Source organism: Neomonachus schauinslandi, chromosome 4 (assembly GCF_002201575.2).
Source record: "Neomonachus schauinslandi chromosome 4, ASM220157v2, whole genome shotgun sequence".
In the NCBI taxonomy this organism is placed as follows: Eukaryota; Metazoa; Chordata; class Mammalia; order Carnivora; family Phocidae; genus Neomonachus; species Neomonachus schauinslandi.
This window is the reverse complement of record NC_058406.1, coordinates 85,922,997-85,988,302: the sequence shown is the minus strand read 5'-3', so window position 1 is coordinate 85,988,302 and position 65,306 is coordinate 85,922,997. Positions and strand designations below refer to the sequence as shown.

The 65,306-nt window shown below is 35.6% G+C and overlaps 1 protein-coding gene across 3 annotated transcripts; it reads right to left on the bottom strand.

Moving 5' to 3' along the window:
- Nucleotides 1–32,795: 32,795 nt before the first annotated feature.
- Nucleotides 32,796–58,992, bottom strand: RNPC3 (RNA binding region (RNP1, RRM) containing 3). Of its 3 annotated transcripts, none has more exons than XM_044914084.1 (15): nucleotides 58,647–58,992; nucleotides 57,128–57,175; nucleotides 51,680–51,798; nucleotides 50,999–51,082; nucleotides 50,295–50,406; nucleotides 49,157–49,225; nucleotides 47,468–47,610; nucleotides 43,926–44,051; nucleotides 42,742–42,890; nucleotides 39,768–39,929; nucleotides 38,626–38,720; nucleotides 38,478–38,536; nucleotides 36,452–36,584; nucleotides 35,472–35,543; nucleotides 32,796–32,986 (listed from the first exon to the last, which is right to left on the bottom strand). In XM_044914084.1, exons 1-14 carry the CDS (start codon nucleotides 58,839–58,841, stop codon nucleotides 35,484–35,486), a joined length of 1,554 nt encoding a protein of 517 aa, XP_044770019.1. In that variant the 5' UTR covers nucleotides 58,842–58,992; the 3' UTR covers nucleotides 32,796–32,986; nucleotides 35,472–35,483. The 3 variants fall into 3 exon arrangements, with proteins under 3 accessions (XP_044770019.1, XP_021545729.1, XP_044770018.1); XM_021690054.1 differs by having other exon boundaries at nucleotides 32,837–32,986; nucleotides 42,742–42,893; XM_044914083.1 differs by lacking the exon at nucleotides 32,796–32,986 and adding an exon at nucleotides 34,263–34,455 and having other exon boundaries at nucleotides 42,742–42,893.
- Between the last annotated feature and the right edge of the window lie 6,314 nt (nucleotides 58,993–65,306).

The window sequence follows — 65,306 nt, the reverse complement described above, 5'->3', positions numbered from 1 at the left end:
GAAACTGATAGAGAATTCAAAATAAATTTTATGAAGAATTTTAACGGGCTACAAGAAAACCGAAGAAAGGCAATTCAATGAACTCCGGAATAAAATTAATGAACAGAATGAGTTCTCTACCAAAGAGACTGAAATTAAAAACAAACAAACAAAAACGGAAATTCTAGAGCTGAAGAAGTCATAGAATGAAATAAAGAATACACTGAAGAGCATAGGTAACAGAGCAGATAAGAAGGAAGAAAGTGCAAGTGACTTGGAAGATAGGAATTTAGAAATGATTCAGTCAGAAGAGGAGAGAAAACTATGATTTTAAAAAAGTGAAGAAACCCTGTGAGTACTATCAGGTTCTATCAGAAAAGCAAACAGAATAATTAGTGTACCAGAAAAAGAGACAGGGAAGAGGGCAGAGATAAATTAAAGATATAATAGCTGTGAACTTTCCAAACCTGGGGAAGAAATTGACCGACCATACAAGTCCACAAAGCTAGAAGACCCTATTATTTCAATGCAAAAAGACCATTTCTGGGGCGCCAGGGTGGCTCAGTCGTTAAAGCATCTGCCTTAGGCTCAGGTCATGATCCCAGGGTCCTGGGATCGAGCCCTGCATCTGGCTCCCTGCTCAGCGGGAGGCCTGCTTCTGCCTCTCCCACTCCTCCTGCTTCTGTTCCTGCTCTCAGTGTCTCTCTCTGTGTCAAATAAATAAACCAATAAAATCATTTTTTAAAAAAAGACCATTTCCAAGACACATTATAACAAAACTGTCAAAAATTAGTTATAAAGAATCTTAAAGGCAGCTGTAGGCAAAAACAGAGGGGAAAAGGAACAATGAAGATATAAAACAACCAGAAGTCAAATGACAAGATGGCAGCAGTAAGTCCTTACATATCAATTATCATTCTAAATGTTAATGGGTTGAATTCACCAATAGAAAGGCATAGAGTGACTGGATAGATTAAAAAACAAGTCCCAACTATATGCTACCTATAAGAGACTCATTTAAGTTCTAAAGACACACACAGGCTCAAAGTAAAGTGATGGAAGAAGATACTCCATGCAAATGAAAACCAAAAGAAAGCAGGGGTAGCCATACTTATATCAGACAAAATGGACTTCAAGCCAAAAACTGTAATAAGGGACAAAGAAGGTCATTATATAATGATAAAAGGGTCAACACATCAAGAAAATACAATAAGTGTATATATATATATGCACCCACCATTGGAACACTGAAATATATTAAGCAAATACTAAATAGATCTAAAGGGAGAAATGGATAACAAGAATAGTAAGGGACTTCAGGGATGCCTGGGTGGCTCAGTCGGTTAAGCGTCGGCCTTTGGCTCTGGTCATGATCCCAGGACCCTGGGATCCAGTACTGCATTGGGCTCCTTGTTCAGCAGGGACCCTGCTTCTCCCTCTGCCTGGCACTCACCCTGCTTGTGCACTCTCTCTCTTTCTCTGACAAATAAATAAATTAAATCTTAAAAAAAAAAAAGAATAGTAAAGGACTTCAATACCCCACTCTCAGCAATGGATAGGTCATCTAGACAGAAAAATCAATAAGGAAACAATGGAACTGAGTCATATATTAGAATAAATGTACATAATGTATATAGAATATTCCATTCAACAGCAGCAGAATACACATTCTTCTCAAGTACATATGGAACATTCTCCAGGACAGATCATCTGATAGATCACAAAACAAATCTTAGCAAACTTAAGATTGAAATTATACCAACTCTCTTTTCCTACCACACTGATTAAAATAAAAATCAACAAGAGAAGCTGAAAAATCTACAAAAATGTGGAAACTAAACAACACACTTCTGAACAATTGAGTCAAAAATCAAAAAGGAAATAAAAATTATCTCAAAACAGATGAAAATGGAAATACAATATATCAAAATGTATGGGATGCAGCAAAAGCAGTTCTGAGAGGATGAGAGGAAAGTTTATAGTGATAAATGCATATATCAAGAAATTAAAAAGATTTCAAATAAACAACCTAACTTTATATCTCAAGGAACCAGAAACAGAAGAACAAATCAAGCTCAAAGTAGTAGAAGAAAGGAAATATAAAGATCAGAGTGGAAATAAATGAAATAGAGACCAGAAAAACAATAGAGAGGATCAATGAAACAAAGTTTTTTGTTGTTGTTGTTGTTGTTGTTGTTTGACAAGGTAAACAAAATTGAAAAACTTTGGCTAGCTAACCAAGAAAAGAGAGAAACTGAAGTGGATAAAATTAGAAATGAAAAAGGAGACACTGAAGCTGATACTATAGAAATACATACAATCATAAGAGACTACTATGAATAATTACATGCCAACAAATTAGATAACCTAAAAGAAATGGGTAAATTTCTAGATATACACAAGCTACCAATACTGAATCAGGACGAAATAAAAAATCTGAACAGACCAATAATGAGTAAAAAGATTGAATCAATAATCAAAAACTTCACAACACAGAAAACCCAAGGCCTAGATGACTTCACTGGTAAATTCTACCAGACATTTAAAGGAGAATTAACATCCATCCTTCTCAAACACTTCTAAAAAATTGAAAAGCGAACACTTCCAAACACATTCTATGAGGCCAGCATTACTCTGATGCCAAGGCTAGATAAGGATGCCACAAGAAAATTACAGACTAATATCCCTGATGGATATAAATGCAAAAATTATTAACAAAATATTAGCAAGCCAAATTCAAGAACACATTAAAGAATATACATCATGACCAAGTGGGATTTATCCCTGGGGTGCAAGCATGGTTCAACATATGCAAATCAATAAGTAATATATCACATTCATAAAATTAAAGACAAAAATTACATGATCATCTTAGTAGATACAGAAAAAGTATTTAATAAAATACAACATCCTTTCATGATTAAAAACCCTCAGCAGATGAGGTATAGAAGGAATATATCTCAACATGATAAAAGCCATATATGACAAACCCACAGCTAATATTATACTCAACGGAAAAAAAATTGAAAACTCTAAGATGAAGAACAAGACAAAGATGTCCACTCTCACCACTCATTCAATATAGTATTAGAAGTCCTGGCTAGTGGGCGCCTGGGTGGCTCAGTCGGTTAAGCGACTGCCTTCGGCTCAGGTCATGATCCTGGAGTCCCTGGATCGAGTCCCGCATCGGGCTCCCTGCTCGGCGGGGAGTCTGCTTCTCTCTCTGACCCTCCTCCCTCTCATGCTCTCTCTGTCTCATTCTTTCTCTCTCAAATAAATAAATAAAAATCTTTAAAAAATATAAAAAAAAATAATGAAACATCTAAAAAAAAATAAACTATCGTATTCAAAGTAGCATCAGAAACAATAAAATAACTTAGGAAGAAATATAACCAAGTGAAAGATCCGTACAACAAAAACTACAAGCCTTTCCTGAAAGAAACTGAAGATGACACACAAAAAAAATGGAAAATCACCCTTTTTTCATGAATAGAAAGAATATTGTTAAAATGTCAATACTATCCAAAGTCATCTATGGATTCAGTGTAATCCCCATCAGAATACCAATGGCATTCTTCACAGAAATAGAAAAAAATATTCTAAAATTTGTATGGAAGGGCGCCTGGGTGGCTCAGTCATTAAGCGTCTGCCTTTGGCCCAGGTCATGATCCCAGGGTGCTGGGATCGAGCCCCGCATCGGGCTCCCTGCTCAGAGGGAAGCCTGCTTCTCCCTCTCCCTCTGCCTGCCGCTCCCCCTGCTTGTGTGCTCTCTCTCTCTGTCAATAAATAAATAAAATCTTTAAAAAAAAAATTTGTATGGATCCATAAGACTCTGAATAGCCAAACAATCCTGAGGAAAATGAACAGAGCAGGAAGTATCACACTTCCTGATTTCAAACTATATTACAAAGCTATAGTAATAACAACAGTATGATACTAGCATAAAAATAGGCACATAGACCAACAAAACAGAATAGGAAGTTCAGAATTAAACCCCTGCATTTTTGGTCAACTACTATTCAACAAGGGAGCCAAGAACACCCAAAGGATAGGATCTTTGACAAATAGTACCGGGAAACTGGAAAAACGCATGCAGAACAATGAAACTGGACCCCTGTCTTACACCATTCACAAAAACTAATTCAAAATGGATCAAAGATTTAATCATAAGACCTGATAATATAAAACTACGAAAAGAAACTGTAGGGAAGAATCTCCTTGAAATTGGTCTTGGCAATGATTTTTTTGGATATGACACCAAAAGTACAAACAACAAAAACAAAAATCAACAAATGGGACTACATCAAACTTAAAAGCTTTTGCACAGCAAAGGAAACAATGAACAAAATTAAAATACAACCTTTAGAATTGGAAAAAAAATATTGGAAACCCCAGATCAGAATATATTTAATATTCAGGGCGCCTGGGTGGCTCAGTTGGTTGAGCGACTGCCTTCGGCTCAGGTCATGATCCTGGAGTCCCTGGATCGAGTCCCGCATCGGGCTCCCTGCTCGGCAGGGAGTCTGCTTCTCCCTCTGACCCTCCTCCCTCTCATGCTCTCTGTATCTCATTCTCTCTGTCTCAAATAAATAAATAAAATCTTAAAAAAAAAGAATATATTTAATATTCAAAATGTATGAAGAACTCATACAACTCAATAATGAAAAACCAAACAATCTAATTTAACTAACTAAATTAATTTTGTGGCATAACTAAATAGATGTTTTTCCAAAGAAGACATCCAAATTGTCAACAGGTACATGAAAAGACGGTCAAAATTAGGAATCAACATGGAAATGCAAATCAAAACCACAATGAGATACCACCTTACACTGTTAGAATAATTATCATCAAGAAGAAAAAAGATGGGTGCCTGGGTGGCTCAGTTGGTTAAGCGACTGCCTTCCGCTCAGGTCATGATCCTGGAGTCCCAGGATCGAGTCCCGCATCGGGCTCCCTGCTCAGCAGGGAGTCTGCTTCTCCCTCTGACCCTCCCCCCCTCTCATGTGCTCTCTCTCTCTCTCAAATAAATAAATAAAATCTTTAAAAAAAAAAAAAAAGAAGAAAAAAGATGGGGCGCCTGGATGGCTCAGTCCTTAAGTGTCTGCCTTCAGCTCAGGTCATGATCCCAGGGTCCTGGGATCGAACCCCGCATCGGGCTCCCTGCTCAGCAGGAAGCTTGCTTCTCCCTCACCCACTCCCCCCCGCTTGTGTTCCCGCTTTCACTGTGTCTCTCGCTGTCAAATAAATAAATAAAATCTTAAAAAAAAAAAAAAAGATAAAAGATGGTAAGTGTTGGCAAGAATGTTCAGAAAAGGGTACCCTTGTACCTTGTCGGTGGGAATGCAAATTGGTTCAACCATTGTGGAAAACAGCATGAAGGTTTCTCAAAAAATTAAAAACATCTATGATATGACTCATCAGTTCCACTTCTAGGTGTACACCCAAAGGAAATAAAAACGATTTCCAAGACATGTATCTGCATGCCCATGTTTATTGCAAGCATTATTCGCAACAGCCAAGATATGGAAATGACCTAAGTGTCCCTCAATGGATGAATGGATAGAGAAGAGGATTATTATTCAGCCATGAGAATGGAGGACATCCTGCCATTTGTGAATATGGATGAAACTTCAGTACATTAAGTGAGATAAGTCACACAGAGAAAGGTAAGTACTATACAGTATCACTTACATGTAAAATCTAAAGAACCCAAACTTGTACAGAGTAGAAGGGTAGTTGTCAGTGGATTGGCGGGGTGGGGGGGGGGGGGGGGAAATGACACTTGTTTAAGGGTACAAACTTACACTGAGTAGTAAATAAGTCCTAGAGATCTAATACACAGTGTACTGAATATAGACAACAATATTGTATTACAATCATCAAACTTGCTAAGAGACTAGAACTTAATTATTCCAACCACAAAAAAAAGGATAATTAATGTAACATGATAGAAATGTTAATTATTGCTACAATGTTACATATATAAATGTGTCATAATTAACATATTGTATACCTTAAATTTATATAATGTTACATATCAAATATATTTCAATTAAAAATAAATCAAAATAAAAAGTAACAGATCCTTTTTGCATGGTAAATAGTTGAAGAAAATAAAGCAGACATATCTTTGGCACTATCCTGGTTTTTTAGCAACATCTGTGATTTCTTAAATTTGCACTAGAAAGACTATTCAAGAAACAAATGATAGACTGGGAGAATGTACTTGCAATATATAACAAAGAAACAATAACGAGAACATAAGAACAACTCCAGGTAATCAATAAGAAGAAAATTTTTTAAAAAACTGGGAAAAGGAGCAACAGACAAATCTCAAAAGAGGAAACACAAATGTCCAAAAAAAAAAAAAAATGTGAGAGGATGCTCAGCCTAGCTAGCAATTTGGGAAATGCAAATTAAAATAACAGATCAGTTTTCATCTATTAGAAAAGCAAAAATTAGAAGATTCATAATATTAATTTTTGGTGAGAGTGTTATAAAAGGTACTCTGATATACTATAATACTACTAGAGGGTAAAAATTGGTACCTTTGGGTAATTTTACATAATATTAAAATATAAAAATGTATTTAAAATGCACTTCTACTTATCTACTTACAGAAATATTCACCCATGTGTACAGAGTGACATGTAAACACAAAAGCTCATTACAACATTTATCACAACAACAAAATCTTTGGAAAAAACTTAAATGTCATTACACTGAAAAATGGCTAAATAAAATACAGTACAGCCGTACTCCGACAGGTAAAATAGTTTGCTTTTATTTCTTAAAAAGGCAGATTTCATTGTAACAACATGAAAGGTCATTTTGAATGAAGAAACACAAAACAGTATGTCTCCATTTATATATGGAAAAAAGCATTCCAAAAATTGCATATTTTATATGTGTACATATATGCATCGAAATAAATTGCATGTACATTCATACAAAAAACTAGTAACAAAGGTTATCTCTGAGGAAGCAGGGATGAAACCAAGATTAGGGATTGTGTTCAACTGAACTGAAGCTTAACTTGTAATGTTTTAACAATTCTGAACAATCAAAATATACATATATTCCATATATAATATTTTTCATTGGGGAAATATACTTCCCCAAAGATGTAGCAATTAATTTCATAAGCCATTCAGTAAGAGCCTGCTATGTGATCTTAGTACAATGAACATATTCTGTATTATTTCAATCCTTTAAAAGATTTGCCTTACGACCCAGTATGTAGACAATTATTAAAAAAAAAAAAAAAAAAAAAAAAAACATGGGCGCCTGGGTGGCTCAGTTGGTTAAGCGACTGCCTTCGGCTCAGGTCATGATCCTGGAGTCCCGGGATCGAGTCCCGCATCGGGCTCCCTGCTCAGCGAGGAGCCTGCTTCTCCCTCTGACCCTCCCCCTCTCAAGCTCTCTCTCTCTCTCATTGTCTCTCTCAAATAAATAAATAAAATCTTAAAAAAAAAAACAAAACATGTTGTCTATATGTCCATTTGGTCAAGTTAATTAAAACTTGTTTAAATCATCTTGTTCTACTACTAAGATAGGTACATCTAAAATCTCCCATTATACATAGAATTGCTTATTCTTACCATTTCTTTCAAATTTTTTGCTTTATCTATTTTAAATCTACGTTATATAGGGTAAAAAACTTATAATTACTAATTTTCTAGTCAATGTGTTAAAATTATAAAGTCTAATATTTTTTATTATAACATATAACCATTTTATCTTTTGTACTGATTTGGCCTTAAATCTATTTCATCTAATTCCAATAAAGCTATACCAGCTTTCCTTTGGTTAGAATTTGCCTGGTATATTTTGTACTTGCCTTTACCTTTACCTATTTCTATGCATTTATTTTAATCATGTGTGAAAACGTTTGTCTTTTAATAGAAACTTTAAGTCCATTTACCCTGAACGTTAACTATTAATATATTTAAGTTTAAATCTATCACCTTATTGCCCCACCAATTTTTTTCATATTTCTTGTCTTCTTTTAAATTATCTTTCTGTATTTTATCATTTAACACAGTAGAAATTATACACTCTGTTTGTACTTTATTAATGGTTAACATGGAAATTATACCATGTGTTAATTTCAGAGTTCAAATGTAATGATTATGTCAGTTGTCAAAGAGAATATTCAACTCTATTTTAATTTATACTCATTGTTTTTATTTTTTAAATGTCTTATATTTTTAATCCTGCAAAACATTATTTTTAATAGAGACATTTTTATTTAGATTACCCAGATATTTACCACTTTGTTCTTCACTCCTCAGATCTCCTACCTGGGGTAACTACAGACGTCTAAAATATTTCCTTTATAGTTTCTTTTGGTGAATATCTGCTCACAAATCCTCTTTTTTTTTAAGTGAAATATGTATTTCTTTAAATTTGAGTATAGTTGACATACACTCTGACAAACCCTCTTTGTTGCTTTTCTGAAAATGTCTTTATCTTCATTCCTTAAAACTACTTTCTCTGTGTAAATTTATAGAAGTTATTTCTTTCACTACTTTGCATATATTCTAGAGACATCTGGCTTCCTTTGTTGATATAAAGAAGTCAGATGTCAGTCTAATTGACATTCCATGGAGGAAATCTTTTTTTGTCTTTTTTTAATTATTATTTTTTTTTACTGCTTTAAAAATATTGTCCCTGTGTTATGTCTAAATAAGGATTTTAAAAAATTCATCCTGTGTTCTTGGAAATCTGTCTGTATATGTGTGTGTATTTGTGTGTGTTTCTTATCAGATCTAGAAAATTCTGAGGGTATACTTTATATAAAAACTGTTTCCACAATTCATTTATTTATTTGGAACTATAATTGAATATATGATAGGTATCATTCTATCGACCCTGTCTCTTAATCTCTCTCCTATATTGTCTATCATTATTATTAGCAGCCCCCCCAAAATGAGATATTTAGGTAAAAATCTAACAAGATATATATAAGATCTATATGAAGAAAATTACAAAACTCTGATGAACAAAATCAAGGAAGAACTAAATAAATGGAGAGATATTCCATGTCCATAGGTAAAAAGACTCAATATTACCAAGATAATAATTCTTTCCAATTTGATCTATAGATTCAATACAATCCCAATAAAAATACTAACAAGTTATTTTGTGGATATCTACAGATTCTAATGTTTACATGGAGATTAAAAAGACAGAACCGCTAACATAATATTAAAGAACAACAGAGGACAGACACTACCTGACATTAACACACTATAAATCTACAGTATTCAGGAGAGTGATATTAGGGGGGAAAAAAAAAGGATAAATCAATGGAACAGAATAAAGAGTCTCTAAATAGACCCACAAATATAGTCAACTGATCTTTAACAAAGTAGTAAAGGCAGTACAATGGAGAAAAGACCATCTCTTCAACAAATTGTGCTGGAGCAACTGGACATCCACATGCCCCAAAAGGGGGGTGGGTGGGATTCTAGACACAGACTTTACACCCTTTACAAAAATTAACTCAAAATGGACTGTAGACTTAAATATAAAATGTGAAACTAAAACTCCCAGAAGATAACATACGAGAAAATCTAGATAGCCCTGGGTTTGACAATCACTTCTTAGAAATGACACCAAAGGCACAATCCATGGAAGAAATAATTGATAAGCATAACTTTATTAAAATTTAAAACCTGTTCTGTGAAAAATACTATCGAGAGAATCAGAAGAAAAGCCACAGACTGGGAGAAAATATATGCATACGACATATTATACAAAGTATACAAAGAACTTTAAAAATTCAACAACAAGAAAATCAACAATGCAATTAAAGAATGAGCAAAAGATCTAAACAAATACCAAGGAAGATATACAGATGAAAAGATGCCCAACATCATATGACATTAGGGAACTGCAAATTAAAACAAGATACCACTACACACTGATTAGAATGACAAAAATCCAGAACACTGGCAACAACAAATGCTGAGGATGTGAAGCAACAGGAATTCTCATTCATTACTGGAGCAAATGCAAAATGGTACAAACACCTTGGGAGGCAATTTGGCAGTTTCTCATGAGACTAAACATACTCTTACCATGCAATCCAGCAATCATGCTCCTTGGTATTTACCCAAATAAATGGAAAACTTATGTCCACAAAAAAAAAAAAGTGTACTCACAAGATGTTCATAGCAGCTTTATTTATAATTGCCCAATTTCAAAGCAACATGTCTTTCAGTAGGCGAATGGATAAACTGTGTTACATCCAGACAAGGAAAAATTATTCTGTGCTGAAAAGAAATGAGCTATCAAGCCATGAAAAGACATGGAGGAGTCTTGTATGCATATTACTAAGTGAAAAAAGCCGGAATGAAAAAGCTACATACTGTAATAGGATATAACATTCTGAAAAAGACAACAGTTTGGAAACAGTAAAAAGATTAGTAGTTGCCAGGAGTTAGGGGTAAGAAGGGATAAATAGGTGGAGCTCAGAGAACTTTTAGAGCAATGGATCTATTCTGTATGGATACGTTTTATGCATTTATAAAAAGAAAATGTACAATGCCAAGAGGAAATCTTAATGTAAACTTTGGGTGATAATAATGTGTCAGTGTAGGTACATTAATTATAATTAACATACCACTCTAATGCAGGAAGTTGAGAGTAGTGGAGGTTGTACATGTGTGAGGACAGGAATTATATGGGAACTCTAATTTCTCTCAATTTTGCTGCGAACCTAAAACTGCTTAAAAAAATAAAGACTACTAAAATGTTTTAAATAAATTAATACTTTTTAAAAAGATATCAGGCCCTATTCTCGAGAACCCATAAATGTTTCTTTATTTTGAAGAAGCCTTTGCAGATGTAATTAAGTTAAGGATCTTGAGATGACTAGAGTAATCTGAATTATCCAGTGGGTCATGAATACCATCATATGTACCTTATAAGAAAGAGAGTTAATACACATAGAAATAGAAAAGGCATGGAGCATATGACCATGGAGGCATAGATTGGAGTGATGCAGCCACAAGTGAAGGAATGCTGGCAGCCACCACAGCTGACAGAAAGGTTTGCTTTTTCCTTAAAGCCTCTAGAGGTTGCTTGGCCCTGCCAACACCTTGATCAGTGAAAAAGATTTTGGATTTCTGGTCTCCAGAACTGTAAAACAATAAATTTCTGTTGTTCTAAGCCACGAATATTATGGTAATTTGTTACGATAGCCATAAAAAACTAATACAAATATGTACTGTTTTGTATATCAGTAGTTGTTTTAATCATATTTACTACTGTGGGTTTGGTAGGGTAAGGTCAGACTCAGATCAAGAAAGTGAAACCAGAAAGGTTTGCAGTTTGTTATGCTCACAGTCCCCTGAGGAGAAATAGGACACCACACAGGCCCACTCAAAGGAAGCACCAGGCATTCACCAAGCAGAGGAAGAGAAGGAAACTACCTGCAAGTTCCTTCTTTATGGTTTCCATAGGAAGGAATGGGTGAAGCAGGTAGGCAGGTTTAGGATGTCTCAATAATTTCAGTGGACTCTGGGGTGTAGAGATATTCCTTGTCTGATACCTGGTCCTTGGGTGATTAGAGAAGGTACATAGTGATCCAGAGTGTGAAAGTCTGATAAGGGAAGTGGTTTGGGATGTGGACTTAATCAGATGCCCAAGAAGGTCTGATTGACCTGTAGGAAGGGCCTCAAAAAATTGGATCAGAAAGCATTTGTAAAAAATATATTACAGTAGTCTGCTGCTGAGTCATAGTCTATTATATGCATGCACCATCATTTGTTTATCTTATGTGTTGATGGACATACAGGCTGTTTATATTTTTTGGCAATTATGAATAAAGCTGCTGTGAAGGATAAACAAGACTTTTTATAGACATGTATTTTCATATCACATGGGTTAAACCTAGACGTGAAATTGTTGGTTCTTATTATAACTAAATGTAAAATTTATAGAATGTCAAACTGTTTCCAAAGTGATTGTACCACTTCACAATCTCGCTAGCAATTTACAAGCAATCCAGTAAAGTTTTTTTTAATGTATAAATCTGAGTTTTAATAAATTCATAGCATATACCCACCTCAACCACAATATCCAATATTCCATCACACCCGAAAATACCGTCATCCCTTTGCAGTCAATTCATCCACCCACACCTGGCAACCACTCATCAGGTCTCAGTTGAGTTTTCTCTTTAAAGAATTTCATGAAAATAGGAGTCACACAGTGTGTGACTTTGTGAGTCTGGCTTCTTTTACTAATGATGCATTAGAGATAGATCCATATTATACCAGTCATTAATATTTCTATATAGAGGTATGACAGTTGAAGAACATTTGGGTTATTTTCACTTTGGAGAATGATGAATAAAGCCACTATAAATGTGCACATATTTTTTTATTAAAATTTTTATATCATGGTAAAATATACAACAAAGTTTACCATTTTAATTTTGTTAAACGTACAGTGCAATAGTATTAAATATATTCATAATGTTGTGCAACCATCACCACCATCAATCTCTATAGCTCTTTTCATCTTGTAGAATTGAAATTCTTTATCCATTAAACAGAAACTCTCCATTTGTCCCTCTCCCCAGCTGCTGGCATTACTGTTCTGCTTTCTGTCTCTATGATTTTGACTACTCCAACTACCCCATATAAGTGGAATCATATTTGTCTTTTTGTGACTGCCTTAGTTTATCATAATATCATCAAGTTTATCTTCATTGTAGCATATGGCAAAATTTCCTTTTTTTTTTTTTTAAAGATTTTATTTATTTATTTGAGAGAGAATGAGAGACAGAGAGCACGAGAGGGAAGAGGGTCAGAGGGAGAAGCAGACCCCCCGCTGAGCAGGGAGCCCGATGCGGGACTCGATCCCGGGACTCCAGGATCATGACCTGAGCCGAAGGCAGTCGCTTAACCAACTGAGCCACCCAGGCGCCCCCAAAATTTCCTTTTTAAAGGCTGAATATTATTCCCTTGTATGGATATTACATGTGACTTATCTATTCATCTGTTGAAGTACACTTGTGTTGCTTCCACCTTTTTGGCTATTGTGAATAATGCTGTTATGAACATGGATGCATAAATAATTACTTTGAGAACTTGCTTTCAATTCTTTTGGGTATATACCCAGAAGTGGAATTGCTGGATCATACGGTAATTCTATTTTAGTTTTATTAAAAACTGCCACACTGTTTCCCACAGCAGCTATTCTATTTTAACTTCCCACCAACAAGGCACAGCCTTCAATTTTGCCACATCCTCAAAAACACTTGTTTCTTGTTTTTTTGTTTTGATAGCAGACATCCTGAGAGTGAGGTGATATCTTTGTGCACATTGATAATTTGTACATCTTTAGGGGCGCCTGGGTGGCTCAGATGGTTGAGCGTCTGCCTTTGGCTCAGGTCGTGATTCCGGGGCCCTGGGATCGGGCCCCACGTCAGGCTCCTGGCTCAGCGGGGAGCCTGCTTCTCCCTCTCCCTCTGTCTCCCCCCCCCCCGCTCATGCTCTCTCTCCCTCTGTATCTCTGTGTCTCAAATGAATAAATAAAATCTTTAAAAAATATATATTAAAAAAAAATTTGTACATCTTTAGAGAAAAGTCTATTCAAATTCTTTGCCCATTTTTGAATTAGGTTGATTTTTTTGTTGTTGAATTTTAGGTGTTCTCTGTATTCTGGGTATTAATCTCTTATCAGATTTTATGATTTGAAATATTTTCTCTCATTCTGTACGTATCTTTTGATGAAAAATTTTTTAAAAACTTTTGTGAAGTCCAATTTGTCTATTTTTTTGTTACCTATGCCTCTGACATCATGTCTAATGAATCACTGTCAAATCCAATGTCGTGAAGCTTTAGTTCTATTTTAAGAGGTTTTTTAGTTCTTAAACTTAGTTTTTTGATCCATTTTGAATTAATTTTTGTATACAGTCTTAGGTAATATTTCAAATGAAATCTTTTTGTGTGGATATCCAATTCCTACCACCATTTGTTGAAAGGACTGTCCTTTCCCACTGAATGGTCTTGGCATCATCCTTGTCAAGAATCATTTGCCCAGGGGTGCCTGGGTGGCACAGTCAGTTAAGCATGATTCTTGGTTTGAGCTCAGGTCATGATCTTGGGGTCCTGGGATCGAGCCCCATATCAGACTCCACGCTCAGCGAGGAGTCTACTTGGGATTCTCTCTCTCTCTCCCTCTGCTCCTCCCACTCGTAGTTGTTCTCTAATAAAATAAATCCTTTTAAAAAAATAATCATTTGACCATATATGAGAGGATACATTCCTGGATTTTATTCTATTCCATGGATTTATATGTCTGTCTTTATGCCAGTACCACAATGTTTTGATTACTGTAGGCTTATAATAGGCTTTGAAACCAGAAGTTAGTCCTCTAGTTTTGTTCTTCTTGTCAAGATTGTTTTGGCTATTAAGGGTTCCTTGAGATATGAATTTTAGGATAGAATTTTCTTTTCTTTTTTTTTTTAGGTCAGTGGGATTTTAATAGAGATTGCACCGAAGCTATAGATTACTTTGGGTATACTAACATTTTGATATTACTAAGTATTCCAACCCATGAAAATAGTAATGTTTCAATTTATTTATGTCTTTAACATCTTTCAGCAATGTTTTATAGTTTTCACTATACGTGCTTTCCACCTCCTTGGTTGATTCCTAAGTATTTTATTCTTTTTCATGCTATTATAAATTATGAATTTCCATAATTTCCTTTTCAGATTGTTCATTAGTGTACAGAAATGCAACTGATTTTTGCATGTTGCCTTTGTATCCTACTATTTTGCTGAATTCATCTATTCTGACAAGTTTTTTTCTGACAAATTTTTTTGGTGGAATCTTTAGGGTTTTCTATATATAAGATTATATCTACAACTCAATAAATAAAACCCAAATAACTTAATTAAAAAGTGGATAAAGGGCCTAAATAGACATTTTTTCCAAAGAAGATATACAAATAGGAAACTGGTACATGAAATGTGCTCAATACCACTAATCATCAGGAAAATGCAAATCAAAACCACAGAGAGCTAACACCTCCTACCTGTTAGAATGGTTATCATCCAAAAGATGAGATAACAAATGCTGGCAAGGATGTGAAAAAAAGAGAACCCTGTACACTGTACATGGGAATGTGAAGTAATACAACCACTATGGAAAACAGTATGAAGGATCCTCAAAAAAGTAAAAACAGAAGTACCATATGATCCACCAATCCCAGTAATTTGTGACAACATGGATGGACTTGAAGGGCATTATGCTAAGTGAAATAAGCCAGAGAGAATAAGGAAGATACTGTATAGTTTCACTTACAAGTGGAATCTAAAAAAGGGAGGAGGGGGGAGTCAAACTTACAGTCAGAGAGTAAAGAAGTGTTTACTAGGGACTGGAGGGTGGCATAAAAGATTGGTAAAGGGTATAAACTTTCAGTTATAAAATGAGTAAGGTCTGAGGATCTAATGTATAAAATGGTGACTATAAGTGATAATACTGTGTAATTGAAAATTTGTAGAGAGTGGAACTTAAAGGTAAATATGTCAAATGATGGATGTGTTAATTAACTAGATGGGAGGTGCAGATTCTTTCTACAATGTATGTATATATTAAATCATGCTGTACACTTTAACTTAAAATTTTCTCAATTATACTTCAATAAAGCTGAAGATCATATCATCTGTGAACAGAGATAATTTCACTTCTTCCTTTTCAATTTGAATGCTTTTTCTGTTATTGTTGTTTTCCTAACTCCTCTGGCTACAATATCCAGCACTAGGTTGAACAGAAGTGGTCAAAGTGGGAATGGGAATCCTCGACTTGTTCCTGATTGTACAGGAAAACTTTTCCCTACTTTCCAGCATGGAGTAGGATGTTCACTGTGGGTTTTTCATATATGGCTTTTATTACGTTGAGGTAGTTTCCTTCTATTCCTACTTTACTGAATGCCTTTATCATGAAAACATACTGTGTGAAATGCTTTTTATGTTATCTCAATTGAGATCATGTGGTTTCTGTCCTTCATTCTTTTAATGTGGTGTATTACACTGATAAATTTTCATATGTTGAACCATCCTTGCATTCCAGAAATAGATCCCACTTGGTCATGGTGTATAATCCTTATAATATGCTGCTGAATTCAGTTTGCTAGTATTTTGTTGAAAGGTTTTTTTTGTTTGCATCAATGTTCACAAGGGATATTATTCTGTATTTTTTCTCGTGTAGTGTTTTTGTCTGGCTTTGATATCAGGGTAATGTTAGTTTTACAGCATGAGTCAAGAAGTGTTCCCTCCTCTTCAAATTTTAGGATGAGTTTAGGAAGGATTGGTGTTATTTCTCCCTTAAATGTTTGGTAGAACTCAATAGTAAAGCTGTCAGTTCCAGGGCTTTTCATTGTCAGATTTTTGATTACTGTTTCAATCTCCCTACTAGTTATAGATCTATTCAGAATTTCTATTTTTGTGTATAATTTAGTCTTAATAGGCTTTGTATTTCTAGGAATTTGTTCATCTAGTTATCCAATTTGAGAACTGTTCATCATACTCATAATCCTTTTTATTTCTGTAGAATCTGTAGTAATGTACTCACTTTAACTTATGATTTCAGTAATTTGAGTCTTTTTTATTAGTCCATCCAGTTAAATTTTTGTGCGTCAAATTTGCTGATGTTCTCAACCAATCAACTTTTGGTTTCATTGATTTTTCCTATTGTTTTTCTATTCTCTCTTTCATTTATCTGTAATCTTTATTATTTCCTCCTTCTACTAGCTTTGGATTTAATTGTTTTTTCTTTTTCTAGTTCCCTAAGTTGTAAAGTTAGCTTGTTGGGGTGAGAGCTTTGTTTTTCAGTGTGATTTATAACAATAAAATTTCCTCTTAGCAACACTTTTGTTGCATCCCATAGCTTTAGTACATTGTTTTTTCAGTTGTCTCTAAGTATTTTCTAATTTCCCATGTGATTTATTTTTTGACTCCCTGGTTGTTCAAGACTGTTGTCTAATTTCAATGGTAAAGTGAATTTTCCAACTTTCCTTCTGTTATTGACTTCTAACTGAATCCTGCTGTGGTCAGACAACATACTTTTGTATGCCTCTTTCCATAAATCTACTGAAACTTAATTTGTGGCTTGATATGAGGTCTATCCTAGAAAATATCTCATGTGCACTTGGGAAGAATGTGTATCCTACTGTTCTTAGGTAGAGTGTTCTGTATAGCTGGTTTATTGTGTGAGTCCTCTATTTCCTTATCTTCTGTCTCATTCTATCCATTATCATAAAAGGAGTACTAAAGTATTATTGTAAAATTGTCTATTTCAACCTTCAATTCTGTCAGTTTTGCTCCATATTTCATTCATTTCATATTCATTAGGCACATAAATGTTTACAACTTATATATTTAGTTTGTTTACAATTCATAAATATATTCTCTATTTAAACTTTTATTAAAATCCTTGTCTCTTGCAATCTTTTCAATTTAAAGTCTCTTTTGTCTGATATCAGTAAAGCCACCCCTGCTCTTTTGATTACTATTTGCATGCAGTATCTTTTCCCATCCTTTATTTTTAATTGTTTTTCCATCCTTTCACTTTAACTCTCTTTTTGTCTTTGCATCTAAAATGCGTTTCCCGTATATAGCATATAGTTGAATCAGGTGTCTTTATACATCCTCCCAATTGTGTTTTGACTGAAGAGTTAAATTCATTTATACTTAATTACTTAAAATGAGGGACCCGTCAATTTGCCTGTTTTCTATATGCCCTATAGCGTTTTTTGTTCCGCACTTCCTGTCTTACAGTCTTATGTTGATTTTTTGTAGTGACATGTTTACTTTCTCACTCATTTCCTTCTGTGTTTATTTTGCAGCTCTATTATTTGTGGTTATCATGGGGTTTACATTTAACAATCCTAGAGTTTTAACACTTAAATATCATACAAAAACTGTCTTTACAGTTCTGTCCTCACTTCTTTTCATTGAAGTCCCCCAAATGACAGCCTCATATGTTGTGTACCCCAAAACCCAAAACATAAACTAATAATTATTTTAAATGTCATTAGTCTCAAATTATGTAGAAAACCACATATGGGGTTACTAGCCACAGTCACAATACTGGCTTATAAACTAGTAATTGTTTAAAAGATGTATTAGTTTCTTAAATCATGTAGAAAACAGGTAATAGTCATTAACCACTATGACAATATTAATTTTTATAATTGCCAATATATTTCCCTTTATTGAGCTCTGTATATCTTCAAACAGCTTTGAATCACTGTCTAATGTCCTTTAAGTTCACTATGCAAGACTCACTTTGAGTATTTCTTCCAAAGCAGATCTGATGGTAACAAACTCAAACTTTATTTGGGATTGTCTTAATTTCTCCCTCACTTTCGAAAAACGGTTTTGCTAGATACAGGATTTCTGTTTGGCAGTTATTCTTTTTCCATTTAGCACTTGGTATCTATCAGCCCAGTTCCTTCTGGTTCTCCAAGTTTTTGATGAAAAAAATCTCCTGATAATCTCATTTAGTATTCCCTGTGACAATTCACTTCTTACAGTTTTCAAGATTGATTCTTGAAAGTCTGATTACAGTGTGTCTTGATGTGGGTCTCTGAGTTCATCTTGCTGGAAATTTGTTGAACTTCCTGGATCTTTATATTCATAATTTTTATCAGATTTAGGAAGTTTTCAGCCATTATTTTTTCAAATATTCTCTGTCCCTCTCTCTCTCCTTTTGGGACTCTCACAGTGTATATACATCTGCTTGATGGTGCCCCACAGGTCCCTCAGGCTCTGTTCACTTTTCTTCAATCTTTTTTGCTTCTGTTCTTCAGACTTAATTTTTATTTTCATTGTCCTATCTTCAATTTTGTTGATTCATTTGATACATGTTTGAAAGCTGCAGTGCTCCATTCCTGATGAGTGTTGGTACTGTCAGAAGTAGAAGGAAGATTTTCCTTGGAATCCCTCTGATTTTTTTTCATTTCACTTACTGTATTTTTCAGCTCCAGAATTCCATTTGCTTTTTAGCTTTCTGGACATCTTTCTTTAATCTTTTGAGCGTCTTTCTAAGTTGTTTTAAAGTCTTTGTCAAGTACATGCCATCAGGTCTACTTCAGGTCATTTGTTTCCCTTTTGAATGGGTTATACATTCCTGTTTTCTTTTTGCTTTTTGTGTGTCTTGTGGTTTTCTGTTGAAAATGACATTTTGACAATTCTGGAAATCAGATTTTTTCTTTCCCTGGGGTTAGCTGGTTTTTTTTTTTTTTTTTTTTTTTTTGAGAGAGAGAGAGGGTATGCCCACATATGCCCACGCAAGAGCTGGGGAGGGGCAGAGGGAGAGGAAGAATACTAAGCAGGCTCCACCCCCAGCATGGAGCCTGACACAGGGCTCGATCTCACAACCCTGAAACCCCGAGATCATGACCTGAGCCAAAAACCAAGTCAGATGCCTAATCGACTAAGCCATCCAGGCGCCCCTATTGTTTACTTTTGATTATCTTTTGATCTCTGTGCCAAGGACCAGTCTGAAGTATGAAACCTTTTTTTTTTTAAAGATTTTATTTATTTATTTGAGAGAGAGAGAATGAGAGCACATGAGAGGGGGGAGGGTCAGAGGCAGAAGCAGACTCCCTGCTGAGCAGGGAGCCCGATGCGGGACTCGATCCAGGGACTCCAGGATCATGACCTGAGCCGAAGGCAGTCGCTTAACCAACTGAGCCACCCAGGCGCCCGAGGTAGGAAACCTAAGATCTTCTCAGATCTTGAGTCTTTCCCTGGGCATTCATGGTCAATTTCTAATTATCCCATATATGCAGTTGTTTATGAATGCCCTGGTCTTTAATGTCTGGCTCCCAAATGGAAAAAAAAAAAAAAGAAAAAGAATGGGAAATAAAGGGGATGTCAGTCCTTTTATACCCTTGGAAGTCACTTCACAGGGGGTGTGTGTGTGTGTTTACAATGGAAAGAGGTAGAACCACGGCTTCCCACTTCTTTGTACCTTTGTGATCAAAAGCAGAAATCAGCCATCAGCCTGATTCCCAATATTTGGAGGTGAAGGTTCTTTTTGCCTACCCTGGTTCCCACTAGTTGCGTGCAAGCTGCTCCAGGAACACATGCACAGTTGCCTGCTACATGGCTGAGGTTGGGAAATGGTAGCTACTACTACAATGAGCTAAATTTGAATGAATTAACTTCAATTTACTGTCCAAGCTTTTTCTTGTTAAACTGAAAGGCCTTAATAGATGACAGTTCCAAAATAGTTACATCAAATAAATCCTATCACTGCAATTGTCATCTAGGTGGGGAGATGGATTCCTGGTGCTTCCTATTCTGCCATGTTCCCAGTATTTTTTCGCAAGTTTTTTTTTTTCTTCCCTGTGAACATACTTTTTGTTCCTCTTAAATACTCAGAAGTGTGATAGCCAGGTCACATATAAGTATATATTTCACATTATAATAAACTTCTTGAAACTTTTTCAAAGCAGGTGGACTACTTTGTACTTCAATTAGCAATGTTTGAAAGCTGCAGTGCTCCATTCCTGATAAGTGTTGGTACTGTCAGAATTCATTTTAAGCCATTCTTTTTTTTTTTTTTTTTAAGATTTTATTTATTTTTTTGACAGAGAGAGACATAGCGAGAGCAGGAACACAAGCAGGGGGAGTGGGAGAGGGAGAAGCAGGCCTCCCGCAGAGCAGGGAGCCCGACGCGGGACTCGATCCCAGGACCCTGGGATCATGACCTGAGCTGAAGGCAGACGCTTAACGACTGAGCCACCCAGGCGCCCCCATTTTAAGCCATTCTAATAAGTGTGTAGTGCTCTATTACTGTGGCTGTCTTACATGTGTCTAAGGGCTAACGATGTGCATCTTTTCATGTGCTTAGTTGCCATCTGTAAGTCTTTGGTAAGGTATCTTCAAATTTATTGTCTTTTTGGGGGGGGGGATTTTTGTTTTCTGAGTTTTGGAAGTTCTTTATATATTCTGGATAAAATTCAAATATACGCTTTGCAGAAGTTTTTCCCAGTCTGTTACTTGCTTTTTCATTTTCTTAGTTGTGTCTTCTGAAAAGTACAAGGTTTTTATTTGATGAAGGCATATTTATCTTTTATCTTTTTATAGTGTTAACTTGTCTAAGTAAGGTCATGCAGACTTTATCCTATTTCTTTTCCCCCTCCTCCAGGAGTTCTATACTTTTGCACTTTATACCTAGGACTCTCATTTTTGAAGAAATTTTTTGCGTGAGAACAACATACTTTTATTTTCAATTTTTAGCATATGGATGTCCAATTATTCTAGCATCATATGTTGAAATGACCATCCTTTCTCCACTGAATTGCCTTCTCACCTTTGTCAAAAATTATGGTGTATGTGTGGGTCTATTCCTGGACTTTTCTGTTCCAATGATCTGTGTCCATCTGTTTGCCAATACCACAACCTGATTATCTGAGCTTTGTAGTAAGTCTTAGAATTAGGTAGTCTAAGTCATCCATTTTTTTTTTTTCAAAATTATGCTGGCTATTCTAGTTGTCGCTTTTCCAAAGAAACTGCTCGGCAATATCAACAAAATATACTGCTAGGATTTTTTAGTAGTAATGAATCAATTTGGAAGAGTTGATATTCTTAAAAATCATGAGTCTTTTGACTCATGTACACAGAATCTCTCCCATTTAGATTTTCACCTTTCATTATCAAAATTTATGAAGGGTTGTCAGGTTCAGTACACATTTGGGTAGACTTCTACCTACTATTTCTTTTGGTGCTATTGCAAATGGCATTTTTTAGGGAAAAAATTCAATATCCAGTTATTGACTTTTTTTAAAAAAGATTTTATTTATCAGAGAGCGAGAGAGAGAGAGAAACAGCATGAGAGGGCAGAGGGTCAGAGGGAGAAGCAGGCTCCCTGCAGAGCAGGGAGCCCGATGCGGGGCTCAATCCCAGGACTTTGGGATCATGACCTGAGCCGAAGGCAGTCGCCCAACCAACTGAGCCACCCAGGCGCCCCTAATTATTGACTTTGAATCTTGCAACCTTCCTTACCTTATAGTTGTAGTAGACTTCTTAATTCTTTGGGATTTTCTACATAAACAATCATGTCACCTCTGAATGGGGACAATTTTACTTCTTCATTTCTAATTTGTATGGCTTTTCTTTTTTGTTTTATGCACTGGCTGTCAGATGTTGAAAAGAAGGGATTAGTGTGCACTTTCTTACCTTGTTCTCAATCTTGGAGGAAAACATTCAGTTTTTTAACCGTTAGGATAGCAGTTAAGTTTTGTAAACACTATTTACCAGATTAAGGAAGCTCTTCTCTATTCCTATTTTACTGAGTTTTTATTAGGAATGTTTAATTTTTTTTTTTTAAAGATTTTATTTATTTATTTGAGACAGAGAGTGAGAGGGAGGAGGGTCAGAGGGAGAAGCAGACTCCCCGCCGAGCAGGGAGCCCGATGCGGGACTCGATGCCGGGACTCCAGGATCATGACCTGAGCCGAAGGCAGTCGCCCAACCAACTGAGCCACCCAGGCGCCCCTAGGAATGTTTAATTTTATCAAAGGCTTTCGTTCATTACGATGAGCTATGCTTTTTCTTTTTTTTCTTTACAGATTTTATTTGACAGAGAGAGACACAGCACAGCGAGAGAGGGAACACAAGCAGGGGAGAGTGGGAGAGGGAGAAGCAGGCTTCCCGCAGAGCAGGGAACCCGATGTGGGGCTCGATCCCAGGACCCTGGGATCATGACCTGAGCCGAAGGCAGACGCTTTAACTGAGCCACCCAGGCACCCCGAGCTATGCTTTTTCTTCCTTAGTCTGTTGATATGGATTACAATGGATTTTCAAAGGTTGGACTAGCCTGCATTTCCCAAGATCAACTGCATTTTATCATGATTTATAAAATACTCTCCCCCCATATTATCTGATTCAACTTCTTAATATTTTGATGAGGATTTTTACATTTACTCTCACGAGCCAGAGTGATACATCATTTTCTTAATATCTTGTCTTGTTTTAGCATCAGGGTAGTATAGGACTCATAAAATGAATTTGGATGTGTTGTCTTCTAAAGAACTGTTGGTTTCAATTAATGTTTAACAAAATTCACCAGTGAAACTATCTATGCCTTAAGTTTTCTTTGCAAGAAAGAAAGGAAGAAGATTTTTAACTACAAAGTAAATGTATTAAGTAGATATAAGATCGTTCAGGTCACCTACTTCTCACACAAGCTTTGGTAGTTTGTCACTTTTATGATATGGACCCATTTCATCAAAGTTGAAAATTTATGGAAATAAATTTGTTCAAAATATTCCAAATATTTTCTTACAGCTCTGGGGGTGTTTTTTCTTTGCAATCTGGCTAGAACTTTTTCAATGTTATCGGTCTTTTCAGGAACTAGTTTTGTTTACAGTATTTTCTACTGTCCTGCTTACAAATTCACTGATTTATGCTTATTTTTATTTCCTTTATCTGCTTGTTCTGCATTTAATTTGCTCTTCTTTTTCTAGTTCCTTAAGGTAGAAAGCTGATCATCAATCTGTGATTTTTCTTCTTTTCTAATATAAGCAAATTCCCTTTAAACACTCCTTTGGTATATTTCACAAATTTTTGATCAATTTGTACTTTCATTCAGTTCAAGTACTATCTAATTTCCCTTAAGAATTGTCTTGATCCATGTTATTTAGAAATATTATTTAATATTCAGAAATTTAAACATTTTTCAAATCTTTCTATTATGGATACCTAATTTATTTTATTTTTTTAAAGATTTTATTTATTTATTTGACAGAGAGAGAGAAAGCAAGAGCAGGAACACAAGCAGGGGGGAGTGGGAGAGGGAGAAGCAGGCCTCCCACTGAGCAGGGAGCCCGATGCGGGGCTCGATCCTGGGACCCTGGGATCATGACCTGAGCCAAAAGCAGACGCTTGATGACTGAGCCACCCAGGAGCCCCCCTCCTTTTCTTTTTTTTTTTAGATACTGATACCTAATTTAGTTCAACTAAGGTCAGAGAACATTATACGATCTGTTAAGGTTTTGAACGTGTTAATATTTTATGGTATCAAATCATGTGTTCACTGTTTTAGTTCTTGGGATGGGAAAGATAGAAAATCTTCCAATTTTTATCCATAAAGACAGATTTTTACACAGTTCAAAATCAAAAAAAGTGTATTAGGACATTAAAATTTCATGTGGAGCAATTGTGAAAAAAATTCTAAATATGTTGCTTTGGGGAGGGCAATAAGAAAACAGCTGCAATCAGGCGCCTGGGTGGCTCAGTCGTTTAAGCGACTGCCTTCGGCTCAGGTCATGATCCTGGAGTCCCGGGATCGAGTCCTGCATCGGGCTCCCTGCTTGGCGGGGAGTCTGCTTCTCCCTCTGACTCTCCCCCCTCTCATGTACTTGCTCTCTCTCATTCTCTCTCTCAAATAAATAAAATCTTTAAAAAAAAAAAGAAAAAAAACAGCTGCAAAACACTGGATTAGAGGTGTTCTGCTATTTTCATTCAAGTTATGATATATATGTCATACAGAAAAATGTAAAACAACAACAAAAAAATTACAGGCCCTATGTCCCAAGACCCAGATTTAACAGATGTTAACATTTTACCAAAATATTCTTCAAATACTTTTTAAAAGAAATGTACAATATATAGAGAACTGCCCAATTCAAACCTCAATCTTTCCCTTCCATCCTTTTCTTACACAGCAAGATATTATATGTCTCCGGAGAATAATTTTAATGGTATTTTGTGTATCTTTTTCTAAGCTCTGAGAAGTTTCATACAACAAATTAATCTCTTGCTCAGACTTTCTTGAATTCTTAAGATTTTCAAATATCTTGGTATATCATTGCTATGTCATAATTTGAAAAAATTAAAATTTCTTGTGTAAATACCCCTTTTCTCATTGTCAGTTGGTGCAGTTTTTAATGGATATAACCCCTTTTAATCACAGATGTTCTAAAGTGTTGTTTGATCCCCTAGCTTTACCCCAAGGCATTAAAGCTTATGCTTGTTGGGTGCAGGGTCTCCCTTTCCCAGTATTTTTTTTTTTTTCCTCCAAATTTACGGAGTTTGAGCTATTTATTTTAGATTCCCTACTGGCCTTTACATGAATGTTATACCTCTACAACAGTTTGCTTTCTGACAGATACATAGTAGCTTAAGTTCTTGGAGTGAGAACAGTATTCCTCCTGAGGATCATCAGTTAAGTACCTAACACATGTGGCTGGCTCTCATCTCTCCTAAACAATCATACTAAGGTCAATATTTTTGTTTTATATGCAATAATAAGTTACAGATCTAACAAAGTATCTTATTAACTTACAGCAAAATTTAAAAAAACCTCCTCCATTACTCATAATGGGAAGTGTTCTCTTCTTACAGAGTGGTTAAGATCAAATTGCTACAAGTACTCAGTACAGTGCCTTTTGAATTTTAGGTGCTTAATAAATATTTCCCCTTACTTCTTTTAAAAGCCTTGATATCGGGGTGCCTGGGTGGCTCAGTCGCTCAGCATCTGCCTTCGGTTCAGGTCATGATCCCAGGGTCCTGGGATCGAGCCCCACATCGGGCTCTCTGCTCCACAGGAAGCCTGCTTCTCCCTCTCCCACTCCCCCTGCTTGTGTTCCCTCTCTTGCTGTGTCTCTCTCTGTCAAATAAATAAATAAAATCTTTAAAAAAAAAATAAATAAAAGCCTTGGTATCTCTTGATACTGATTTTAATAGAATCTCATTTGCATAGCAAATACTTTCCAAATCATCTAAAGCAGATCCTGAATGCTACTGCCTTTTGTTTGATTTACCTAATCAGGATTATGCTGATTCTATTCATGTTACTAATAGTAGGAGGCAGAGCCATGCTAGGTTGGGATGAAGAGTACTTGCATTATTCTGAGTGACTCCTTAAATCTTACACCATATTTGCCTCACTTGCCTCATACTATTCCCAGCCCTTGTGTAAGGCATAAGTGGAAAATCACCATGTGGAAATATGAGTTTTATATATTATATACACTGTAGTAAAACATTTGTTTTTGGCTGTGTAGTACCTACTTTCTCTCTTGATTTCATAGCTCTATGCTTTTCCTTTGGAGAACAAGGCTTTTAAACTCTCACTTCATGTGGCTTATATGAAACTTCACTCCTTCTATCTTAAGGGTGACATATATGACCCATACTTAGTCTGTAAGAGTGCCAAATCCCTCCAACAAAAGGAAAAAGTACTTATTTCAAGTTTATTTCATTTAAAGTAACTAAAAAATTCCATGATACACTAGCTGTTAGGGCTTTTGCTACAGGTTTAAATTACTAGTACTTTTCCATGATGAATTTTCTTTTTTTAAATCTAACTGAAAATGAACTATCATCACAATTATCAGGATAATGGTTAGCAGCTCCAGGCACAGCTCTGTCTAGTTTAAAAAAAAAAAAAAAATCTGTACAAGAACTGGAAATGCTTCTAATTGGACCTGTTTGGGTCATATGCTCAATTAATGAAATAGAGTGGAATGGTTGTGCATTATCCACAAACAGGTTAATTCCTAGACACCAACGTTCTTACACTTTGGTCAAAGTCTCATGGTTCAGTTGTGGTAAGGAAGTGTGGAGGCCTAGGACAGGCAGTCCCAAATGTGCCACTCTGGCATACTGATTATTAAGAATGCTCTTCCCCTTCCCACCGTGTCTCCAGAAAGCAGGAAATAAATCTCCCATGTGAAAGGCACTCTCCCTGAGATATCCTTATCACCAGATAGGGAATTCAGAGACAAGAAAGTTGTATAAACAAGCCTTGTTACTTTTAGTAATTTACAACCACCGCCCAAATTCTGTTTAGAATCCTTTACTATTTAAAGCTTCAAAAGGTTAAGTTTTCTTTATTTTGTCAGTTCCTTGCTGATTAATGTCTCTCTGTGTTGGAGTAGGCAGTTAGGTTCTAACAAAATACCTGGAGGCCAGCAAGGAGGAAGTTATGGCTAGCTCTTGGGAAAATCAGAGGCCTGTGCTGGCACCATTCCATAAGAAACCTGATCAAACCAGACAGGCCCCAGAAGATGGATGCCATGACAGGAAACCCCTGACCAAATTAGGAAGAAAAAGTACAAAACCCTGCTTCCTGCCCCAAGTAATACATATTCTACCCTCTAGTTAACAACTGTCAATAAAAGATAGAAACCCAACCTTCAGGGCACATAGCTCGTAGCTCGCTCACTCTCTTGAGCTCACTTACTCTCCTATCTCTAGAGTGTACTTTTCACTTTATTTATTTAACATATAATGTATTATTTGTTTCAGGGGCACAGGTCTGTGATTCATCAGTCTTACACAATTCACAGTGCTCACCATAGCACATAACCCTCCCCAATGTCCATCACTTTTCACTTTATATAAACTTTCCCACTTATGTCACTTACCCACTGTTAACAGAGTGTCTCCTTGAATCTTTTCTCAAGACAAGACAGAGAACTTTCGGTGACTCCTTCAGGATGGGCTGGGTTGAAAACCCAGGGCCCAGGGTCTCTGCAGTTCACCTGGCAACATCTGCTTAAAATGTATAAAAGCATAGAACTTGGACATTTCTTTGAGACTCAATGCTACTATTAGGCCTCCATGTACATGTAATTCTAATTTGTTTTTTCCTACTATTAATCTGTCTCATGTCAATTTAATTCTTAGACCAGTAAGAAGAATCTTAGAGGAAATTTTTTCCTCCCCAACACCTGGCTAGTTGGCAGGATAAACTTCAACTGGCTAAATATTGTTCACCCTGGGATTGCTGTAGCTGAGAAACTCTGGGTAATCTGATAAACAGCTAGCAAAAGTAAGATTTCTTACCATGTCAGCCTCCTGGTATCTGTCTGCAAGATCTGGTGGGACAAGAGTGGTTAGAGTCCTTTTTCTTTCTAAATTTAGCATTAGCAGGAAAAAGTATTTTTGGAAATACTCCATGGGCTCAGCATCTCTGATAAATTCGATAGAGTACTCTTGGTTTTATTAATCCATTTCCTCCCCAGAGATGGTCACTATTTTTGTCTTTTATGTTGTTATAAAAGGGAATTCCTATAGGGAAATACCAGCATAGGCCCTTATAAGCCTGCTGTTCAAACTAACATTATAGACTGTTGAGTTCATAGTTCTTATCAGATGGGCATATGTTTCGACAAACTTTGCTGTGGGTCCCACACGTAAAATCTGGATAAGGTTTTTCCTTTTGTCTTGAGAACTTGATTTTCTCTGGTCTCCACCATGCAGACAATGCACTTACTGGGGTACACCCTGGTAGCCAAGTAAGAGTGGGGTTTTGAGACATAAAGTTGCTAGCAACACTGTCTAGCCATGACAGCCCTCAAAAAGTAAGTCATAAGAGGTCCCAGTCCATAAGGGACTTTTGTGCTCTTAACCTTTGTTGCTTGTTAGTGCTAAAATGTCCCATTCCAGTATATTGCACCTGCCTGGTGTCACAGATTAGTAGGTCTGTTAACTGGAGGCAATTCAGGTTTTTGTGGGTGATCAAAGACACTGTTTTCACTAAAGCATCCTTATTGCCTGTGTAAAAAAGGCATTTGCTTTCTCAGACTATTTCTGGGAGTAAACTTGTGGATCATGGGGACTATATCATCTATGCCCTCTCCAAGGATGCCTCTTGCACCCATGGTCTAAGCCTAGAAATTGCCCCTGGGTCTTTCCAAAAAAAAAATAAATAAAAAGGCTTCTTGGTTTGAGTTGCTATTAAAATTAGTAAGAGCCTACTCATCAATGGTCAGACATGAAATCTTTTAAATTGGCTACATTTCAAAGGAAAAAAAATCCTTATACAGAGCTCTCAATTGTCTTATTAGTATACTTACTAGGGGTAGGGACTTAGGGACTCCCTTAACAAGGTGAAAGAACAGAAGTTAGACTTAAGACAAAAACTGATGTCCACATCCAAGGTAAATTCCCCTTCTTAAAAACCAGCTCCATCTGCCTGTTTTAACTTACCCTTCCTTATAAGATTTACATAGAGCACTCCAGCCTAAACTCCAGAGTCAATGTATATACATTACTCATATAAATGCTAAAACTCATGAAGTGAATTTAACAGAAGCACTGAAGACAAGTGATAGGGCTCACTTTGCTATTTCTTTCTTTCTTTCTTTTTTTTTTTTAATTTTATTATGTCACTTGGCTATTTCTTACAACTCCTACTTTCTAAAGCTCTACAATCAGGCTCTGCCAGCTTCAGGCATTCTTATGCCATGTCCTTTGCAGATATACCCTGGATTCCCACCTCCCCTCACCCCCCCAAACCCAGGAGGGAAAAAATTTCATGTCCCTTGGATAGCAACAAATCTTGTAACTCATAAAGCCCAATTTTACCTCCACTTTCAGAAGAGCCCACCAAATTTAAAGAGAAATTGGAAAGATTCACATCCTCCCCACTAAAAAAGAAAGAGATGACCATAATTTTTCCTGGCCCTCCTACAAATGAAGAGCAGAAGACTGATATTCAGGGGCTAATAGAAGCCAAGATTGAATTGTGAAGAAAGAAGGCTTTAGTTAACATGATTTATACAGACTTTTTTTTTTTTTTTTTTTTTACAAAGATATAAACCTGATTCCCACTTTAGGTGGAAATCTCCCTGATCTAAGGAGTCAAGTTTAGTTAAAAAAGCTGATCAATCTCTTGATATTCAGGCTGTAATTCAGTTTTTTCTGGGAATTAGCAACAACTTTGCCTGGCAAATCTCTACAAAACCAGAAATGCAACTCTAGAAGCAACCCCCGCCATCTCTACCAATCCCAAAACCTCACCTATTCCTCTCAAAATGCTTATAGGTACTATAAAAAATCAGGATACTGAAACAGAATTGTCCTCTACTTAAAAGAGGAAGGTAAATTCTAAATAGCAATTACCCTATAATTCTTAGGGAAAAAAAAAAAAAAACCTTACATTCTTTGTCCCTTATAGTTATAAATCTTCTATCTCTGAAGTGTACACACAGCCCACAATTGCCTGAGTAAAGGAAAAAAAGAAGGAAGTAGATATTTTTTAAAAATACAAACTGCAAAAGGGTTCTCTTGCCCCTTTCTCCTCAAATATTAATAATGGTAAGTTTTCTGCATCTGTCAGTATGTGTCTATTGTGGATATATGGCATTTTCCAGTTAGATTTGCTCAAATGATTTTGTAGAAGAGCTCTATTTGATTGGCTTAAAGAAAATTAAGCACTTATATAAGTTTTGCATTCATAAAGATTCTCAAAAATAAAAAAGAAACACAATCCAAATGAATTTCAAGTTCACGTGAACTGGGAAAATATTCAGTATTAAAGCTAACTTAAGGTTGTTAAGAAATTATGAATTACGCCTCATGTCAATTTAATTCTTAGACCAGCTAGAAGAACCTTGAATAATCGAGGCAATTTTTCCTCACTCAGAAGCAATAGAAGTGTGGGTCATTACATTGGCAAGATAATTGAAGTCTTGTCGAAGTTTTGTCTAAGACATCAAAATCTTTATGCCACCTGGAATTGGTGTGAGCTGAGAACCACCACAACCACTACTATAAGAGCTAATATTTATTGAGAAGTTGACTACACACACACACACCCCAGACTTGTTTTAAGTATTTTATATTCATCAAATCATCTTTACAACAATCCTACCACAAGTATTGATTATCTCCATGGAAACGGATAGAACCTGCCCAAGGCAATAAAGCAATTAAACCTCAGAAACAAGATTTGGTGTCAGAATCTACACCTATAAAACCACTGTAATACACTAGTTTTCAGTAAATTAGGCTGAATTTCCTGTCACTGTAGAAAGAGTTTTATAAACTGATTTTTTTTAAATATTGCTTTTTCCATATCTAACAGAATTGTATGTTCTAAGAGGTAATTTTACTTAGATCTTGGCTCACTATTCCTGTCATAATTCTTAATAATTTCAAAATCCACTTAGATGATCCTTTTCATACTCAAGTTTCTCAATTTCTTTAATTCATCTCTTTCCATGACCCTGTTTTCACTTAACTACCATGTTCACATTCTAGAACTTATAGACACTAATTACTGTATTCTCTCTGCCTTTGTCAATTTGTCATGTTATTCTCTTATTTGGACCTCTCAAATTTCTACTTCCTACCTCTAGTAAATAACTCCAACATTTCTTCAGTCATACTGCAATCTATATATAATTGATCATACCATTTTTCCATTGTTTCTCAACCTTCATTTTCTCACTTTGCTCTTTACCCAGATCTCTATGTCTTTTCTTTATAATCATTCCCTTGAGTATATCAACACCTTTTCCTTCCTCCCACTTTGTTGTATTCATCTAGGAAAATTCCAACTTTGATTAAATTCAACTCTTGTCTACTCAGTGATGGCACCGAGGCTAAACATCATTGGAGGAAAACACAAAATCATTTGACTAGTCTCACTTAAATTAACAGACTTCAACTGACCACTTTAAGTACTGTCTAGCCATCCTTCTAAGAATCTATTCACTCTGTCACTTTCCTAAGTGTCTATTATACACCTTCTTTTCTTTCCTCAATCCAATACTCTTTCCCTCTGTGACCTTGCTTCCTATTTCACGGAAAAAATATCATACAACTTTTACATGCTCCTCCTACATATCCAGCAAACTACAAGTATCTAGGCCTACACAATCCATCCTTTCTCCCTGCTATCAATGAGCCATTTACACGCCCATCCTTAAAACTAACTCTTCTATTTGCATACCATATCTGTAGCTCCAACAATATCCCTCTCCTTCGTGCATCATATTTGTTTTTTCCTCTGCTGGGTTAGTCCTACTGGATTAGTCCATACAAACCTGCTATATCTTCAATCTTTACAAAACAAAATCAAAACCCTCTTGATACTATACCCCCCTGCATTAACAGCCCATTTCTCTATCCCCCCGAGAGCAAGACTCTCTAACATGGTTGTCTTCAATTCTCATTATATTAAATTCCTCTCTACCATTCTCTTTAATATGTCCTCTCATTTCTTCCATTCATCAGATCAGTTTGTCAAGGAGAGATCTGTCAAGAACAGATCTGATATATTTCACCACCCCTTCCTACCTGAGATATTTTCTTTGTTTGGTTTGTACCTATTCTTTATATACCTGACATCTAAAAATGAGCATGTTCTGGGGTTCACTTCTCCATACTTCTAATTCCTATCTTTAAAATTCCCATTTCATTATTTCACAATGCTAGGAGACAAAAGCTGTGATTCACAAAAGCATTCCAACAAAGACCAAGTCTCTGGGCATTGATTCTGGTGAAGTTATTATTATATACTCACAGGACAGTACTAATAAGAACAAATTAAATATAGCAAAGTTTTCTTATTAACACATAGCTGAAGCTAATTTCACTAAGATAACACAATACTTTTGTATGGGAAACATTTACACCCTTATGTGATAATCTGATCGATTTGGGGGCACCAAAATAAAAGACTATATTAGGGCAAGAATACAAATTTCCTAAAGTGGGGAAAATCTGCCACTACTAAAAAAAAACCCAAAATAAACAACAACAACAAAAAACAAAAGTCATAGCCAGACAAACAAAACCACTCCTAAAATAATTACAAGAAATAAGAAATAATATTACTATAAAAAAGTATGTTTAACTGCATTGGTATCCAGGTAAAAATGAAAAGAAGGGCAGAGGGCAGTATCTGTAATCATAAAAAAAAATTTCTATTTAGTATTGTAAAATTACCTTCAAAATTTTATGTAATTATCAAATTACACTTTCCAAGTGTATTAAACAAGATAAAAAAATTAAGAACATTATTTTATTGGAAAGAAAATAATTTATTATATATGAGGAAGATGATTAAAATACATGTAATATATCTCCAATAAAATGATTTAAATGCATATAGATTTAATTTTTAAATATACTTTAAAAGCTGTTACGCACAGTTCCATAGTCCAGGTGTCAATTTCTTCTCCTTAAAGTTGGAAAGCAGTTGGAAGACATGGAATCAGAAGGAACCTAAAACATCATAAGAGTTCATTAAAAATAATTATGATTATAAAACAGCTCATTAGCTTTTAGTTATTTTAAAACACATTCATATTTAGAAAATTAGTGAATCATGTCAGTACAAATTTTTAATTGTCTAAATAAACAGCTTATATAGAAACTGTGATTTATAACATTAAACATTTTAACTGTCTCTACAAAAAACAGCAACTTCAATATCTAATTTTTTGTACTCTTGAATGATAATAATTATTAACAGAATTTTGAATTGCTTTCCTAGTACTACCAAGAGCAGGATTTGCAAAACATGCAGAGGCTCCAATTCTTGATTTTCCTACTTACAGAAGGTTGGATGGCTAGGTTGGTATAAGCACCTAACCATTTTAATCTAACAAATTAGTATCCAAACTGGTCAGCCCTTGAACTACTAAAGATACCTTTTCAAATTAGATTCTTGGTCCCATTCCCAGAAATTCTGATTTATTAGTTTTAGGAGAGAGTCCAGGAATCTTTAAATGTAAAAATCCTTCCTCAGTGGTTCTCAACCTTGGTCACACATTAGGAGGTTTGAAAAATTCCAGTATGTGCTGTGCGCCAGTCCAATTAAATCAAAATGAGGAGAAACCCTGACATCAGTACATTTTAGCCTGTTTTTTTCCTTCATCAGATTTTTTTAAGTTTCCCAGGTGATTCCAAAATGTGGCCAAGATTAAAAACCACTGTTTTAGGTAATTCTGGTCATCAACCAGTCTGGAAACCACTGTTACTACATATACCTACCAGATTGTTTCTTTTCACTTAAGGTGCTACCCTGAGTCAACATTATGTCTTCTTCCCTCTGTTCCTCTTTTCTCATTCCTTTTGTTTAGAGAAAGAAAGAGGAAAAAAAAATACTTCTACTTGCTATCTATCTCAAAGGAAGTATCAATAATAAAACCTCAGATATGAAGTCTGCTACTCTTGGAATTTACAAAGAAATTCAGTTATTTTTTCTATATACTTTTTTAAAAGAAAAAAAATCCTTTCCCCAAATTTTACAATACGTTATATAGAACACCTAAACCAGATACATCATAAAACAGAAAGCATATGTTATTGAATTAGGTTTAGGAAATACATAAATATAAGAAACAAGACTAAATTCTGTGTTGAAGCAGATGCATACATTCTCCAAGTAAGTAAGTTGACCTGATTCACTAACTTTCCCTAGAAAAATTACATAACCTCAAGAACAGCATAGAAAATTCAGCAACAGATCTAAAAAACACGTAAGTGATTTGTCCAATCAACATTGGTAATTTTAGAAATATCTCATTTGAATAAATTAGAAAAAAAACTATTGCTTAATCCGAATCAATGGGTAGGGGAGGGACAAAACATTTCTAGGAAAAACAGAAAACACTGCCCCAAAAAGGATACAACAAGAAAGGATACACTTTGTATGACAGTAATACAGCAGTATTTACGCAGGAATGCTTCTAAAGAAGAACAGCAGAATGCAGTTTAATTTTTTTTCTCAGTTCTCACATTAGATTTATAAATAAATGATTTTTTTAAACACACACTGAAAATTGTTAATTTTTAACCGTTCCACTAAGGTATTTGTAAGAATTCTGACTACATCAGTATAGATCACAAAATTCAAATATTCAAGGCATTTCACAAAAGGAATAAACATTAAAATTTTCCCTTAGTTATATGATTTTTTCAGCTTAACACCAGTAAAGCTGACTGAGTTAACTTCATGTTCTTCCAAATATAAAGGCAGAAAGATTTAAAATAGAACACAAAGAATATATTTCCACTCAGGTTTCTTAAATCAATAGAACACAAACTTTGAAGTTTAAAATGGTTAATTCTATCATTTTTATTCATTAAATTACTTAAGTATGCATTAAAATTACTTGTTTGAAAGGCAAAAGATTTCATTCCACAAAAAAATATGTAAATACTTCTGTGACATGTGCAATCAGTAACGCAAATTCTTAGGCCCCATTAAGAGTGACCAACTGGTCTTGGCTTGGTGGACACTTTCCCAGTCTCAGCACAGGAATACTGGCATGGTAGACTATACAAGGCTCCTACTCCAGGTCTACTGAATCAGAAACTCTGGATGAGGGTGAAGGAAGCCTAGCTGTTTTATCAGCCCTTCAGGTGACTGTAATACATGTTGAAGTTTAGGAACCACTGCTTTCCTATAGGTTGAAAAGTTTTAAGACAAAGACATATTCCCCTCATAAATTCATTCTCCAAACTTAATTTTACATACACTTGGGCTTTATTCTGTAGTTAAAATTTTGAAATTTATTGGGAACTAACTGCACAGACAATGACACACACAGAGTGATAGAGACATGGATGGATAGATGGATCAACTGATCAATTATCCTTTAAAAACCTTAGGAGATACCTGAATTATCACTCTAGAAGGCTTTTATACTTCATTTTATCTCAAGAAAGTCTTGTTCTTTTATTATGTTATATCCACACTTACCTTCATTAATTTTTAACACTTCCTTTTTCCTTCTTTAGAATCTTGTTTTGGTCTAGCAGATCGAGCAAACTGCTAATATTTAAAAATTAAGGTTTCTTTCACAAACAGGACAGTAGTCTTCTCTAAATAATTACTAAGAACTTCCTAATGTAGGGCAGGAGTACAGTTTTTAAAATGTATCTCTTGTACTTGTCTTCCTACTCTCAGCTATTTGTCAAATATTTTTTTTATTTTTGAGTGCATCCTACCTGCTGCCCATGATTTGCAGAAGTAAAAAATTTACCTTTTCTTTATAATTATTTTTTACATCTGGACCTTCACTCCATCTATCCCACTGATTTCTAGTTTGCAAACTGCATTAACTACTAAAAGCAGAATGTTTAATCAATATTTTGGTTGTTAAAATTTTCAAATAGAAATATGAATTGTAATATCTATAATAAAACATAAAAGAGTAAAACTACAATGAATCATTTTTTTAATGACTCCAAGTATATTTGTAGATACTGTAGTGTTTTAGGCTTAGCCTAAAAATGTACTTCGGACCTGTATAAATGAAATGTTTAGACATGGCTAAATTATAATAACCTCATGCTACTGAGGTTCCTTTATTTTCCAATAAAAATCTAACTACCCATATGACTCAGCTAAGTATGTTTATAACTGAGTAAGCTAGAATACCAGTTGTTGAGATTTCTAAGGGATAACTTAAAAATTAGTTTCAAGGGGTGCCTGGGTGGCTCAGTAAGTTAAGTGTCTGCCTTCGGCTCAGGTCATGATCCCAGGGTCCTGGAATCAAGCCCTGCATCGGGCTCCCTGCTCAGCAGAGAGCCTGCTTCTCCCTCTCACTTTGCCCCCACCCCGGTTCTGTTTGTGCTCTTTCTCAAATAAATAAATAAAATCTTAAAAAAAAAAATAGTTTCAAGTATACCCTTCTACTGAAAAACACACTGTCTTTGGAATGGATCATTTAAGGATACAACCACCATAGGTTTTCCAAAAAGAACATATCCATTAGCTTCCTTTAAAGCTTTTGCTGCTGCTTTTTCATTTGGAAGTCCAATGAAAGCTTGTCCTTTCATGCGACCTTCTTTCATCAAACGTATATCAAACCTAGGAGTCAAGGAAGAAAAAGCGGTTTTGATTTGAAGAATATCAAACAATTGTGATCACGGGAATAGAAATGTGTTGAACATTTAAAATGTTTGCCATTTCAGAGTAAAAATGACTATACTGTCTGATTAGAACATTACTCGGACTTTCTAAAATTATGTTTTGTATACTGTTCTAATTGATTCAAAGTAAGTTTGATAATAAATTTATATATATCCTTCTAAAGCTCTGTTAAGTGTATTTATGTAAGTTAAAAATTATAATATTAGGAACTCTAAAAACAAACTTAAATTTTTATTTCCTATCTCTATATTTAAAAAATTTCATACAGCCAACTCAATACTATCTATTCAAGTGACAAAAAAACAACTATATAACCAAGAATAGAAAGGCTCAGAGGAACCACAGAAAAGTGACACAGAACTTCAGAGTAGAATATGACCTTATTGATCTAGTCAAAATCATCATTTTATAGGTGACGTCTACAGAGAATGCATGACTTCTTCAAAGTCATAAAGACAGCTAAAATTAGAGTAGAAACACAAACCAGATTTTTTATTCCCAAGTGTAATGTTCTATTATTCCATAACATGTTCATTTTTCAACATTTTTGGGAAAACGATATTCAAAAGTCAGAAAAACCAGACCATAATTTACAACTAAAGTACTTCCTACAACTGCAATAGTCTATACAGAGCATTAAAAAATGCAGTGACTTTTTAAATTCACACAATTACTCCCACGAAAAGCAATTATTAATTTATCATTTTGATGTATATAGCTTTTTCCATATAGAATTATTTTCCCCCTCAAATTTTAATTACAGCAACACTAAAAATAGAGGAATGTATACAAATATTTATGTACATGAAACATTTCATACATATTTTTTTCTGTTTCTTATAATCATGATTCAAAGGTAGCAACAAGAAAAAGGACTAGTATTTTGCATGCATAGCAAAAGAAACTTTTGGTATACTGGTTAAGAAAAGATATCTGCCACTAATGAGTATAAATAGGCCAGATAAGACATCAAAAGATTAAAATAAAACTTAGTTCCAGTTATCCTCCATATTACCTCCACTCAAAGTCTTATCTCTTTACCTTTTCTACTTTTCCCTACTTCTAACTTATATGGCCGAGGGTCTTACATACTTTGGAGCTAGCTAATTATGGCATTTTAAAGAATGAAATTCTAATTCGAAACATTAGCTTTTATATCATTTACAAATCCTATCCCCCTTTTGCTCTCACAAAATTGGGAGCCTTGCTTAATTAATGCAGACTAATTAAAAGAAGGGAAGCTACTGCCAAGGTTAAGAATCTGAAAAATTTTGCCGGACTGCTACTTATACTCCTGAATGAGTCATTAATGCAGTTGTTTTCAAAATGTAGTCTTTGGACCAGTAGCTTTGGCATCATCCATGAGCTTTTTAGAAATACAAATTCATAGGCCCTACCTCAACCTCAATGGACCCAGGAAACGCTTTTACTATGCTCTTCAGGTGATTCTTATACAGGTTAAAGTTTGCGAATCCCTGCTTTAGAACTGGGGATTAAGGCTGGAACTTATGCTGTTTGTATATTGGAACTCAGTCATAAATATTAGTGTGTGTATTGTTTAGGCCTGCTTACATGCTACAAAGATAGAACTGAATAGCTCCAACAGACACTGTATGGCCTGTAATAAAATAAAAATATAAAATATTTCTATCTGCCCATTTATGAAGAATTCTGCCGACTACTGCTTTAGACATCTAATAATTAGGCAACATAAGAGCATGTCTTCCTATAATTTTTATCTCTATAGGGAAAGTGCTGGGATTAAAAAAAAAGGGCTAATTTGTAACAGATAAAAACAAAACATAATTTGAGAATATGACTCCCACTTACATTATCCGTTGTGTTTCTGAGGAAAAGTCAACATATCTCCCAAAAATAAATTTAAGGTCCTAGAATTTTAATAAGAAAAAGACAAGTAAGAAGGTTCAGGGGGAAAAAAAGGTAAAACAATAAAGTCAATTTACAAATTTCTATTTACCTTTTCTTGAACATGTTTAGCTAAATTCTTTACATAAATTCTACAGTTCGGTTCACCAGGTTCGTAACTTCTGAAAACTGAAAGTGTTTCCATTTCTTATTAAAAGCAAAACAAAAGGAGGACATACATTAGGATATTTTCATTACTTTTCTCAAAGAAAAACTATAAAAACATTCAAATACAAGTGTTAAATAGACAAAACAAGCATTATGAAAATGTCAAAACCATAACCATTAATAGCAATGTTCTTAATAAAAATACTCATTAAAAATCTGAATTGATAATACGAAAATAAGCTTAAAAATTTCAGGCCATCTAAAATAACTAAAACTTGTCCAATAAAATATCTACTACTGAAGCTCCTTTATGATAAAGTTACCTTATTAAAAAAAGACTGAAGCAAATAAATAGGTTATCAATCACTTTTGTCATTGTCTTGCTTTAAGTCAATTTCCCAAACCACCAGGCACCAACACAGTCAGATGTAAGAACGAATTACTCAAACCTAATCAAGTAATTCATACAAACTGTGGCTTCTACCACTACTCCTAGTATCAATAATCAGTTCCTGACAACAGATGTTCTATGCAAAAATGCTAGTTGGAAGTTTATTTCCCATTATTACGGGAAATATTGTAACATGCTACATGTAATCTAAAACCCCTAAATAATTCCCTAAAATGTACTAAAAGCAGGAAAAATTCTTTAGAAGAAAACTATCATGTTAGGATATAAAATCCTTAAACACAGACTTTTAATTACCAAATAACTGAAACTATTTTTTTTTTTTAAACAACTGCTTTGCATGCATCTCAAACACAGAATTGTAATGATATATCCACTGTATTTGGAATACAAAACTCCAGACCATGGGCCCCTTAATTTTTTTAAAATGTTATATAAAAAGTTCTCGGAATGAAAACAAAAATATTTTTTCCATAGATAGACTGAGAACACTGTATCGAGAGATACTTTCCTCCCTACAAAATATGGGTATTAAAACCAAAAGCAGTGATTAAAAACATTAACTGGGAAGATGTTTTGATATATATCCTTTAATTAAGGTAAAGAACATGAAGAGATTTGTTGTTTCTGACACATCAAAGACATAGAATAGGCACTGGTTTATTTCATGAAATTACCTTCTCTAGAAATTCTGCCTTTTTCCAACTCCCTTCTAGAAATACATTCTGATGGCATTTCATCACAGTCCTCTTTAATCTCTTCTGTGATGTTCAAATTAGGTTTAGGGAAGATTTTTCCAAATCCTACATTGGGTGCATCACCTCCAGGAGCAGGTAAATCTAAAACATTAGATTAACATTAACATCAGCCATTAAAAATTCCTACCCTTCAAAACAGGTTTTGTTTTCCATTTTTAAAGATATCTTTTGGCACTAAAACTCTTAAGTGTTTTTCTCAATGCTTTAGAACAGGGGTAGGCAAACTTTTTCTGTAAAGGTTCAAATAGCAAGTATTTTAGGCGTTGCAGGCCATATGGTTCCTGTCATGGCTATTAAACTCTGCCACTGTAACATGAGAACAGCCAGACAATAGCTAAGCAGCCAAATGGTTGCTTGGTGGGTCTACTTACAGGGTCTGCAAAGTGGAAAGAAAATGAATTCATTTTCAACGTATTTAGTCTGAGGTGCCAGAGGGGCACCTCGAAAATGTAAAATGTATTGGGCAAGATAGGCAGAATGTGTGTTGGGGGGGGGTCAATAATAAGTATTCTGTTTAACCTATCCACTTTGAACTATTAATAATTATATGAAATAAATCTGTAGTTCATTAAATAAATTACATAATTATCAAAGGCATTCCGTAATGGAATGTGCTCATTCAAGATTATTCATACAGTGGGTTTGAAGACTTCATAGTGCTACACCAGAATATTATGAAACAGCCTTCAATCTTCAATCTTATCAAAGATGATTAAAAGATTAAGATCAGCATATATGCTGAAATCATAAGACAAATGGAAATTTGAGGATACCAAAAAGCTTCATTAAGCCTTTCCCCACCCTCCCACCAAAAAGAAGTCAGTTCTACTCTTAGAACCTATAAGAAGTGAAGAAAAACAAGTATTCACACTCAAGAAATTACTCAATTAGGAAAATTCAAAAACACCACAAATTTTTAATTTCAGATAGCAACATAATGGATTTCATTTACAAAACATGAATTTTAGCTTCAGCAAAAATTAAACTGGCACAGTAAGGATAGGGTTAAATATTCACTAGAAAAATTCTAGTCATACTACCAAAAAACAAGCAAAAAACTAAAAAGCTATGAAAATGATGCAAAGAATATGCTAAACTTAGAATTATAAAAAGTTTCTTTATAATGTTGAAAAACTGTTGTACAAACAGATCTCCTGTGGCCTGAAAGTATCAATAAGAGAAAAACTTAAGACTGCTTCTCCTGTTACTTCAACTTTACTAATTGACACTGATGTAGAATGGGAGGACTGTCATCCTCTCATACTGGTCTACACCCTTGAGTAAATTAAGCTTAAAAAAGTAAAAATTTGTGTCTGGGTGACTAACATGAAATAAGAGAGAAAAAGATACAAAAAGAAAAATAGAAGTATTGAAACAAAAAAGCTATCTGTGCCCTACCTACTGTTCACTTATTCAACAAACAATAGCAGCTAATTTTTAGACATTTGCACCATGCCAAGCATTTTATTTTACTTGGATCATCTTGTTTGTTTCTCATAGCCAATATTTATCAACTGCTCTTCTGTGATAGGCACTGTGCTCTGGGGCAGGGGTTCTGCACATGCTGCCTCTCTGGTGGAGACTATGATCCAATGGCTGACCCAAGCCCACCCCTAATGCCAGCAGGGCCAGGACAAGAGTACAAATGGAAGCCTCACACCATACACTGAAATATTGTAAAGTTACAAATCAAGTTTAACTGTTAAATATGTTCTATTCTCCTTAATAATAATAATAATAAAAGCAACTATCTGAAAAGGCAATGCCTTCTCACTAATCTTGGAAAAGACAGGAATTAAAATCAGTTTTTCCACTCACTACATTTGCAAAACTTACTGGAACTCTGATCGCATATTCACACAAATGCTCAAAGATACATGTGCAAAATGTATGTTCCAGTAGTTTCTCAGATAGTAAAAAAACAGGAACAACCTCAACTTCTATCAACAGAGCATGATTAAAGATTCATACAACTGTACTATGCAGCATTATGCAGCCATAAAAAAAATAAGGTATGTATTTTTATGTTGATACAGTAAGCTACTCCCACTAGACTTTAAACTCCTAAAGATCAGAGACCACATCTAGCTTGTCCTTTAGTGCCTAGCACAGAGCCTGCTAGGCTGTATGCTTTCAGTAAGTCAATATTAAGTCAATGGCAAACACTACATAAAACACGATGCCCATTTAAAACAAGAGGAGAAAATGTGTTTACACGTGTATAGGATAAGGTCTGGAAGAATAGCTATATTCCTAATTATTAACAATGGTAGTGAGATAGGGGACAGACGGGTTTGAGGTGGTAAAATTTTTTAAATTTTTACTTTATATGCTCCTGTTTTGATTACCTTTTCTATAAGTTTGTATTATTTATCAAATTAAAATTAAGGAACAAAGGAATGCCATTATATCAAATTAATGCCTACAATAAACAGAATATCTGTAATTTTAATAAATTGTCTTTTAAACTTAAGAACAGTATCTTAGTAATTAATCTTCCATGTCTTTTGGATAAAAAAATATTTACATGAAATCTACAATACACGTAACAGTCACACTGCTTGTTTCCTAATCAGTAATTCAAATATACTAATAAAACCAGAGAACATCACAACTAACAATGAAAAAATAAGTCAGTAGAACTGTTTTATTGTATTTTTCATGTAAACATCAGCAAAAACAAGACTCAATTTCACCCTAAATTACTAGTAAAAGGCAACAGTAATGGTTCCATCATTAAGCATTAATTTTAGTTAATGAAAAAGTTCAAAATGGATAATATTCCATGACATTAAGGAAGGTTAACTGCATATTTTAAACATTTAATTCTAACACAAAAAGCAGAATGAGAAGAATTTTTACACAGCATATTAAAGAACTAGAATGTGCTTACCATAATTTTGTTCTTCACGATTTTGTTCTTTTTCTAGATCTTTCTTAAATGCAGATGGCATGTCAGTAGATATATGAAATTCAATTTTCTTAATACCTACAGGTTGTGGTTGGTCAAATACATCTGAAGGTAACAGCACTGGATGTAAACTGCTGTTTATAAATAGTCACAGTATTACTTGGCAATTGCAAATAAAATCCTAAGTAAAACATTATTCCCATTTACCTTAAATTTAACACTGACAAAGCACTCACAATACCATAGGCATTGCACAAAATATCTTACATTTAATACTTCAATAAATCCTAACAAATTTGCTAATATGGATACTATTAAATTACTAGTTAAATAAGGAGACTGAGATTAAAGGATATCACTCATTAAATGACAGAGACAGTACTTGGGGACTACTGATTCCAAACTTAAAGATATTTACCAATATGCAAAGACATTCATTCTATTTTTAATATAAGCATTTTTATGTTCTGTATTCTACATACATAAATAAAGCTATGCTGTCCAACAGAATTGCCACTAGCCACATGTGTCCTAATGAGCACGTGAAATATTGCTGCCCAAATTAAAATATAAATATATAAAATACACAACAAACTATGACAACTTTGTATTAATTATATGCTGAAATAATATTTTGGATATAATGGGTTAAATAAAATATATTATCAAAATTAATTTCATCAGCTTTTTAATCCTTTCATGTGGCTACTGGAAAACTGAATTTGGTTCACGTTATTTATCTTTAATTGTTCAGTGCTGCGATAGAGATTAAAAGCATGCGATGTGGTATCAAGACATACGTAGGTGAGAACCATACATTGGTGAGAAAGATACATCATATTTATACTTAATGTGAAATTAAAAAAAAAAAAAAAACACAGATTAGGACTTATTCCTTCAAAATGGAAAAAAGATTTCTAACAAACTCCTTTCTCAATTTTTGAAGTTACTTACAAGTTCAAGGGAAATTTACATTGTAGAATAGCTAAATGAAATTAAAATTGCAATTCATGTTAATTTTATGTGATTAATATATTAAAATATATAGAATCCCACGGCAAACAGGCAGGTAAAATGTCTACCGTAATTGTTTACAAATGACATGGTTTAAGCAAGTAGACAAAGTACACAGAAAACCCTTATTTCATAATCCAAAACAAAGTTACCTATGTGGAGCAGATGAAGGTGTTTTCAATATATCCTTTATTTTTTGCTTTTTTCTCACATGGTGCTGCTTTGTTGTTTTTGGCCTTTTGGGCTGAAGATTTGCTAGTTCCATTAGTTTGGTCATTCTACATTACGAAAAGAGGAAGTAAAGAATTCTTCATGTACAAGCATGTAATATAAACTATAAATTATACATGTTATATTATAAATTATGATCTACATAGAAGTATAGTTTCTAAGCCATCAATTAAGATAATTTAAAATAAGCTCAAGTTCTAAATTTCCTTGGCCAACTTTTATCTTACTTTAAAGGAACTGAGAATTTGAGAGAGAGAGAGAGAGAGAGTGTGTGTGTGTGTTTGTGTATGCACACGCACAAGCAGGAGGAGGGGCAGAGGGACAGGGGGAGAGAGAATCTTAAGCAGCCTCCCTGCTGAGCATGGAGCCCAATTCAGGGCTATCTCTCAACCCTGAGATCATGCATGTCATGAGCAGAAATCAAGAGTCGGATGCTCAACTGACTGAGCCATCCAGGTGCCCCTCAATTTACCTTTTAAAGATATGTTTTATTATGAAAATTATTAGTTGTCCAAATAAAATGGCTGCACTTGATGCCAGAAAGTTGAACAGGATACAGTAATACAACCTATGTAACTTTATTCCTTTTTTTGACTAATATTCAAAAAGACCTTATAAATACAGTATAATTATTTTAATTCTTATTCTAATTAAAGAGTCTAAACTGAAGTTATTTTTATTTTAAAGCATTTTCAAAATCATTGCACATGAATCATTTTATGAACAAGATAACTTACTTGAGAACAAAGTTTTCAATACTATCTTTGAAGTGGCTTTTTATAAGAAACTATCAAGCTGTGATAATTGATACATTGTACCTAGTTTATCTTCATTATGAGTGTAATATTTCAAATAGATCCTGTCTAGGCATTTTTGTATCTTCCACAGAATCAGACACAGTGTTTCCAGAGCAGAAGCTCACAATCACTAGTCACAGCTCTATTTCTACAGTTACATTTGTGAAATTTGAAAGCAAAATAAACATGCACACAAATTGCAAGAAAGGAGAATGTGGATAAAATAAGCTTTAAACCAAGTAAAGAAAAATGTAATAAACACATGCTATACATTTGTAAAGTCTCTTAACAATCAAGGTTTGCCCAAAATTTTATGAATAAATCCAGTTATACAAAACATGTTTCTATTCACAAATTGCTCACCCAAAATAGACTAAGCCTCTCAACACTGCCAGGCATAAATTAGGTAATCAATAAATACTTGCTAAATAAATAGTATGGTTTTGTTTTTGTTTACATTTCCCAAAGATAGAAAAGCATGAAACATTGTTTTTGCAAAGACTTTATTCTCATTACTCAAGATGAATTACTTGCAGAATTCCTCACTACATCCCTAAATAGAAACCAGAATAAAAAAAAAAACAAAAAAAGGTTTTGGCCAGCCTGCATAAAGCATTCCTGAAATTACTACCACTATTTTATAAAGAAAGTAAAATGTACATAGGTTATGTAATGAACCCAACGCAACACTTTATACCGTTCTTTATTTGGCAACAAGTTAGTCTATCAAGAACTGCCAGCCTTCCTAAATGTCTCTATTCAAGACACCCCATTCACCCCATTTTTGTAGTTTTGGCTCCACCTACATTTTTAACTCTTTCTCTAAAAAGAATGCATACTGAGAGAGTACTTAAGTTAACATTGACTCAATAATAGTCATATTGTTGTTGATTATTTGTAAATATTGCCTGGAGTCTCCACTTGGTTGTTTGTTTTTTGTTTTTTTTTTTTTAAGGTTTTTATTTATTTTTTTGACAGTGAGACACAGCAAGAGAGGGAACATAAGCAGGGAGAGTGGGAGAGGAAAAAGCAGGCTTCCCACTGAGCAGGGAGCCAGATACAGGGCTCGATCCCAGGACTCTGGGATCATAACCTGAGCCAAAGGCAGATGCTTAACAACGGAGCCACCAGGTGCCCCTCTACTTGGATTTTGACTCATGTCAACCCCTCCTGTATCTGACTTCTGTACACAGTTACCTAAGATTCTCATCATTTGGGGCACCTGGCTGGCTCAGTTGGAGCATGTGACTCTTGACCTTGGGGTTGTGAGTTCGAGCCCCACACTGGGTCTAGCAATTACTTAAAATAAAAAAACTTAAATAAATAAATAAATAAAAAATTCCCATCATATGCCCATAGTGGTCTTCTAGGCTAGAGGTTGGCAAATTACTGCCCTGGGACCAAATTCAGCCAGCTGCCTCTTCCCGTAATCAGAAAGTTTTGCTGGAATACAGCCACATCCACTCCTTTAGGTATTGTCTGTGACTGCTTTCCTACTACAACAGAACTCTTAGCCCTATACAGAAAATGTTTAGCAATTCCTGTTCTAGGCTATGCTGTGGATTATACACCTGAACATTAACCATTTACTGCTTTTCACCAGAATCTTTAAATAAAAGGTATGTAGGTTGTCAAGAACAACCAATTAAAAAAAAAAAAAAATTCATCTGCATTAGTTACTACAAATTGTTCTGTATAAAATCCCACAGAAATGCTCTAGAAATTTATTCTGAGAATAAAATTCAGGGGAATAAGCTGAAAAAAAATACGAATACAATCCATTCTTATTCTTGTTATTCAAGATAGTTAAAGTTTTATGAAGTCTCCACAAAGAATCAGTGAATAATGAATCAATGCCCCTCCGGGGAAGTCAGGATTGGGTTCCTGCAAGCCTATACTCTTAGCATTTCACCAACTGATCAATACACACCTTGTTTCATGTGTGTTTTTGTTTAAGGACACCTTATTTTATATATTGTTGATTCACTAACATTGAATTTACAGTCAACAGCACTATAATTCAACCCTGAACAAGGCTTATCTAACAGGTTTTCTCCATTAGGAACATCACAGCCTTCTTGATTTTGGAAACATTAGACAGCACCTCAACACTATGCTTGGGGACCAATTTAAACAGCAAAATCACCAACAAACATCATAAAAAATGTGAAAGGCTTGGTATTAAATAGACCACAAAAAGGATACTTGTTTACAGTATTGGAGATGAAGTAAGAAGACAGCATGTCACCCTGTTCTACCTCATCTAGGAATGTGCACGTCAAGCAACTCAAATTTTTCACCATTCTGTGCATGCCCACATTGGCAAAAGACCATACAAGCACTATAAGTATTGATTTGGGGATTACAGATAAATTTTAGCATGTGGGGATATTCTCAAATACATAATCCACAAATAACAAGGATCAATTGCACTTCATAATACTATAATCATTGATCTAAAGAATTACTCATAATCCAGAAACTTTTCCTTAGGTCTCAGATCTTAATCTATACCTATTATATATGCTTGAGGGGTTGGGGAGTTGGGGACAAATTTTAATGACCCCAAATTATGAAGAATTATAGGTAAAATTTAAGAAGAGCAAAAGAATCTGTCTCATATTCTCTTCTTAAAATCTAAACAAATATTATTTGATATTACAAACCTTTGTCGGTCTTCATTATCACTGCTTTCATATTCTGATTCTATACTTGATAATTCCTCATCCTCATCTGGCAAAGGAGGTTCCTCTGGTGGCTGAGGAGATGCAGGTGGAAGAGGTGCATGTAATGGCATATAATCTTCATACTAATTAAGAGAAAAACGGTAATCATATGGTAATCTATGATATTTATAGAACAGAAAAAACATTTCCACTCAGGTACATTATTCTCATCTCTCTCCGTCATGATATTCTTTTACACATTCAACACAGATTGAGGGAACACCTGCTACAGAAGACTGCTAGTTGATCACAAAACTTGTTTCTTCTTCCTTGGCACCTAGCTGGAGTAAATTTCCAAACCTCCTTTACAGTTGGATTTAATCATGTAACTGAGTTTTAGCCAACAGAATGCTAGCATAAAAAAAAATCCACCCATAATCATCTCTTCCTTCTTGATCTGCAGGATGTATGGTAATGCCCTCATTGATCTGGGAATGCACATAGTGAAGACAAGTGAAATTTCTGAATGACCAGAATAGAACATGATTCTGCCCTACTTTTGGAATACACTTGACCATGTACAAGAAATAACTTATGCTGGTTAAGTGACTAAGATTTGAGTTTTATGTTAATAGCAGTTAGCTTATCTTCAAAGATATTCCTGTAATGTGCCAGACATTTAAGTGCTGGGATTACAAAGGAAAATTATGAAGCTAATAGTATATACATTAGAAAAGCAGCCAATATGCAATAGACAACAAAAAAGGAAATTTTCTATTTAAATGTTAGGACTCAAAATAATTTCTCATTGCTATTATCTAAACAAGTACTAAGTACTGTAACAAAATAGTAACTAGAATGATTCAATAGCAGACATAGACTAAGTTACAGATAGATTTGCACAGTAAATTTGAATAAAAATTATTAGCAACCTTTCTTCTCTTCTGCAAATGAAGCTCTATATGCAATAACACCAGAACAATGGAAATTTTACATAATTTTGTTAAGTGCAATTATTTTATAAAATGGCAGAACATTCTGGGTCAAAGGATTGAACAACACTGGCAGAAATGAGGGCCTCTATTACCAAAAGCATCTCTTTCACATTCTGACTTTCTCCTACTCATAGTTCTCCACTTAACTCTTACTAGCATATTAACTTTATATTTGTCCCTTAATTTCAATGCACATTAGAAGTTAGTGGCGCAATATTTGTGAAGGTTAGCCTCAATAATCCCACCTCAGGAAGAGAAGTTGTAATCTTCAAAATTCTTTTTTTTTTTTTTTTAAAGATTTATTTATTGAGACAGTCTGGGTGGCTCAGTTGGTTAAGCATTTGCCTTCAGCTCAGGTCATGATCCCAGGGTCCTGGGATCGAGTCACGCATTGGGCTCCTTGCTCAGCGGGAAGCCTACTTCTTCTTCTGCCTGCCGCTCCCCCTGCTTGTGCTCTCCCTATCTATCTCTCTGACATATAAATAAATAAATAAAAGATTTATTTATTTATTTATTTAAGGGGGACAGAGCGAGAGGGAGTCTTAAACAGACTGCACTGAGCACAGAGCCCAATGAATGGCTCGATCCCATGACCCTGAGATCACGACCCCAGCTGAAACCAAGAGTCAGATACTCAACCAACTGCACCACCCAGGTGCCCCATGAATCTTTAAAATTCTAAGATATTTCTTACCATGGGAGGTCGTGCAGTAATTGGTCCAAAAGGTGTGGGCAAATTCATTTTATTCATAAGATGAAGCACCTTAAAGCAGCAAAACATTGAAAATCACATAGTAAAATGGTAATTCAACTCACATCTTGTATTTTATGTACTTTAAAACTTTGCAATAACACTCCTGGTTTAGTGCAAAGGCTGGCCACTTCTTGCTTTATCCCAGAATAGGGCTATTACCAGCCACTGATATATCTCAGATTACCCTTCCTAAAATGTGTGTCAATTCTACAAATACTCATTATTCTCATTATTAAAAATACCATGTTCTTGCAGTAAGTGCTACCAAAATGTTATATATTTCCCCAATTACTGCGGAATTATGAAACAAAAAGTACATTAAAGAAATATCTATAATTTGTACTTAAAAGTATCATACTACTGTCAATACTTTCAAGCATTTGCTGAGGGATCCACTATGTTTTTTCCTTTAAGAAAGAATCTCCATTAAAGGTATATGCTCAAGTAACAAAAATTACCAGAAGTTATATTTCCCAAATTATCTTATGCTTATTAGTATTAATATTAAACACATTAATAAGTTTAAGCCATAGTCTATAAAAACCTTCACTTGAATGTAGTAGTATTTCATTACATTTTGCAACGGACTTAACCGCCACCCACATACATATACTAAATCCTAACCCTCAATGTGATGGTTTCAGGAGGTAGGGTCTTTGGGAAGTAATTAGGTCATAAGGGTAGATGTCCATGAATGAGATTAGTGTTCCTTATAAAAGGGACCCCCAGAGAGCTTTCTCTCCTTTTTTCGCTAGGTGAAGATACAAAGAGAAAATAGCCATTTGCAACCCAGGAGAGGGCCCTTACCAGAACTTAACCCTACTGGCACCCTAATCTTGGAGTTCCAATCTCCAGCACTGTGAGAAATAATTTTCTGTTGTTTAGAAGCCACCCAGTCTATGGTACTTAGTTACAGCAATCCAAACTGAGAAGACACCTTTAAATAACTGTAATATCACTGCCTGTTAGAATTAGTCTGATTAATGCTATTACGAAAAGTATAAAAAGTAGCATGGAAAATAACTTACCAAGTTATTCAAGCATTTATTTTGGGAAAGTTAAGTTTCATTCTACTTACCTGTACATAGAACTTAGGCACACTTGCCAAAGCATTTACTATGTTTGCTAGGATTGTACTTGAAGGTGGTGGGTACATATACTTGAGGCATGAATTCAGAGGAAATGTCAGCCTAAAAAATATATTTAAAATGCTTATCATCTTTTAGTAAGTTTCGTATCAATAACGCATTTTTAGGTAACCTGATGAAGTACATAATTGCTCAAATAATTCAGTACTTTTAGATTCACCTTGTTCCTTATAATCCCAAATAAGTACATTTAAGAAGAAATTTGCTTTGGGGTGCCTGGGTGGCTCAGCTGGTTAAGTGTCTGCCTTTGGCTCAGGTCATGATCTCAGGGTCGTTCTGAATGACTTTTGGGCCAGTGGGCTCCCTGCTTAGCGGAGTCCCCTCCTCCCTGCTCATGCTCGTGCGTATGCTCTCTCTCAAATAAATAAAATCTTTAAAAAAGAAAAAAAAGGAAATCTGTTTTTTGATTGCACTAAAGAAAAATAAGGTATTTCTTACCAGAGCTTATTTTATAGCTCTTAACATTTTAATGGACCCAAATTCAGTGACAAACTCTAATAGCTCAACATGTTTAACCAATATATTGACTTGACACAATCCTTTAAAATCTCTTATTTGTAACACACACACACACACACACACACTCAGAACAACAAAACCAAAAAACAACAAAACACAAACAAAAAACACTAACCCATGGTTTGGTGCAATTCCATTTTCTATGGTTAAACAACCAAGTTCTTTCTTTTCTTTATCATCTTCCACAGGGTCATCAGATCTACAAAATACAGAATCAAAGTTGATCTTATCTTTAGAAATAGAGTAAAAAATTGAGGGTTTGTTAAAACTCAGACTGCTGGGCCTTATATTCCCCTTCCCAACCCCCAAATTTCAAATTCAGTAGGATTAGGGTAGGGCCCAAGAATCTGTATTCCAATCAAGATCCTAGATGATGCCACTGGCCCAAGGACTACTCAGAACCACTAGTGTAAGGCAAATTTGTAAAGGTTTTATAACTACAAAGAGTTACTGCTGGGAACCAAATACCAGTCTTTGATTTCAAAGGCCATGCCTATCCACGGCACCCTGCTATCTGTAATACAACAAGGATTTTTATACTAGTTATGTTCCTCCACTTAAAGCTGATGCTTTTCACCCCACCCTCTTCCCACTTCACACTGATTAGTTCTCAATATTAAATCAACACTCAGATTCCTAATGCACAATAAGAACAAAAATAAATGTACTGGATTCAAGAGACATGTATCATTTATTATGTCAAATTATTTACTTGCTAGTCTGAAAACAACCCAACAGCAATACAATTGATTAAAAAACACTTTAAAATGTTAGGAAAACCTAACGATCTACATACCTTTTCTTTTTTTCAGGGTCTGAAGGGGGGCACGGGGAATGAACTCGATCTTGCTCTTTTGCAAATTCAACAACTAAAGTATGACCTAAAAGTTTCAGCTGATGTAGTCTTGTCAATGCCTTCAGTTGGAAAAACAAGAGTAGAATATTTGATAATTACATCAAAAGTTGTTTATTAGAGAACATCTCCAAATAGTTTATACATGATCTTTGTGAATGCTGCTAATATTTCCTTGGCTATTTCTTACCCATTTCCAATCTCAGGGTGCTTAGTCTTTGTCATTTATTAAGAGACTGCTTCCTATCACTTAGTAAAACCAAAATCTCCTTAAATCCAAATCTCCTTATACCTACGCAGCTGAAAATGGTTAGAAAACAAACATAATCAGCCTTGACTCACTTTAAACTCATGACCACAACCGCAAATCTCGGGGTGAAACTTGATGCCATACTTATCACATTTTTAGTTCATTTTTTCTACTAATCTCTAAGACACTATTTTGTACTTTCTCCTTGCTCCTCAACCTCACAACATTTCTTTCCCATTCTTTTAGGCTAGGACTTTGCTTCCTACTTTGGGAAAACCGAAACAACCAGATGAGAACTTCAAATTCCCACAATAACTCCTATCTACCAGCTAATGAATCAATGCTATAAGGTATTAATTACCCATGTTTTTATTTAAATCCAGTTACTTGACTTGTATACTAAATCCCACCCTCTCATCTACTCAACAGTCTCTCTTCTACTCTGTATGGGGAGTGTCCTTAACTACATTGCTAATTTTCTGTCCTGTACTGAATCATCCATATTAGCACACAAATATACTTCTACTTCTCCCATCCTAATTTGTTCTTAATTCATCTATTAATCCCACTTTACTCCCCTCCCCCCCCCTTTAATTACAGCTGCAGTAAAACTCCTTAAGAATTATTTATCTAAGCCTGGGTGCCTGGGTGGCTAAGTCTGTTAAGCAGCTGCCTTTGGCTCAGGTCATGATCCCAGGGTCCTGGGATCGAGCCACGCCCTGGGCTCCCTGCTAGATGGGAGCCTGCTTCTCCCTCTCCACTGCTTGTGCTCTCCTGCATGCGCGCGCGCGCGCTCTCTCTCTCTCAAATAAATAAAAAAAAAAAAAAAAAAAAATTATCTAAGCCCTTTACCTACAACTCCTCTCCTCCCATCCAGTCTCCAACTCAAAGACAACAAATTCTGTACTGCCAAGCCAATGGTCTACTTTAAGTCTTCATTTTATTGCATTTAACACAGTTGATCACTCCCTCCTTGATACATGTTCTTCACTTGATGTTGAAACATCATACTTAAAAAAAAAAAAAAATCCTACTCTCCTGTAGTTTTCTTCCTAGGTCACTGGTTTCTACTCCTTAATCTCTTGGCTTGTGCCTTTTCAACTCAAAATGTTGGCATACTCCAGAGTTTTATTATTGGTCCTCTTTCTAGCTACCGTCTTAGTGATCTAATCACCATCCTAAATTTAAATTCCATCGCTATGCTAATAATTCCCCAATTTATAACCTCAGCCCAAGCCTGTTCCGAAGTCCAAGAAAACATATCCAAACTACCAGACAACTCTCAAGTGTCTAACAAATATCTCAAAATTGACACTTCAGAAATTGAACCACTGATATTCTATCCTCATCCCCCCAAATGTTTTCATGTTTTCTATGTGGAGCCTTTCACATTTCAGTTGATGATAACCCCATTTTTCCACTTACTCATATCAAAAATATTGGAATCATCTGTAAGACTTCTTACCCACGTTACATATCCAAGCCATCAAGAAATTTTGTTTGCTTCTACGTTCAAAATATATCCAGAATCTAACCACTTCTTACCGCCTTGGTCCAAACAGCTATCATCTTTGAGCTAAATTACCACCATAACCTGTTTACAGATTTCCCTGTTTTACTCTTCCTGCCTCCCATTTTAAAGATGTAAGTTAGATTATGTTACTGCTTTGCTCAAAATACTCCAACAGCTCCCCATTTTACTCAGAGTAAAATCCAGGATCTTTAGAGTATCTACATGATATGGCATCTAGTTCTTCTCTAACCTTAAATTCTAATTACATCCCCCTCATTTCTGTCTGCTTCAGCCATTCTAGTTTACTTGAACATGACAGGCATTCTCCTACACTAGTGCCTCTTCCAGCCATTACTCTGACTGGAATGCACCTTCCCCAGATATTCCCTTAGCTAATTCACCTCCTTCAAATTATTACTCAAATATGACCCTAATCATCTTAACTGCAACCATCCCCATCTCGCACTCTTGATCGTATTGCTTTTTTTCCTTTTTATTCCATAGCATTTATCATTTTCTAAAATATTAATTAAGTTTATTATTTACAATCTGCCTCCCCTTTTGAGAATATGAGCCCCAATGAGGACATTAAGTCTTTATTTCCTTATTTTTTTTATTCTTATTTTTTTAAAGATTTTATTTATTTGAGAGAGAGAATGAGAGAGAGAGAGCACATGAGAGGGGGGAGGGTCAGAGGGAGAAGCAGACTCCCTGCTGAGCAGGGAGCCCGATGCGGGACTCGATCCCGGGACTCCAGGATCATGACCTGAGCCGAAGGCAGTCGCTTAACCAACTGAGCCACGCAGGTGCCCCTCATTTTTTTTTTTAAAGATTTTTTATTTACTTGACAGAGACAGACACAGCAAGAGAGGAAACACAAGCAGGCGGAGTGGGAGAGGGAGAAGCAAGCTTCCTGCTGAGCAGGGAGCCCGATGTGGGACTCGATCCCAGGACCTGAGCCGAAGGCAGACACTTAATGACTGAGCCACCCAGTCGCCCTATTTTCTTTTTTTTTTTTTTTGTAAATATTTTATTCACTGATTTATCCCAAGACTAAAGCAGCATCTACCACATTGTAAGCATGTAATATTTTTGAACAAATAGACCTGTAAGCCTTAATTAGGACCACAATTTTATTTTACCATCTTTATGCATCCTTACTTGACTCTTTCATTTTCAAATGTTTTCAATAATTTTCAAGTCCCTAAATCAATTCTAAACCTCTTCATTATCAGTGAACCTTTGATTGTCTGAAATGCAGGGCATCTAAGTTCAATTGCTTCAACTTTCTTCTTGGCAAAATGGGTATCACACCTATTCTCATCAAGGATATACAGTTGTTCACTTTTAATGTTAACTAATTTCCCCATCTCGCTCAGCTACTTACTCTATTCTTAAACATTTCTCTACCCTTGTTTTTTAAAAATCTATCAGTCATGTACACTGTAGCCTAAAAGCCATACCGATGCTACTATCTTCTCATTCCTTCTCTACTACAAATGTTTCCCAAAGACATTGACTGGCTCCACATCCTCATCTCTAAGTAAATCTTGACCATAAAACAATGCGGGTTTCATTACCATATTTTATTTATAATACCTTACGCCATATTTACAAGAACCTTTTCTGAGAAAAAAAAATCCTATACATTAAAAAATACATATAATGTGAAGTCTTCTATAATCCCACCTTGACAGAAAGACATTTATTAACAATTTGGTGTACAGCTTTGCCACATTTTTTTCCCTATGCATAAACATATGTACTATTGGATTTCCAAAAATCCAACGTTACATCTCATACCTAATGTCTGCCAACTTTATTCATGTACTCTATCTAGGCCACATTCCTTACTAATATATATTCATTTTACCTCATTCTTTGACAGTAGTCCAGCCTACCAATATACTATAAGGTGTCATTTCCTCCTATTGATGAGAATTTGGGTGATTTCTATTGTTTCATAATAAAAAAACCCTTTACTGATTAAGACTATTCATTCCTCATTTTGTGTCATCACAGGATCTCATCTTCTTAAAACTTTCTTCTCTTTGCAACAAAGAAAGATAATTTCTTTTCTAGTTCTACTTCCTTTTTAACTTCTCCCTCCTATTCTCCTTTCCTGGCTTGTACTTTCCTTTGGGCAACCATATCCATTCACCTGATTCAAGAAACTCCATTTTTGACCCTGTCTTAGCTCTAGAGCCATATTTTTAACTATATTAAAAATATTTCCAGGGCACCTGGGTGGCTCAGTTGGTTAAGCGCCTGACTTCGGCTCAGATCATGATCTCAGGGTACTGGGATCAAGTCCCGGATAGGGCTCCCCGCCCAGCAGGGAATCTGCTTCTCCCTCCTCCTGTCCCTCCCCCTGCTCGTGCTCTCTCTCTCAAATAAATTAAAAATCTTAAAAAAATTTCCATAGAAGTAGCTCAACAACTCTTCAAGTTAATAGGTAACAGTGGGAATTCATTACCTACCTTTGCAAACATCCTCTGAATCCTGCCCTTAATGCCATCTAATGTAATAACCCAAAACCTCAGTCCAAAAATCTCCAAATATTCCCTTTCTTAACCTCTATATCTATAGGGATCACAAGATCTACAAACTCAATCTTTATTGAGTATATACCTACTTTTTCCTTTGTTTTTTTCCTAGACTTATTTGGATCCTTTATCTTGCGTTGGCCATTATAACATTTCTCGTCTTGACTTTCCACTTGGTCTTCTTACCACTAATCTTTTCCGCATCTAATCCATTACATGAACACTACCAGATCTTTCACAGACCTGACCATATTATTGCGCAGCTCAAAAGTAATCATGCCAGAAGTAGTATCTACTGAACAAAATTCAACCCCTCCCTCCCACCCAAATTTAGACTCAACCTATTTTCCAAGTCCTATTTCCATCTTAACCTTTAGTTTTTGCTCTACCTACAACTTTCTATGGCCCATAGATAGCTTCACTTAGTGTTCTCCCAACCTGAAATGCCCATGTCCCTTTGTTTACTTCTCAAAACCCAACTAATTATTAAGGGTCTACCTCAAAGGTCACCTCCTTCGTGAATGCATCTCTAGGATTTATTTTTTAATATATGTATTTTCCCTCTAATACTTAAAATATCTTATTTTGCCATAGTGAGCGTTATCAGTCTTTGCATTCTTTACAACTTATTTTTAATCACATATAAATTACAATTTTAATTTGCTTTCCAGTTAACCTATTCTTTTTTTTTTTTTAAAGATTTTTTATTTTTTATTAGAGAGAGAGAGTACAAGTGGGGGAGCGGCACACAGAGGTAGAGGGAGGAGCAGGCCCCCAGCTCAGCAGGGAGCCTGATGTGGGGCTCGATCCCAGGACCCCAGGATCATGACCTGAGCCAAAGGCAGACGCTTAACCATCTGAGCCACCCAGGCGCCCCTCCAGTTAATCTATTCTTATGCCCAAATACCTAAACTTTGGGGAAGATTTGCCAACTGATAAACCAAATGCAGTCTGTGGGGTAAACTCTTGAAACACAGGTGCTTTTGTTTTTGAAAACGGTAGTTCAACATTATGTTCCACTTTTGAACAAAGATTAGTTAATAGGAAATTGCTGGTAACTTTCATAGTTAAAAAAGTCATACCTTTATAGCTGCTTTTTCATTAGGGAAAGTAGCAAAAGCTGTATGTTTCTGAAAAAGAAATTAAGGTACAAATTATTTCTAATACAATTTCAGTTTTTCATAAGAAATCTGACTTTACCAGCTAACAGTTATTTCACAAATTAATAAAGTCATGGAAAAGGATGGAAAATCGAGATCACTGTAGCTGTTTATTAATTTCAGCACTGTAGTTCTGAATCTTTTTTGGATCAGAGCTCCTTGAGATGACAGCTATGTAGCCTTTTATATAAAGGTGTACACACATATACACCATGTTTTACATACACTTTCAAATAGTTCAACAGACCAGAAGTTTAAAACCCCTACTCTACTAAAGGACAACCCTTAAAGTATCTTCAGTTTATAATATATCTAAAAATCTTAAACTTCCCTCTATACAGCCAAATATAAAGTTTAAAAATGTTTACCAACAAAAAATCATTTCTCAAGTGCATGGTTCCTTTGTGCTTTATCCTTGTAATAAGGGTTCAATGGGAGAAGTCTATTTTAAAATATAAACTGTAAGTTTAAAAACCATCAGAAAAAAATAAACAGTAAATGAATCATTACCGCGGATAATGTTATCAGTTCTTAACAGTGCTTATTAAAGCTTTTACAAGTTGCTTGAGTATTTATGTAACACATTCTAACTTTGTCTAATCTGATGATCCAAGATGACCTAATTAAGAGTACTTAAACTAACCACACAAAGTATTTGTATTTGCTGGTATAGGTGACACTTTGATCAAAATTGGTCAGTCTTCTCAGTACTTCTCAACCCTGGTTGCATATTAGAATCACGTGAGGAGACTAAAACCACTGATATATGGCCGAATCACAGACCATCTTGCAGAAACTTAACATCACCATTACTATTTTAACAGAGAGAAATCCATCTAAAACAAAAGCAAATGGAACAATTGGGTAAATTCTTGTGTAGAAACGTTTTTCTCCTGTGTAGAAACCTTTAATAGTCTTAAAAATATTATTCCAACTGATTCCGTCAGAAAAATTTTTATTAAGAGTTTTTTCCCTAAAAAATCGGGTAGAAATTCTGTAACTGGTTTACTGAAGTTACTACTGTACTTTCTCCTCTGTTTTAATGAATGTCTTAACAGTGGCTTATAAATAACCCAACATTTTTAAAAAGTCCTTTGTACTTCTTATCTGCGAGTACTCTAAGTCTAAAAGAAATGCTCTCAAATTCCGAGGAGTTTTGAGATTCTCAAAATAGGTCAGAAAAACGGATGTAAGCTATTTTCCATTCTTCTGCCTTGACTTTCTCACTGCTCTTTTCGACAGCGCTGTGACATTTAAAAAGCTCAAGACATTTAAAACTTCACTTGGTACGCAAAACATTTTGACCTGAGAGAAGACAGGGAAGACCCCACTACACAAGCGCATTTTCCCACCCTCTTCTACTTCCTTCTGTCAAAGCTTTCCCCCACCCTGAGTCTACCCAAGGGCCTTCGCTGGCGGCTTCGGACGGACGCGCCCTTACCAGTCGTCCCTTATCTGACAGGACGCGCACCGACTGCGCCCCGAAATATTTCAGCAAGTCCTCTTTCTCTTCGGCGGTCAGCTCGGCTGGCAGGTGCCTCACTAGAAGGGTTCGGTCGCCCCGCGGCGGGGAGAGCGAGGCAGAGCTCTGGCATCCTCTTGACATCGGCGGTAGTGGCTGCTCAGGGGCCGCCATTTCCCTTGGAGAAACCGCAACAGTGAAGGCGAAAAACGAGCACGCAGTGAAAACGCGCTAATCAACAGAAGCTGAAGATAAACGAGTATTTTTCCGCCTCGCGCTAAGGATTCTGGAAACAAGGAAGGACCGCGATAGAGGTTCACCTTCTCGCGAGATTTGCGCCTGGGACGGCGGGGTCTTATTCAGAGACCGGCTCCTCAAACTGAACGACTAGGTTCCACGGCGGTGGGAGAGCAAAGTGATTTTTAAATTCTGGGCAGCTGCTGAAGGTATTAAAAACAAAAAATTTCCATGGAGAAGCGCGAGGATTTAAAAAGTTGTCAAAGAAGGAATAAGGGGCCTCAGCCGCGTGAAGGAAAAGGCCATAAACCCAAGGACAGAAGAAACCACTGCTGCGCGTGTGCGAGCCGGGAGCGAGTCTGGGCGTGGCCGCGCGGTCTGGAGCTCAGCTCACTAGGTTCCTGTTACCCGGCCAATTGCGGAAGCGCATTTGACTGGCTGTCTGGGAAGGAGGACTTGGTGTGGGATTAAGCTAACCGGTGTGTGCTTACAGTCTTGGGATGGTGAAACCTAAAGATAGGAAATTCTTCGACTCAGTAAGGTGCACGTAGGTGGGAGAACTTAGTTTAAGGAACAAAAAGTTAAGAAATGTGTTTTGTTTTCTTGAATCGTGCATATAGCAGTCTAATAGGCTCTGGCCAGTGTTCATTTCACGGAATTGGCGGCCTCTAAGGAGATATACCCTAATGAATATGAATAATTATATAGATAAATCGATCGATAGATAGATCTTCATATATTTAATTCTAATAACGACTCTAAGGGGTATACTCCTTCCCATTTTACCTTTAAGGACATTGATGTAAAATGAAGTATAAGTCACACAGTAAATGACAAAGCTGAGATTCCACCCTGCTAGTGTAACTGGGCATTATACTTTAATCCACTATCCTGTCTAGTTTCTGAATGGAGTTAAGGCAGAGATCATCCCAAGAAGTGAATCAGAAATGTCTCCCTCACTCCATACAGTGAGGGCCTTAAGGATTCTAGAGAGAGGTATTCTCTACAGTCTGCTACATTGTGCACAGGGGCTGGAGACCTAAGGACCCTCTGCCTGCTCTTTATTTGCTACTTAATTAGGTGTTTAAAATATAACAGTAAACAATGCAGCAAACTTTTGCTTTCATGCAGCATTGTTTGAGAAGCAGGGGAGGGACAGACTTCAATAAAAACTAGAAAAAGCATGGGAAAACGCGAAAATGTCAGTTATGTAGAGCCAGACCTTGATGGCCCGGTATGTTTGTTTGGAGTCTTGTTTATCCCGAGAGTAATTGGAAACTGACAGATTTTTCTAGTAGGGGTGTGTGTGTGTGTGTGTAATGATTAAATTTTGGATATGAAAATTTATCTTTGGTTGCAGTGTGAAAAATATAGTAGAAGCCAAAAGACAGTTGGGCTACTACAATAGCCCAGGTAAAAAAAAACAAAAACAAAACATTGTTTGAAATAGTTTGGTAACAGTGGATACAGAGAGAAGAATCTGGAACTGAAATATATTTGGGAAGTAGAATTGATAGAGTTGTCGATGAAGAAAAGTAGTTAAGGATAGTTCTGGGTTTTCAGCTTGAGCCCCAAACTGTTCACCATCTAGGTGGATGGTGATGATGTCATGTTTTGAGCATGAGAACAGGGACTAAAGTGTAGCTAGATTAGGGACTGCAGGGAAGGGTGGGAAAGGGAGGAACACATATTAAATTTAAGGTACCTAGTCAATATCCATGTTTCAAGTAGGCAATTGGATGTAAATTTAGTATTCTAGAGAAATATCAACACAAGATGCACATACAGCATCAACACATATAATATTTACCAAGGGATGAGAGATAGTGTAGGCAGGGAGAGAGAGGCCCAGTATTGATCTATGGGGCATGTCAATGTTGGGAAATGGAGGAGAGAGGAAGAACAAGATAATAATCCTTTCTCTCTTGGCACTTACATTCTAGTAGTAAAGATAGACCATAACATGTAGATAAGTAAGTTCCTTTGGAGAGTAATATGTGCTTTTGGGGGAAAAAATAGAGACAGGGTAGAGGGATAAACTGTGATTGGAGAAGGCATGCTACTTTAAACACTATCCTTTGTAGGCTTTTGTCCGTGTCTTTCACCATTATCATCTTACTAATGATATCATCATATCTTATCCTTCTCTTGTCAATAGCTCAGGCAGATCTCATAATTTCTTAGTCACTTTCAGTTAATAGTCCCAGCGGACTCAAAATGTCAACTCTAAATTATATTCAGGCCTCACTTTTTACCCTCTTCTCATATCAGCCTTCACCTAAGAGATAGGAGGAAGATATAATTTGCTTTCATCTCTCCCACGTTTGAGTAGGAGTGGGTGTGGTCTGCTCTGTGTTGCACGTTTCTCATTTTCTTTTCTTGGATTACTACAGAGGTTCCCAAACTTTCTCAGCTCATGGTGCTTTTATTGTCTCAATAGTTTTTTTTAACAGCATCCCTTGGTGCCTCCTCACTTCCTGTTCCACCCTGATTTTACACAGCAACAGGAAAAAACCCAGGTTTGCAAAGATTTTTAAATTCAAAAATATTTCAAGCTGGTAATTCATGTAGTGTCCGACAGATTTTGATTATTGCCGTTTCCCTCAAATATTGAAAATATTCCATAACAGGGGCATCTGGCTGGCTCAGTCTTGCTCTTGGGGTCATAAGTTCAAGCCCCACGTTGGGTGTGGGGATTACTTTAAAAATAAATAAAAGTTAAAAATAAAATATTCCATAGCACCTCTGTGATGTAGTTGGTGCACCTGGAACACCTCAGCACACAGTTTGAGAACTGTGGCTCTAACTACTTTTTGGTTTTGATTTTCTTCATTGCAAGGTAGGAGGAGGAAAGTTAGAGGTGGGGAGTATCTTACTTCATTGACCAAATGTTGGTTCTTTATCTCACTCTGATTCTCTCTGGTCCATGTTGATGGACACTCATATTCATCAGTTCCCCCTCTATCACTGAGTACCTTTTCAGGCAAGAGTAGCTTCCCCCTCCCCTTTGGTCTTTGGTTTACATCTCCAGTTTACCTCACTTAGCCATGTGTCTATTTGGGCATTCCTTTCAATTTCCAGACTTCCTATTTTTTCTCATGAAGCCTGGAGAACTCCTGGGGCCTATTTTAGTATTTCTGGAAAGCCTTGGAGAACCTGAGAAAAGAATTTACTCCTTTTTTTTTTCTGTGTTTTTTTGGTTTTTTTGTTTGTTTTTTTACTTAAGATACAATTGACATAGAACATTATATTAGTTTCAGGTATACAACATATAATATGTTTGTATACATTACAAAATGTTCACCACAATAAGTCTAGTTTACATCCATCATCTTACACAGTTTCAATTTTTTTTCATGTGATGAGAACTTTTGAGATCTACACTCTTAGCAACTTTCAAATATGTAATACAGTACTAATAACTATAGTCACCATGCTGTACATTACATCCCCAGGATTTATTTATTTTATTACTCAAAGTTTATATCTTTTGACTCCCTTCACCAGTTTCTCCATCTTCCATTCTTCCTCTGGCAACCACCAGTCTATTCTTTCTATCTATGAGCTGGGTTTTGTTTTGAGTCCCCATGTGAGTGAGATCAGATGGCATTTATCTTTGTCTGACTTATTTCACTAAGCAAAATGCCCTTGAGATCCATCCATTTTGCCACAGATGGCATGATTTCCTTCATTTTTATTTCTGAAAAATATTTCAAAATATTTCATTATATATCATATATTCTTTATCCATTCATTCATTCATTCATTCATTCATTCATTCAGGAAGACATAGGTTGGGCGCCTGGGTGGCTCAGTTGGTTAAGCGACTGCCTTCGGCTCAGGTCATGATCCTGGAGTCCCGGGATCGAGTCCCGGGATCGAGTCCCACATCGGGCTCCTTGCTCAGCAGGGGGTCTGCTTCTCCCTCTGACCCTCCCCCCCTCATGTGCTCTCTCTCTCTCTCATTCTCTCTCTCAAATAAATAAATAAAATCTTTAAAAAAAAAAAAAAGGAATACATAGGTTGTTTAGTCTATATCTTGGCTACTGTAAATAATGCTGCAGTGGAGGTGGGGGTACATGTATCTTTTTGAGTTAGTTTTCTTCAGCTAAGTACCCAGAAGTGGAATTACTGGATCATATGGTAGTTCTATCTTTAATTTTTTGAGGAGCCCCCATACTGTTTTCCATAGTGGTCAACAGTGCACAGGGGTTCCCTTTTCTTCACGTCCTTGCCAACAATTTCTCTTTTCTTTCTTTCTTTCTTTCTTTCTTTCTTTCTTTCTTTCTTTCTTTCTCTTTCTTTCTTTTTCTTTCTTTCTTTCTTTCTGTCTTTTTTTCTTTCTCTTTCTTTCTTTCTATGATAACCATTCTAAAAGGTGTGAATTGATGTATCATTGTGGTTTTGATTTGCATTTCCCTGAAAATTAGTGATGTTGAGCATCTTTTTGTGTATCTGTTAGCCGTCAGTATTTCTTCTTTGGAAAAATGTCTAGTTAGATTTTCTGCTCATTTTTAATTGAATTGTTAGTGTATATTTTTTTGCTATTCAGTTCTATGAATTATTTTCCTAATTTTTTGCTAAAAGCATTCTTTTCCTTTGCAGCCAAAGTTCTAGAGAGATTATGTGGGAAGCAAAGACAAAAGAAACATTAAATTTCCTTACTACTTCACAGCCAGCCCATTAACAAGTCCTTGAAACAGGCTGACATTCCTCTAGGAACTCAGCTGCCTCGATGTTAATACTTTGCTAAGGTCAAAAGGTAATCTTAGCCCAACCCCCAGAATACTATAAGTCTACTTTAACATATAAAAATACTTTTGGCGGGGAACCTGGGTGGCTCAATTGGATAAACATCTACCTTAGGCCCAAGTCATGATCTCAGAGTCCTGGGATTGAGCCCTGTATTGGGCTCCCCGCTCAGCCTCCTGCTCATGTGATGTCACGCTCTCTCTCTCAAATAAGTAAAAAAATATATATATTAAAAAAAAAGTACCTTTGCAAACTTCCTTTATCTCTACCTCCCAAGATATATGTTGGCAGTCATCCCCTAAGCATATGACCCACAGATATAAATATGAAGGGTCTCATTACTAAGGTTTTTTTAGACAATAATAAATAACCTTTTCTAACAATAGCTAGTCCCCTCAAAGTTCCTGGAAACCTTGCTTCCAAAATTCATAGGAGACTCGCTATCCCTAACCACCTCCCAACTTGAAAGTATATACTCAGCCACTCCTCATGACCCCAATGCAGCTCTTTCTGCCCACAGGTCTTGTCTCTGTGCTTTAAGAAAACCCCCTTATTGCACCAAAGACATCTCAAGAATTATTTCTTGGCTGTTGGCTCCAAAACTCAACATCTTTCCTATATCAAGAGACGTAAGTTATCCTTATTTTTTTACCTTGTACTCCAAAATGTACTTCTGTCTGGCTCCTGATCCCATCAGTCCATAAAGTAATTCTTGCTAGGGTGAACAGTTACTCCAAGTTGCTAAATCCAATAGACGTTTTCAGTTCTCATTTTAACTTTTCAGCAGAACTTGAGACATTTGACCACATTCTTTTTGAAACATCATCTTCCCTTGGTTTACAAAACATACCATTTCTCTTAATGTTCTAACTCACTTTCTCTCTGGCCTGACTCTAATTTTCAACTTCATTTTTTCTCCTTTGTTCCCTAACTTTGAACCTTCTTTCCACCTTTGCTCTTAAATGATAGCCTTGTTTCTTATTCTCATTGAAAAAATTGAAGACTTCCATACCCATCAATCGTACTTGCATTTGTGCTCCTTAGTTAAGGCAACTTCTTACTTCAGAATTAGATCCCTGCCTTCTTGTGTACTCTACTGAATCATTCTCATTCAGTAAATATGCTATTATTATTTTGATTTTTTAAAAAGCAAAGCAAATGATGTGGAGAACAAAGGCAAAAGAAATATAGGAAAAAAAGTAAACTTTCTCACAACTTAATAGCCCATTGACAAATACCTGGGACAAGCCGAGTGACCTTCGTCCAGAAAATCAATTGCCTCAATGTTAATACTTTGCTAGAGGCAAAAGGCAACCCTAGCTTGATACTAGCCCAACCTCCAGGACCCTAAAAGTCTTCTTTAACATATAAAAATCCCTTTGGAAACTTTCTTTATCTCTACCCCAATAATGAGGGAGCAAAAGGCAAAATGAGGGCATAGATAGCACAAGCTAACATCCAGCAACACTCCCCCCCCCCCATATGCGTGACATTCCTCAGGCATTCCAGGCTGCCCTAGAACAAAGGAAAGGAAAAAACAAATGGTTAACTGATAGAGATCACAGGCAGGACCTGAGCCTCCATTAGTTTGCAACTGTCTTAATGATTTACAAGAAAAAAGCAGCCTCCAAAACCTATAGATTCAATTTA

Bases quoted from the DNA above. Each gene is read 5' to 3' on its own strand.
- RNPC3 (XM_021690054.1), bottom strand. From the start codon at position 58,841: ATGGCGGCCCCTGAGCAGCCACTACCGCCGATGTCAAGAGGATGCCAG. The intron at 57,176-58,646 runs GTAAGGGCGCGT...TTTCTTTTTCAG, and splicing joins TGTCAGATAAGGGACGACTG to AAACATACAGCTTTTGCTAC. The intron at 44,052-47,467 runs GTTTGTAATATC...TTCGTAATGTAG, and splicing joins GATAATGAAGACCGACAAAG to AATGACCAAACTAATGGAAC.